This window comes from Microtus oregoni, unplaced genomic scaffold (genome assembly GCF_018167655.1).
Source record: "Microtus oregoni isolate MIOR12 unplaced genomic scaffold, Mior012 000023F_ref0000262, whole genome shotgun sequence".
Lineage (NCBI taxonomy): Eukaryota > Metazoa > Chordata > Mammalia > Rodentia > Cricetidae > Microtus > Microtus oregoni.
The window spans coordinates 1,994,665-2,064,540 of NW_024543082.1; the positions used below are offsets into that span (position 1 = coordinate 1,994,665).

General features: G+C 51.3%; 1 protein-coding gene across 18 annotated transcripts; it reads left to right on the forward strand.

Annotated features, from left to right (window-relative positions):
* Positions 1–6,580: 6,580 nt before the first annotated feature.
* Positions 6,581–45,914, forward strand: Tnk2 (tyrosine kinase non receptor 2). 18 transcript variants are annotated; one of them, XM_041672916.1, is made up of 17 exons: positions 21,867–21,935; positions 22,493–22,576; positions 27,644–27,824; positions 29,501–29,571; positions 31,316–31,537; positions 32,076–32,228; positions 32,619–32,896; positions 33,427–33,553; positions 33,924–34,070; positions 34,162–34,256; positions 38,071–38,265; positions 40,573–40,664; positions 41,260–41,379; positions 41,970–43,318; positions 43,411–43,506; positions 43,665–43,792; positions 45,104–45,914. In XM_041672916.1, exons 1-17 carry the CDS (start codon positions 21,882–21,884, stop codon positions 45,108–45,110), a joined length of 3,399 nt encoding a protein of 1,132 aa, XP_041528850.1. In that variant the 5' UTR covers positions 21,867–21,881; the 3' UTR covers positions 45,111–45,914. The 18 variants fall into 18 exon arrangements, with proteins under 18 accessions (XP_041528859.1, XP_041528862.1, XP_041528854.1 ...); XM_041672914.1 differs by lacking the exon at positions 22,493–22,576 and adding an exon at positions 24,347–24,442 and having other exon boundaries at positions 43,665–43,796; XM_041672913.1 differs by lacking the exon at positions 22,493–22,576 and adding an exon at positions 24,347–24,442.
* Positions 45,915–69,876: the final 23,962 nt, after the last annotated feature.

Consider the following 69,876-nt stretch of genomic DNA (forward strand, 5'->3'; position numbering starts at 1 on the left):
TCACACTGATGACCCCTGGGTACCTAACTTCCCACTGTGTTGCTGTGATGAATCAATCCCCGTAGGTCTTACCCTGCTGTGATTTACCAGACACATAGGGATTACCAGGGAGCAGTCATAAAGTCGTTAAGTAAGAGGGGGGAGTGATGAAATCGAGGTTTTAGGAAGATTAACTGGCAGTTAACGAGGAGGCTCAGAGTCTGAAGTCAGCAAGGTCATCTAGAGGACACTTGCGGTGGTAATGACACAGTTCAGGGTTGTAGATGTCTCCGTATTATCTCTTGTAATCCTGAAATCCCTCTGAGAGAGGCTCTGAGAAGCACTGCGAAAGCAAGCGTCTTCTCCACATCACGTCTGGCATGTCAAAGGTGTGCAGCTACCACTTGAATGAAAACTGCCCGGGAGAAAGCCAGGGCTTGGGACCCAGGTTCTCTCTAGGTGTCCCGAAACGCCTGATGTGGAGTAAGGCTGGAAGCCTGAGGAACTGAGGCACTGCTATGGTGCTGAAGGAAGAAATGGCTAAAAGAAGCTGCTGAGAACGAGAGTCTGAACCAGGCGGTGGTGCCGCGCGCCTTTGATCCCAGCACTGGGGATGCGGAGGCAGGCGGATGTCTGTGAGCTGGAAGCCAGTCTGGACTACAGAGTGTAACTGTGTCTCACAAACACACAGACAGAAACGAAGTCTGTTTTCTGGGTCAGTGAGAGAGCCTGGGGTGGGGTGGAACGCTGGACTTGTATTCGGGATGTTGCCGACACCTCAGATCCACATGACCAGCTAGAAATGCTTGGCAGTCAGCTGAACATTGGTACCAGGTGGGAGCCAAGGATGCCTGGAAAGCTACATGTGTGAGCCCAATTACCTCAGATGTAGCAGGGTGGCGGGGTGGAAACGAGAAGAAACACGGCAAAGGACTGTGTAGTTTTTAATCGAGGAAAGCTGAGCAAAGAGGGGAGATGCAGAAGGGCACCCAGTGAAAATCCCTCACCACTGCCACGCAGAGCCTGACTTTCCAGAAGTATTTTTGTTGTCTATTTCGTTTTTGATCGTGTAGTTTGGTTTGAAATAGTGTTTCATGTAGTACAGGTTGACCTCAGACTCTCTGTGTAGCAGAGGATGACCTTAAATTTATCCTCCTGCCTCTACCTCCCAAGTGCTAGGATTACAGCCAGGACTCACCACACCGCGGGGGGCTATGTGGGGAGCAAGCAACTAAAGCTACATCCCCAACCTCTTGATCACGACAATGCCTGACACTGCTGGACCACAACAGGACAGTTGGTGCAGCCCCATCCTAACTCTAGATGTCCACCAGGGGGCGTCGGAACCCAGGACGCCATGCTATTTCCTTTAGGAATATAGCCCATGTTGACCTCAGGGTTTAAGATCTTTTGACTTTTCAACCCCAGCTGGGCAGAGGAGGCAGGCCTGTGGGAGAAGCTGGTGGCAAACCACTCCTCCCTATGCCCTAGTAAGGTTTTGAAAACTGAATTCCCCGGGGGCGTGTGAACAGAGCCTGTTGAACAGCTCCCAGGAGCTCTGACCTACTGATAGGTGAGGGCACGGTCTGTTCTTGGTTCTCGGAGGATACTGCCTGGGTTCGCAGATACTCCCGCGCCCATGGAATCGTCAGAATTCCTCCCTTCGCCTTCTTCTTATGGCCCCTTCCTGACTTCAACCCCCCCCCCCTTTTTTTTTTGTGGAATCCAATCATTGACTCGGATACCAGCATCTCACAGCCCAGGGACCTCCGTTCAGACTTGTTTCAGGCACAGGGTACAAAGGCCAGAATATCTGGTCTCTCTACCTCCTTACCCAGTTTCAGCAAGCACTGTCCCTTTCTGATCACATTCTGGAATCACCAGGGGAGCTCTAAAAAGCAATAGAGACGGGTAGTGAGATGGCTCTGGGAATAGAGGCATAGGTTATAAAGTTTGAGGAACCCATACACCCCTGGATCCACATGGGAAAGGGAGAGAACCAACTCCACATATTGTCTTTTGACCCCCACGTATGTAAATTTGTGTATGCGCACACACATATGTGTAAAAAAAAAAAGGAGCCAGAGACGCTGAATTCTATGCCAGAGATCACATAATTATGCCAGGGTATACAATATTGTTTACATGTTTTCGTGGGCTGCAGAGAAGGCTCAGCAGTTAGGGGTATTTGTTGTTCCCAGCACCAAAATGGCAGTCACAAACATCTGTAACTTCAGTTTCAGGGGATCCAATGCCCATTTTTGATCTCCTCAGACATCAGGCACACAGGTGGTGCATATTTATACACAGAGACAAAACACTGCTGTCCCTAAAATAAATAAATCTAAAACAATTAAAAATGAAAACACATTTTGCCTCATGAACCAGTACCCGAAATTTGATGGTAGAAATGTCAGGCCTCGGATTCTCTTTCCAACCTGCTGAATTCAAATCTGCATCTCTCGACAAGACGCCTAGGTGACTGAGAATCGCTGTTCTAGTTCATATACCACGTCCTTCATTCATGGCTACCAGACTATTCATGCCGCAGCAGCAGCCGTCCAAAGTTCTTCACTGTGACCTACAGAAAGACACAGATTTTTTACATCAAGATGCAGAACACACACACGTATGTATAATGAATCAAAAATGTCGTAAAAACAACATGCCCACTGCCTGTGATATATGCTCATCCATTCCACAAACATTCTTGGCATCCGTGTTGTGTTAGGCCTTATTCCAACAGTGTGTACACAGAACAAAAATTCATGTTGTGGTAGGGTTTATAGTCTGCTCGGGCGGGAAAGAGAGACCATCAGGAAGTCACAAATAACCCACGAGTATGAAAGGCACGCTGAGAGCGTAGTAAATCTCTTTATTAAGAAACATCTTGAGTAAGGCTGCCCTCGGGAGCTGGCTACGTTCCAGGACCCTGATGTGAATGCCCTTTATAAAGACACGAGCTTTTGGATTTCTCTGGATTCATTTTTGTACACTTTATATTTAAAATAAAAAGTCAAAACAGCTCTGCTTTGGTATTTTCTATTTTTAAAAATGATTTTTGTGTGTGCATTGATGTTTGTTACAGACAGTTGTGAGTCACCATGTGCATGCTGGGAATCAAACCCTGGTCCCCTGGAAGAGCAGTCAGCACTCTTGCCCACTGAGCCTCTCTTCAACCCTGGTATCTTCTATCTTATTGTCCTTTGATTAGAAAAGAAAAGCCAAGCCAATATTCACTGGATTTAATTCACCTCCTGCTGGTAGTTTTACAACCTTGCTTTAGTCAGAAAAGTAGGGGGGTGGGGTGGGGTGGCAAAAAACAAAGTCTTGGTGCAATGATTCTGCAGCATCTTCCAAGTCTTGGCTGAGTGTCTGCAGGTGTGAGCCAGGGTGCCTGCCACCCCTGCTTTGCCTTCTTGTTCACCCCGCAGGGCAACTGTCTCCCAGTGGAGATTCTTCAGGGAACCACCAGCACGGCCCTGGAGCAGGCTGGCACACTGTGTTCGGAACTAGACCCGACAAGTCCTCCTCCCCTCAGAGTCACTATGCTGTTGGCAGCTCTCTCAAAGTTCCAGGTCTGGGAAGAGTCTGGGTCAGGCACCTCCCAGGTCTCCTGAGCCTTTGGCTTCTAATCTGAAGCTCATTCCTCCATTAAGCCATCAGCTACCCTGATGTCACAGCAGTCTCCAGTCACTTGTACTGCCAGGCTAGGGTGATAGGGAGGCAACCAGGGCCTCAGAGCAACCTCCCAGTGCAGCTCAGAGCAGAGCGGGATGGAGGAAGCAGGAGACGGCAGCCAGGGCCTCAGAGCAACCTCCCAGTGCAGCTCAGAGCAGAGCGGGATGGAGGAAGCAGGAGACTTCCGGTATTCTCAGATCTGAAGCGTCAGGTAGCCATGCGCTAGGGATTTGTGAGGGGCACAGATCTTGCGGGTGATTGGAGGAGAGACCGGAGAAGGGAACCTGAGCAGCCTTAAGAGAGTTACCTGTCAGGACCTTCTGATGGCACTGCATTGACCCCTTGCTCTGTTTGATTTGGAGCTGGAGCATTTTGGCCAAATCAGTTGCTTGCATCTATTGACCACGAAAATCTAGTTATAGCCTGGATGTTTTTCTGCAGCACAGCTCCTGGGCTGACATTGTTTTATTGTGCTCGAGTGATTCAGAGAACAGGCTATGAAGTCAACGGCTGGATTGGATTTCTGGCTTTACTACCGTGGACCAGGCGAGACTGAAAGTCACACAAGGCTTCGGCTCTATCACTATAAACCGAGAGTGGCAATATGTTCTCATTGCTGGGGGGTGAGGGGGGGATGATGCAGAGGGCAAGACTATGCTCATGAGCTCTGTAAATCTTAGCCGCTGTCGTGACTGAGGCAGACAGTGTGAGAGAGGTTGGGGGACAGAATCCCTCGGCTTTCTTCTACCAAACACATTGAATTCTTTTTCTCCCTGAGGCCGGGCACCTAGCTGAATAGTCACCCCTCGGCTCCTGGGTAAGAGTCTCCACCAAATGAGCTGAGATGAAATGATTCAGCATGTTTCTCTGTCCACCTCACGGAGTGAGCCACCGTGACCCAAATCCACGCAGATTAGTTCTTGTCTAGCTTACTGGAACTCATCTCCTTTCTGGATGTCTTAACTATCCACCTTCTTGGCCACAGCCTTTGATCTCAATGCCAGACAAATAAGTACGGGAGTAGGACCAAGCCCACCTGCCCACTTCCCGAAAGCACAACCCTTAGGAGTCAAGGGCTGATGGGAAGGAAAACCCATCTTATTAAATTGCTTGCACTCTGATCAGATGAGTGGAACTATCATACCCCTCAAACAATTAAGTGCACAAAAGGGATATTATTATTATTTTATTTTATTTTGGTTGTTGGAGATATATATATCTATATATCTATATATCTATATCTATATCTATATCTATATCTATATCTATATATATATATATATATATCCCTGGTTGTCCTGGAACTCTCTCTGTAGACCAGGCTAGCCTCAAACTCAAAGAACCACCTGCCTCTGACTCCCGAGTGCTGGGATTAAAGGCGTGTGCCACAGGACATAAAAGCTTTTATAAGGAAAGAAAAAGGGGCAGGTCCTGGTCTGGTAAGGAGCAAGAAGAACTTGTCTTCATTCAGGGTCTTCTCTCTCTCTCTCTCTCTCTCTCTCTCTGACCTTGACTGTTGACTGCTTGGGGTTAGTTCCTATAATTCTTTAGACTTATTACTTTTCTGTAAGTTAAAACTCACAGCATTTTGCATAGGTGAAATACAGGACTTAGAATAAGGAGTGGCCTTACACACTCCTAACTTTATCAGAGGTCACCAAATGTGGACTTTGTAAATGTAAAGTATGGTTATCTGTCAACATCTTAATCATTTAGGGTCAGCTTTCCTTGAGAATTTAGAATGCTGTAAAAGGAATGAAAAGTCAAAGACGGACCCATAGAAAGTGACAGCTGCCTACTCCCAATGAGATGGCTTATCCTTCATCCTTATTTTCTTATTATGTCTGCTTTATAAATGAGGTGGAGACAATCATGGGGCTCAATGGCACTGAGCCTGTGGGTTCCAGGTCTTACTGTGTAGCCTGTGGGTTCCAGGTCTTACTGTATAGCCTGTGGGCTCCAGGTCTTACTGTGTGGCCTGTGGGTTCCAGGTCTTGCTGTGTAGCCTGTGGGTTCCAGGTCTTGCTGTGTAGCCTGTGGGTTCCAGGTCTTACTGTGTAGCCTGTGGGTTCTAGGTCTTGCTGTGTAGCCTGTGGGTTCTAGGTCTTGCTGTGTAGCCTGTGAGTTCTAGGTCTTGCTGTGTAGCCTGTGGGTTCCAGGTCTTGCTGTGTAGCCTGTGGGTTCCAGGTCTTACTGTGTAGCCTGTGAGTTCTAGGTCTTGCTGTGTAGCCTGTGGGTTCCAGGTCTTGCTGTGTAGCCTGTGAGTTCTAGGTCTTACTGTATAGCCTGCTTCCATTTGGGTTAGGATCACATTGCACTGACATTGGGAATCCCAGTGTGTTTTTTCTTTCTGGGGAGTGGAGGACTACCTGCACACAAGGAAAGAGAGGACCTAAGAGGAGTGGGGAGGGAGGATGATGGCATTGCTTAGGGGCAGTTTCTATCCAAGGCTCCAATAGGAAGACAAACTCTCTGGTTCTGGAATACCTCCTTTGATTCCAGGGAAAGAACACAGGGAATGGTCCACTTTGTTTCTGCCTGGCTGCTAGATTAAAGCAGGAGCAATTGAGAACAGGTAGAAGTGAGTTTTCACTCCCACAAGGTAAACTCGCAGGAGCTGAACCGCCACTTAGAATTTCAAACACTCAGGAGGCAGCGGCAAGAAGTTCGAAGCCAGCTTTGGTAGCAGCATAAGACTGTCTTTTCCCCTTCCTACCCACTCTTATTTTAGGACATCCCTCGCACTTGACTTTGTTAATCGATGGAACGTCCTCTTTTTGAACTTCACCTTTCAGTTTTGTGTGTGTGTGTGTGTGTGTGTGTGTGTCTGTGCACGCCCGCGCGCGCAATACAGGGCCCGGACCCTTTAAGAGGGCGGAGCGACTCTAGTGGGCCCCACCCCCCGGGGCGGCGCAGGCGCGCGCGGGCTCTGGGAACCCGGCTGGAGGGCCGCCGGCTCGCGGGGCCGCAGCACCTGCGGGCGGCGCGGCGCCCGGGTGGCCGAGGTTGACAGCCGGAGGCGGGGGCGGGACGCCGGGCCCCCACTGCCCTCTCGGGGCCGAGGCGGAAGCCGCGGGGCGGGGGCGCGCAGGGCAGCACCATCTGGAGGGGCGGGAGCGCGCGGCCTCTGGGGGGCAGGCGCGTGCGCGGCGCGGCGGGTTCTGGGGGTCGCCGGCGGGGGGCGCAGGAGGAGCGCGGCGGAGTGAGCCCCGCGTTGCCGGAGCAGCAGCCGGCGCGCGTCGGGCGGCTCAGCTGGGGCCCGCAGCTTCTCCGCGGGCTGAAGCTCGGCGTGGAGGAGCAGGGCGGGGTGGGTCCGGCCGTGCAGGAGGAGGGCGGCGTGGGGCTGGGGGTGCAGGAGCGGGGCGGCCGCGCTCAGGAGCCCAGCCTGGGGGTGGTGTGGGAGCCGCCCGCCGCCGCGGATTGGAGGCGCCCGGCCCTCTGGACGGCCTCGGCCGGCGGGCCCGTGGCGCAGGAGGTGGGCCTGGGGCCCCGCAGGCAGCAGCAGGAGAAGGGGGGAGGCGGACCCGCAGTGCAGGAGCGCGGCGAGGCCCGTGCCGGGGTGCAGGAGCGCGGGGAGGGCAGCCCACGCAGGCTTCTGCGGCACCCCGAGGAGCTGCCCGAGTTGACGGACGGTTCCTTCCTGCACACGGAGGAGCCCGAAAGTTCGGACGAGCGCAGCTGGGAGATCTGCGGGCACCTGGGCAGGGAGGCGGTGGTCCTGGGAGCATCCCCCGCGAGTGGGGACAGACCCGAGTTACTGGGGAGGGCCAGGCCTGTGGGACCCCGGGGGCCTGAAGGAGAGGGGCGTCTGGGGGTGCAGGAGGCAAATTGGCTGCCCGGGGTACAGGAGGGTCAGGTCGCGTGGGCCGTTCAGGAAACGTATCTGAACGGTAAAGGGTCCCCTGGAGGTGAGGAATTCCAAGGGGGACACAGGACCCGCAGGCGCAGGCGGCGGAGGAGGTGGTAATCTGCAAGCCACTACGCTGCCATAAGGAGTCCTCCAGTGCCAAGAGTAATGCTGGAGGATGTAGGGGATTGGGAAGAGCGCTGTGAACCTGACCTTTGGAAGCCATTGCCGGAGGGCAGGCACTGGCCTGCAGGACCTTCTCTGCGACGTCGAGTTTGAGCGTCCTCAAAGCAGTGTCTGCCTCCGGGCAGCTGAAAACTCAGGTAAGAAAGGTCAGTTTTGTTCCCAGCTGGAGTTGATGTGTTTAGAAGAATGGACTCCAAACAGCCCTCAGGTTGACTAACCCCGGAGCATCCTCCGCCCCGATTGTATCAAGCAGCTGCTCCAGCAGAGTAGTCACTTCTTTCAAGTCTAGACTGGATGTAAAGTCCTTTGAGTGGCAGAGGGAAGGGAGGGGAAGGTAGCCCCAGGGCTAAAGTTGCGCGGAAGAAGTCAGCCCTCCACCCGTCTGCTGGTGGTGGTAGGTGTGCCCCCGTGTGACAGGGCACGTTGTGCAGTTCGCCTCGGTGGCCTCCAGAAAAGGGAAGTGGGTAGTGTTGTTTTATCAGTGCCTTATCTTGTCCTGTGGGTCACGTGAGGGTGCCAGTCAGTAGTGACTGGGGCACGAGCCTGACCTGCGCCTGCCACACGGTTTTGTCACGGTTGATTATGCTGTGGGCCCAAAGCCAAGGATGGGTAGAGGAGCAGAGCGCAACTGGTTTTCATCTCTGAATGGAGTGCCAAAGGAGAGAGGAGGGTGTCACAGCGGCTGCTGCCTCCTCTTTGGCCTAGGCCTTGAACTCACACTGTGGAAGGTGGCAGATAGGACGCTGTGGTATCCTGTTGAGGTCTCTTCACACCCCCACCCAACCCTGGGGCTTCTTCTTGGCACAGTCTAGAGATGGAGCATACAGGGGCCAGGGCCAGGGGCTAAATTTGGTTTCTTGTTAACACAAGGACCCACCAGCTCTTTCCTGGTCCAGGTGGGCTTAGTAGGCAGCTTACAGCCTTTCTTTCCCTAGCCCTGTCAAAAGTTCTTGTATCTCTGCCCCACCAGTGGGAATGGATCCAGAGTTGCTCTCAGGGCCTTAGCAGGGAATATCTCTGCCCCAGCCCACCATGTGTCTATGGTTCAAATGCCCCCCATACCCCAGTTCTGAACCAGCCTGGGTGGAGGTAGGGTTCTCCTGTGGGGGCAGAAGAAGGGGTGGTGGTGGCTAGGACTGGTGGAGGAGCCGGTTTGCCGGCTCTGGCAAGCCCAACCTGTCTGTCCGCTTCAACCCGTGCCTGTCATGCTGTCTCAAACATTCTGACACGGGGAGTTTAGCTGCTGTGTCCATGGTGCCACGCTTTCCTGGAATGAGCAGAGTGGTTCTGGCTCACTGACTTCAGTGTGGAGAGTTCTGCTCTCAGTGTATGTATAAGCATACACTTACTTTAGGGTGACTTTCCAGACTTTTCAGTGAATAGCAGGAGAGCAACTGGACTGCTTTTTTGGCACCACCTGAGCTCGCAGTGCCTAGCATTTTGTGTAAGTGGAAATCAAATAGTGACCTTTTAGAGTCTGGCTTCTTTGGTCCAGCATCTTTATTTCAAAACTGGCACATGTTGTTACATGTATCATTAGTTCATTCCCTGTCATTGCTCAATAGTCTTGAATGGGTATGTCATCGTCTTTATAGCCATGTACGTGGTGATGGGTACGTTTCAGACTGAGTATTACAGAGTTAGCCTCTTCGGGTGCTTGTGTTAGCCTTTGTGTGGCTATATGCTTTCATCCTCCCAAGGAAATTCTTAGGACTGGAATGCTTGCTCGCATCATATTGTAGGTGAACATTTAACATTTAACGAACTTCTAGACTTACCACATAACCCCAATTAATAGCTATCATATTTGCATTTTCACAAACCAGTTAAAATAAATTTAATTTTTTTTAAGCAACCGAGGAAATAGTATTAAAAATAAATAGCTGGTCATGGCTGCATGTACCTGTAGCCCAGCTACTTGGGATGTTGAGGCAGGAGACTGACGAGCCCAGGAGCTAAACGTCAGCCTGAGCAACTTAGCAGGACCCCAGCTCAGCAAAAAAGCAGCATCCCCCCCAAAAGACCCCAGGGCCCCAAACCTACCAGACAGGCTGTTTTTCAAATGGTTGAACAAGTTTATAACCCTACCATAGATTGTATGGCGGTGTGTTTAGACACCTAGGAGGTGTACAGTCTGTCTGATAGGCTTTAATTAGCGTTCCCTTAGTGACTAATGTTGGCGTCCCTTCCTGTACTCGTTCGATTGGGAATCTATTCACGTTGTTTACCCATTGTGTGGATGTTGTTTTTCTCATTGTTTTAAAGAATTTAAAAATATATTCAGAATATAAGTTTTATCAGGTGCATAATTTGCAGATTTTTCTTGTAGTTTGTGGCCTGAATTTTAATCATTCTTTCTCCCGCTTTCTCATCCTTTCTCTTTGCTGTTGTTTTAACTTAATCATATTTACAATTATTTACTTAATGTGTGTATGTTCATATGTGTGAAAGCCAGGAAAAAAAAAACCTTTGGGAATCAGTATTTTCTTTCTACCGTATGGGTCCAGGAATTCAGCTCAAGTCGTAAGTTTGGCAGCAAGTACCTTTTCCTCTTGAGCCATCTTGCTAGCCTTTTTTTTTTTTTTTTATCTTTAGACAGGATCTTATGTATCCCTGGCTGACTTCAGCCTCCCTCTGTAGCTGAGGATGACCTTGAACCAGTCTGGTACACTAGGTTACCTCTTGCCACCGGTGGGATCCAGAAATGGAATTCAGATTGGCTTTCGGTTCCCGGGCCTGCCTCAGTGCTGAAACTGCAGGCAGGTACCTCACATGGCGACTGCTGTTGTGGATGCCGATGATGCGGAGCCTGAAACCTCCCCAAGCTTACTTGGTCTAGCAGCTTTTAGCTTTCTTATAGGTCCATTGCATTTTCTTGATAGTGCCCATGTCATCGGCTAGCAAAGACAGTTTTATTTTTCCTTTCTATTTCCTTTTTTTTTTTTTTTTTTGCCTGGTCATAACGGCTGTATCGTGGTATGGAAGAATAGATATCTCAGTGCCCATCCCTGAGGGAAACATTATATCTTTCACTGTTGAGCGTGCTATTAATTGTAGGGTTCCTTCATGTACAGAATGCCTCAGTTTGAAAACTTTCCTTCCGGTCCTGGTGGTGAGAGTCTTTTGTTTTGTTTTGTTTTCGAGACAGGGTTTCTCTGTAGCTTTGGAGCCTATCCTGGAACTTTCTCTGTAGACCAGGCTGGCCTTAACTCACAGAGATCTGATTGCCTCTTGTCTCCCTCGTACTGGAATTAAAGGTGTGCACCACCACCGCCCAGTGAGTGTTTTAATCAGAATGGTTGTTGGGCATTGTCTGCTCTGTGTCAGTCATTGATTATTGAATTTTCTGTTTTGATTTATTAACGTGAGTAACATAAAATTTTATGTATATGATATTTATACCAGCACTATTATATATATATGTGTGTGTGTGTGTGTGTGTGTGTCTATATACACAAATATACCCTACTTGTAAGTAATTTGTTAAGGTTTATTGTTTTACTTTTTTTATTTTTAAGTTGTGTTGACTGAGTTTTCTGTCCTGCCCAGTTCCCTCAGTCGTTAAGTCCCAAAGAAATCACACAGAGGTCAACATTAACTATAAACTGATTGGCCCATTAGCTCAGGCTTCTTATTAACTCTTATAACTTATATTATCCCATTATTCTTATCTGTGTTAGCCACATGGCTCAGTACCTTTTTCAGTGAGGCAGTCACATCCTGCTGCTTCTGTGGCTGGGCAAGGACTTCAGAGGAATGGGCTCCCTCCTTCCCAGAATTCTCCCACCTCTACTTCCTGTCTGGTTGTCCCGCCTATACTTCCTGCCTGGCTACTGGCCAATCAGCGTTTATTTAAAATATAATTGACAAAATATAGACAATTGTCCCACACTAAGGTTGGACATCTATATCCCAGAATGGCCTTGAACTTGCTATGTGACTTAGGCTGGTCTTGAACTCTGTGCAGTCCTCTGGCCTCAGCCTCAGCTTCCCTAGTGCTGGGATGGCAGGTATATTCTACCACATCTGGATTGTGATCTTCGGTGGAGTCAGGCATAGTGTTTGTGGCATGTTGGTAACCCCAGCACTCAGGAGACAGAAAGAAGCAAGAGGACCAGGCCAGCCTGGACTGTGCATGGAGCAATACTCTATGTCCACAAAGAACTTGTGCTTCTGTTTTCAGGTGCTTTTTTTTTGTATGACTGTAGAATTCATAGTATACATCTTTTACTTATTATAGTTTCTTTCAAGTGATACTAGTGTAAGAACCTTAAAGGATGCTTTCTCGTCTCCCTCTTAGGAAACAATTGTTACAAACTACATGCTACATTGATACTCTCACCTTACCTTTTAAACCATTTTGAATAATAAGCAAGGGCTTTCCTGGTAAGTGTCCAGCACTGTCTGCTTCATTCTTTGGGTGGTCTTTTCCCCTGGTCTCTGTCAGTGCCTGCCTTTACATGCATGAGAGCAGTGCTCAGCAGATCTTTGCGGGGACCTTTGGCATAGATCTCTGGGACGGTCTCCTTTCTGGCTCTCTGAACTGTAAGCACATGAATCTTCCCTGGGGCCTAAGCTCCAGCTTCTCAACTTAGTTTTATCTCTCGTTTTGATCAGGCTAGATGCCCATTATTTTCTTTCTTTTTATATCATTTTTATGTGCATTTCATGAGTGTTTTGGCTACATGTATGTATGTATGTGTACCACATGTGTGTCTGGTGCCATCAGAGGTCGGTAGGAAGCATCTGATCCCCTGGAACTGAAATTACAGACAGTTGTGAGCTGCCATGTAGATGCTGGGAACTTGATCCAGGTCCTCTGTAAGTGCTCTTTATGGCTAAGCCATCTCTCTAGCCCCAACCCCCTCCCCTTTACAAAAAGATTTTGTCATGTCTCCCCCCGCACCTTGAGACAGGACCTTACTATATATTCCTGGTTGGTCTGATATTCACTCTGTAGACCAGGCTGACCTTGAACTCACAGAGATCGGTGAGCTCCATTTGCTCCTGCCTGCCAAGTGCTGGGATTAAAGATGGGCACCACCATGCCCGACTCTTGTCTGTCCGTCTGTCTGTCTGTCTGTCTATCTGCTCATTTGACATGTTCAGTTATGCAAAGAAAAATGTATTCAACTGCATGAAAATAATCATGTTTTCACATTACTAAACACACAATATTAGTTAAAGTAGAGAACTGAAGAGTAGGCAGGGTTTCTCTGTGTAGCCCTGGCTGTCCTGGAACTCACTCTGTAGACCACACTGGCTTCGAACTGAGAGATCCACCTGCTTCTGCCTCCGAGTGCTGGGATTAAAGGCGTGCGCCACTACCACCTTGCTGCCTGCGGTCTCACTATGCTGCAGTTGTTCAGGAGATCCAGCTCATCGTGGGGGTGGGGAAAGCATGGTGGCAGGAAGCTCCTTCCAAGGCAGCAGGAAGTTACGATCTGACTTGCTCTAGGAAGTCGAGAACACTTGGACTAGAGCTGGAGCTGTGAGCGTCCCATCTCCTCTAGCTAGGCCCTGTCTCCTAAGGGTCCCACAGCTCACTATCTGGGGACTGTGTGCTGGAACTCTTGCTATTTCCTGTTCAGATCATACTCCCTCCCCTTGATGGTTTTGGTAGCACACCCTCTGTAGTGTCCTGAAGAGGAATGTATACGAGCCATCCATTGGGACCACATCAGCCTATACTTGCTTAGTTGGTGGTTACATGACCATAGAGATCTAGGTCGGCTATGTTTCCCTTCCCTGTCTTGAGGGTGTGAAGCTATTGTATTTTAGACTTCATAGTTTGCACTTATGTTAGTCACTGTCATTGTGATAAATACCTATGGAAATCAGCTGAAGGGAGAAACACTTTTAGTGATGGTTTCATTGTGCGCTTGGCTGGCTCCATGGCTTTTTGGCATGGCAGAGCAATGCTTCCAACTTCATGGAGGTAGGAAGATAGGCAGGAAGGTGCTAATGTCAAAAGCACACCCTCAGTGACCTAATTCCTCCAACCAGGCCCATCTCTAACTAATGTCCTCAAATTATGGCCCATCAAATGATTAATGCATTGACTAGGTCAGACACCTCGTGGTCCAGTGACCTCTCCGTAGCTCCACAAGCTGGTGACCAAGCCTAGAACACGGGAGCCTTTCTGGTGTTCCATTCACATCCAGACCACAAGTGTTTGAAGTTTAAGGTCATTCTGGTCCTTTGTGCAACTTGAAGAGTGGTTGAAACGATACTGCCCCACTAGCTGATCTGTGGCTCCCTGAAGGATGTCTTCTTCCCAGAATACTGCCCCACTAGCTGATCTGTGGCTCCCTGAAGGATGTGTCCTTCCCAGAAAGCTGTGACTTGCTGAGACTTGGAGGTCTGCCTTAAAAAAAAAAAAGAAAAGTGTGTGTTTGTTTTTTAAATTCAGCATAAACGTGAGACTCTAATAATCAGAATAAATTTCTCTTGCGTGCTATGAGTTCTCCACTAATGTTAATGAGGCTTAACCTCATTATTATCCGAATTATCCAAATAATGAGTAGGTCTGTAAGTTTATGCTTATTTTCATGACGTGAAGAGTAGTTTTAAAAAGTGTGCCATGTTGGGGCTGGAGAGATGGCTCAGCAGTTAAGAGCATTGGCTGTTCTTCCAAAGGACCCAGGTTCAATTCCAGCACCTACATGGTAGCTCACAACTGTCTGAAATTCCAGTTCTAGGGGATTTGGCATCTTCATACAGATAAACGTGCAGGCAGAACACTAATGCACATCTTTTTTTAAAGTGTGCCATGTCAGCGGTGGTTGCAGTATTGGAAAATGGGTTGGTTTGGCCAGGACAAATGATTTGGCACAATTATAGGTTTTGTCTAGAACTGTGGGTCTTAACCCAAGTACAGATCCTTTTGAAGAGTCTTCAAGACTACTTGGACCAATTTGATGAGAATCATGGGGGATGGAGCCCAGTATTGACATTTTCATAGCACCCAGGTGATTTTAGTGCATAGACAAAGAACTCCCCCTACTCCAGAGCTTAGAGATCCTTGCTTTCACATGGACCAGTGGCAACAGCATCTTTCAAGAGCTTGTTAGAAATTCAGACACAGCTGAATGGTGGTGGTGGCGGTACACGCCTTTAATGCCAGCACTCAGGAGACAGAGGCAGGCAGGTCTCTGAGTTGGAGGCCAACCTGGTTTTGGGACAGCCAGGGCTACACAGAGAAACAGTCTTGAAAAAAAATTCAATGCAGAAAACTTTTTGATGTCAACCTTGTATCTGTGAAGTTGGGACCTACATTTGTAACTTAGGTGTACTGTAGATTTATAAACAGTGACCTGCACTTAGGAATGCCTGCTGTGAGCCTGCCTGCTAGTTGGGAGTGGATCTGTTTACTCTTGTCTGCTTTATTTTTCTTCTTCTTTGTTTGTGTGTGTGAAAGAGGAGGGGGATTAAAAACAACCTAGTCTTCTACCTCATTTTGAGACTGTTGTCTTTGGTGTGATGCTGTGTGTGCTGGTCTCACCAGCCCACAGTAACCAGGGATTCTCCTGTCTCCTCCCACCGTGCCATAGGAACACTGGGAATTTGCTACCTTGATTGGTTTTAAGTGGGTTTTTCGGAGATTCAGACTCTTTATACAGGTTTAGGTCCTTGCACTTTTGCAGCCATCTCCCCAGCCCACAATCTGCTTTCTTATCAGTGGAAGGGTTCACGAGGCTGTGGCCCACGTGCGGAGGTCAGTACATAGCTTGTTTTCATGAGACCATGGCCCACGTGTGGAGGTCAGTGCGTAGCTTAAGTTCTTCCGCCATGTTAGCTTAAGTTCTTCCGCCATGTGTTGGCTGGGGTCAAGCTGAGGGTTGACCTTAAGGAGGCAGGCATTCACCTTAACAGCTGAGCCATCTCCACAGCCCAATTGTTTTTGATACTTTGTTTCCCTGGTTTAAAAACAAAAAGATCTTGTTCTTATTTTGTGGATACACTTTATCAGTTTGAGCATATTACTGAGAATTATCTGTCTGAAATTTTCTTCTGGAGAGTCTTATTTTTTTCTTTTTTCATTTAAAAACAAAAAGATCTTGTTCTTATTTTGTGGATACACTTTATCAGTTTGAGCATATTACTGAGAATTATCTGTCTGAAATTTTCTTCTGGAGAGTCTTATTTTTTTCTTTTTTCATTTTTTTCCTTCTCATTTGCTTTTTTGTGTACATTTTGTTTTCTCCCAAGCCAGAGGCTTTCCTTTGTTATTTGGTATATTTTTGTTGTCTGTTTCTAATCTAGGAAGAAGCTTGCGGGGACTGTGGTGCTGGGTAGCTTGTTGAGGGTGGCTCATAGACAGTCTCATGGGGACTTGGGCAGGCTGTTTATTGGAAGCCCCTAGGTTGCGTGTCTTTACATCTTGGCCTGGTTGAAGCCCAGAACTTGTGTTTTGCCAGCCCCCGGCCCCAGGTTTCTGGAGCAGGTAGAGAAGGGAGCTGTCATCTTGACATTAGTTACCGTGTGCTCTCCTCCTTGAGATGTGGCTCTCCCTGTTGTTAGTGATGCCTCTGGGATACTGCGCAGAGACCTAGTGTGTTCTCTATGGAGAGAGACGAGCGAGCCTCTGCAGAGTGTGGAGGGTGTTGGGAAGGCTCTTCCACGGAGGTAAGCAGTTACAACCTTGTCCTTGGACAGCCTTAGCTTTTCCTTCCAACACATCACCTCTATGTTCTCGCTCATCACTTTGTGTCCACTCCTGATGACTCCTTTCATGCTTTGGACCAGGTCCCTCCCATACTCATCCAGAATCTCAGTTTGCTCGTGATCAAACAGGCAGGATGCCGTGGGATTTGAAGTACCCTGACGTTTCTCCTACTCCCAGACTCTCAGGCCTCAAGCCTGCAGTGGCTCCCCTGTTCCAGTGGCTGGGACTTTGGTCTGAAGGGTGTTGGCGGCGCACGGTGCATGGTGAACATCGTACAGTGTACTGCTCTGGTGTGTCTGCGCTGTTGTTCCTCTCCTCACCCCACTGCAGGGCCCAACAATAGGCCTCTTCAGCCCGGGGCTGCTGCCCAAGGAATGGGGGTGGGCAAAGCGAGAGCCAGAAGTAGACCGGGTGGCCAGCCCTGGAAGAACCCTGGCAGTGGCTGACTGCAGTGGCTGACTGCATTGTCCTCTGGCTGCTCTCTTTTCCCTGGAGCTGGTGCTGAGTCTTGGTGCCATGAGGGTGCCTGGTCAGGATGGAGGGCAAGAGGTCTGATGTTCAAGTCCTGGTGCAGCAGTGTGTCATACATGGACAGGAAACCTGGATGGTTAGAGGAATTTGTCCCGGGTCACACACTTTTAGTATTGATAGGAAAATAGCAGAGCTCCAGGAGCATGGTAGGACTCTAGGTGACCTGTGGGTAGCAGGGTTGACATGCTTCTCTTTAGCTGGTGGGGCACAAATCCCATTACTTCATAATCAAGACCCACAGGTGGGGTGTTCAGTGCAGGCTGAGGATGCAGATTCCTCTCTTTCTCTGAAGTTGGAGGGGTTCACTGTGGGAGGGTGGCCTTGCCTGAAGCTTCTGTTCCTGCTCTATACCTTACTGTCGTCCGTCCCCCGCTCTGCACTCTATTCTTCCCCTCCCAGTCCACCAATAAGGCTGGGATGTCTCATAGATATAGGCTTCTGTCTGGTCAACCCATGTGGCATTCTGAACCCAAATGTGGTGTTGGGGTTTTCTGTCCTGCCAGGTTACCACAATCGTTAAGTCCCAAAGAAATCACACAGAGTTCTACATTAACTATAAACCGATTGGCCCATTAGCTCAGGCTTCTTATTAACTTTTATAACTTACATTAGCCCATTATTCTTGTCTATGTTAGCCACATGGCTCGGTACCTTTTCAGCAGGATAGTCATATCCTGCTTCTTCTGTGGCTGGGCAAGGACTGCGTCCTCTTCCCAGAATTCTCCTGTTCACCATGACCTACCTCTACTTCCTGTCTGGTTGTCCCGCCTATACTTCCTGCCTGGCTACTGGCCAGTCAGCGTTATTTAAAATATAATTGACAGACTACAAACCATGGTCCCACACCACAAATCTGTTTCCCTCAGTCCAGTAGGAAAACTCCTTTGTGAGGGCTGGTTCAGACTCTCCACTGGCTTGAACCAGTCCTTGTGTCTGAAATGGCTATATAGGGTAGTTTAGTGGGGCTGGAGCAAAAGTATTAACATGATTGACAGCCCCTCTTTCCGCAAAGGAGTTGTCTTCTCTGGGTTGAAAACAGTGAGGAGGAATAGGGCCTGGTGATACACACATTTAATCCCAGTACTTAGAAGGTCGAGACAGGCAGAGTTCCAGGCTAGCCAGGGCTACAGTGTGCAGACGGGAGGGCAGGGAAAGCCAGGGCAGGGAGAGAGCAGGCGATCAGACTTTTCCCTGGTGTCTATCAGGCAGCCAGATGATGGCTGCTCCTGGGGAAAGAGGCCACCTTTCTCCATTGTCTGTCTCAAAGGCCGAAGTCCTTTTTAGCTCTCTTGCTAGGTTCTGGCCATTTTCCCAGGTACTAACCACATTAGAAGCCTGTGCAAATGCCTATCCCAGTAGAATTATATACTAACCCAAAGAATTACATAAATAATAACTCTTTAAGGACTGGAATGTGATGGATAATATTATTTTTTTATGTGCGTGGTGTTTTCCTGCACATGTGTTTATGCAGTGCATTACAGGAGTACAGTGCCCACAGTGACCAGAAGAGGGCGTCAGACCCCCTAGAACTGGAGTTACAGGCAGTTGTGAGCACCATGTAGGTGCTGGGAATTGAACAGTGGTCCTTTGGAAGAGCAGCCAGTACATTTAAGCACCAAGCCATCCATCTATCCAGCCCCCCATGGTGGATAATTTTTAAAAATGTTTTTGTTCTCTTATTTATATGCATTCCTTCAACAAAACAACAGGGGGGCTTGGTAAAAGCAGCCATTTGGGGATAGAAAATGGGGACTTAGAGAAATGATGGCATTTGATTAGGGTCTTAAAAATATATAGGAGTTCATCTTGAAGTTGAAGAGAGTGAGGACCACAGAGGAGAGCTTTGATCTCTTTGATATAGGTGGGAGGAGGGCTGACAAGGTTGAAGTAGTGTGTGATTGGGTGGTGGCCTGGGGGAAGGAGGAGCCATGGCTGCTGCTGGGGGTGTGGTTTCTGGCCTGGGATGGCTGGTGCTGTTTGCCATTAGAATGCTGGGCAGATGCTGGAATAGCTGCCATCAGGAGTAGTAGCCATGCCCAGCAGGAGTTAGGGGAGGAGTGCTCTGTTGGGACGTGCAGATTATGGCGCCAGCGCAGCATCCTGCTGGAGCTCCTGTGTTCATTCTGACATAGGAGCTGAGAGCTGCAGGGGCTTCCAAGTGAAGACAGTGCCGGTGGCTGTAGGACCTAGGAATGAGGAAGCAAGGAAGTGGCCTCCAGAGAATTAACTGTTTTTAGAAAAGAAGGAAGGGTGAGGTCTGAAGTCTTTAGAAATAACAGCTAAGGAGAATAATAGTAACTGGTAGGGAGGGAGAGCGTGTTCCTCTGGGGCGTGACCACTGGTAGGTTGTCCACGCTCCTGTGGGCGGCCTCAGTCCCGTGAGCATATGGGCAGCACTAATTGGATTTAGTGGGTTATAAAAAACGTGAAACAACAGAAATAAAAGATACAACAACCGGCTCAGAGACGGAATGGTGCTCAGAGAGGACGTAGTAGTTATAAAGACAGTCTGTCTTGAGAGGCAGGGCCGCTCTTTGCAGTCTAATACGGTGCGTGCTTTAAAATACTCCCTAATTCTCCTCTAGATGTTATTTCATTAGTTAGATTTTAAGTAAAATATTTTTTGAAAATGTAAGGAAGACAAGCTGGGCAGTGGTGGCTCATGCCTTTGATCCCAGTCCTCAGGGGAGAGAGACAGGCGGAGCTCTAAGGAAGACAAGCTGGGCAGTGGGGGTGCACGCCTTTAATCCTAGTCCCTGGGATATAGAGACAGGCGGAGCTCTAAGGTCCAGGACAGCCAGGGCTACCCAGAGAAACCCTGTCTTGGGGGTTGCGGGGGGAGGAAGATGAGGTTTTAGGCTAGCCTTGGTCTGTGGGCCCAATATCCGTAGAGAAAATAGCTCAGCCTGGCCCAAGCACAGGACCTCAGTTAGCCAGCTCCTTAGGAGTGAGTGAGCCCCTTGTCCTGGAGATGGAGAGGGTGTGGACAGCCATGGTGTGTGTCTGAATCACTCCCTTCTCTTCCTTGGCCTCTGGCCAGCTGCCTCCTCAGACCAGTGATGTCATACCACGCTGACCTAAAGGTGTGGGGTTGCCCGGTACAGTCCCCTCTGGAATGAGGTCTTGAGGGGAACCAACCTGGCCTTGGGCCAGAAGCCTGGGCCCCGCATACATAGAGGTGAGTTGAGCAGATCTGACTTGGCGGAGTTCATATGGGCGGCAGGAGAATTCTGTGGCTGTGGTTTGGGGAGGAGCTGTGGGCTCCCGTGTTTACCAGAGAGGAAGAGGGGGCGAGGGACAGCTTGGTTGTTGGGTTGGCATATAGTCCCAAGAATATGTTAGGCTGTTTTTTGGAAAAAAACAAAATCCTCTTGGCAGGAAGTTGCTTGTCACGTCCACTTCGCAGTGTGAATTTGTGGTTTCCCTGGAGCTGTTGGAGAGTCCAGGAAGATGGGCTGGCTCTGTTTGGTTATATGGTGTGGAGAACTAAAGGAGAGTGAGGCCCAGTGAGGGTGTCTGTGTGGACTGGATTCCCGGATGTCTGTGGCTTCTGTGCATTTCGTGACAGTGCAGGGTTGGGAGATGAGATGGAGAACGCAGGAATGAGGGATAGTTTTGAATCAGACCTCATTCAGCCCACCCGGGCAAAAGGGGATGGGCAAGGTGTATTCAGCCTTGCTTTCTCTTCATGCTGCTCACTCTGAGCTCTTGTAACTGTACCCAAGACTAGTTTCTGCCATCGCTGTGGTAAGATACCAAGGAGCCTCCACGTAGGCTAGAACCTGGGGCCTGGCAGAGTCCTCTCCTTGCCATAGCTGCTCCAAGATGGGCTGTGTGGGGAGGAAGTGAAGCCTGCTGGGAACTCACAAAGTGCCCTCCTAGGCTCTCTTCTTTTGCCTCGGGGCTGATTGCAGGAGTATCTAAACATTTTTCTCTGCCTCGCGTCCCAGGAAGGAGGAGAGTGCCCTGAGCTCAGCTGAGCTCTAAATACCTGCTTGGAAGGAGTCAGGATGCCTCAGATGCCATAGGAATGAGGGTGTGTGTGTGTCTGTGCTCCTGCTTTTCCCAGCCTGTGTTGGAGCCACTTCTCCAGCAGTCTGGGCTCCTCAACTCTGAAGTCACAAGCGTCTGGCCCCAGTGCACTGATCTGCTGAGCATGCCCAGACCCAGTGCTGTCTGAGAGGAAGGAGAGGTCGAGGACTGGAGAGCTAAGGGCAATAGGATGCCCTGGGTCTGGGTCTGTCAGTCTGCCCATGGGGAGTGGGGGATGGATGGAGGGATAGCGATGTGGCTTCCATGACTGGGTGATGAGTGGGTTAGGGAGCTTAGAATTTGCATGTGTTCTCAGCAGGTGGGTGCCAAGCATTCTTGGAGTGGAGTAGACTTGGATGTTGCCTAGGTAGGAAGAAGATATTTCAATCTCCAAGATTGCTGGGAGGGGCTCGGTGAAGTAGGACACAGGCTTCTGTGGCTTCTTAGGTGACCCCGGTATTATTGAGTATCAGGGTGTTTGGATACCTGAGGTACTAATTGGTGACTCTGGAGCTTGAATTCTTGGAGGCTCCTGAAGTTCAGAGGAGCTGTGGCTCTGAAGTCAGAGAGGGTGGAGCTTCTGCTCTGGTTGCCACTGCTTGCTGGTTAGCTGCATAGGGGCAACGCTACACAGAGACACAGAGACGAATAGAAACTGGGAAGGAGGCTGTGGGGACGGGGTGCCCACAGGCCGGGCCCAACCAGAGCAGAGGCTGTGATAACCTGGTTGTGGACCTGAGCCCTTGGAATTCATGCAGGTGCCGGGATTGGAGCCTTTCCAGCTGAGTCGCTTTAGCAGCCCCTCCCCTCCTGAAGGATGCTCGAGGCCCGCCTCCGCCCCCCTGGGCGCAGGGGAGTGACGCTGCGGGTGCTGCTGCTGCCTGTGCGGCTGGAGGGGCGGGGGCTGCGGGTAGCTCCGCTTCCCTCTGCCCCAACGGTGGGACTTTGGGTACAATGGGGGAGAGATCTGCTTACCAGCGCCTGGCTGGGGGCGAGGAGGGACAGCAGGTAATGGGGATAGCGAGAAACCTGGAAGTCAGGCCTCATCTGCTGGTGCTCTGTGGGCCCAGCTCTGCTCTCTGCAGCGGAGCTTCTTCATAAGAGCTCAGGGTGCTTGTGTCCCGCCCCCTGCCCCCCCCCCCCGATGTAGGGCTAGGAGGCTGGGTGCAGAGCGGTGTGGGTGTGGGTGTGGCTGATAAGTCTGAGGTGATGGTGGTGGTGAATTATTGATGCTGGTATCTGACTCAGTGTGGACCCCTAGGGGTACAAATAGGCTACTCTTTGGGCTTTCTGCATTGCGGGTTAGGAGCCTAGGAAACACATCTAGTATTCAGGCACACTCTCTTATAGGAGGAAGCTGTGTTTTGGGCGTTCCCATTTATTGAGTTGAGTATGTGTATGAATCCAAATAACCCTGTGGGCTTTGGAAAATGGCACGGGTCCTCTTCCCCTTTGGAGATCAAGCACTTTCTTTCCTAGCCGGGAGAGGGCAGTAGCTGGCAGGTAAAGGGGAATGTGCCTGGGAGTTGAGAGGCAGAAAGGTCAGGTCTGTTTTCCCAGGCAAGGAAGAGGTCCAGGAACTGATCTGGCTTCTGACCCCACGATATACGTCTGTTGCCCTCTTCAAGTCTCCCATAGCTGGATTCTGGGTAAGCTGCCAGGTGTTCTTACGCAGACCCCCTGGGGAACGATCAGGCATGGTTTTCTGGTGAATTTGGGGCATTCCTTTCTGGGGTGGCTGGAGTTTTTACGCTGACCACTCTAATCAGCCTCAGCTTAGCAGTAGAGAAAAAAAAAAAAACCCTTGTTTAATTTACTGACAGACGCAGGTCAGCTTCAGGTGGTATCTTATGGAGAAGGATAGTCTGTAGCCTGCTGCAGTCTGAGGGTGTGGTCAGCCAACCTGTGCTGAAAGGCCGTGTCCACTTAGCCTCGGCCTGACCTTGCCTTGCACATTTGACCTCAGTGGTCACACTGATTGTTTGCTAAACCTGAAGAGAGGCTGTATTTGGCAGTCCACAGTCTTTGTATGACTGATGTCAATGGGGAAGGGCTGTTGCTGGGGGCACCCCTCATCAGAATAGAAAATGGCTGTCCTTCTAGCTAGGAGTCCAAACACTGGAAAAGATCCTGGAAAGAGTCTGCTGGGATGCTGACTCCCCAAAACTCCCCCATGAGCCAGCTGTGGCTCCCTGAGCTGGCAGCCAGCTGGGTATGGACAAGAGAGCAGTGTACAAGAAACAGGGGCTCCTTACACTGGGGGGTGGTGCTGGGATCTGGGGAGCAGAAGAGGACTTCCTGCAGCTGTCAGGTGTATCTGGGAGCTGCAGTGAGGGGGTGTAGAGCAGCTGGCCTCCTTGAGGGGCAGAGGGACCATTTGTCAGCTGTAGGAATATGGGGGGCCTCTGGGGGCTTGGTGGGGCACCTCCTTAAACTGAGGCTGTTATGTGTGTGCAGTGCTGTACGAGATGCTACCCTGCAGCCTGAGCTGCAGCTTTGAGGTGGGAGCATCCCGGCAGAGGGCTTGGATGTGTTTGTTTATTTGGAGGGAGTCTTGGGTCTTTGCCAGATAATCTGGGGAGTAGGCACCCTGATTGTTGTGGGCAGTACACAAGGCAATCCCGGGGGAGGGGTGGAGATTCTCACCACCCCCCTTGGCTGGACTGTCCCACTCTGGCAGGCTGCCAGCCTCCTATTTCCGTCGGGCACCAGGGTAACAGGGCCACATTAGGGTCTGAGCCAGGAGACACCCAGCCAAGGTTGGGACTTGTGTGGGGGAGGGTCTTTGAAGGATCTGTCTGCAGGATCCAGGAAAGACTCAGAATCCAAGCCCCCAATTCAGGCCGCAGTCAAATCCCCATAGACCCAGAAAAGCCCCATGGGGGCTTGTAACCCCTTTTTATATGTGCCGTTTGGTTCACAGCCCCCACACTGAAATCCCAGGGATTGTCTGCAACCGTGAGGGCTGCAGTGGAGGCTAGAGACAGGGAGCCTTGTGTATGGGGAGTCAGTGGGGCCGGTGCTAGGAGGAAGAGTGCCCCCCCATTCCTGCTGTCCTCTTGGCAGTGATTCAGAAAGGTCTTTTTTCAGCCAGTGTCAGAGCCGCTCAGCTGGGGAGGGAGGGAGGGAAGGAGGACAGGCGGGCAAGCAGGCAGTGGGGGGAAGCCCGGGGGTAGGACTAGAGCTGTGAGCACTGCCCTGGAGAGGAGACAGGAGAGGACCCAGTCTGCGGCCAGCTGTGAAGCAAAGCCGGCACTCCGTTCTTCCCCGTTCCCTACTTCTGGTGGGACTTGGGGGATTTCTAAGACAGGTTTCCCACCCCCTGGCTGGTTTCCTTGCTGGGTAGAGCATAAAACTCAGAAGCTGTGGCCCTTGCCTGCCCTCTTTAGATCTAGGCCATAGCTCCTTTGACTTCTTAGGGGCTTCAGTTTGTGGAGATGCCGGCAGCCCGTCGGTTCCCTGGCCTTGAGCTCTCCTTTCCTCTCTTGGCCAGACTGCGGCGACGTCTGTACACAGTGAGTGGTGGTGTGGGGGGGCTGGGGGTGGGAAGCGCACTGGCTGTGGACATGGTTAGCCCCTCGGTAGCAGCACTTTACAGAGGGGCAGGGTAGGCATGACTGAGGGGCACCTTCCTGAGGCTCATGGAGTGTAAGCTGGAGTGTCTTCCTTCCTAGCTGCCGCAGTCGTTCTTGGGCGCCTGTGTGCACGCCTACGTGTATGAGTGTGTGGCCAGTCTGGTGTGTGCTTACACGCAGGCCATGCAGCTGCATGTGCCGTATACAGGTAGTGTAGATTTCCTACCATGTTGTGGGCCAGACCGTCTGAGCTGGGAGTCGCTGCTCCAGTGCCCTGGGCATCACAGACAAAGGAATGTGGCTGGAGGGAGTCTTAGGGGCTGTCACTCTGGGCTTAGCAGTAGCAACGGGACTAGACCCCCACCTGACTCCTCTCTTCGCCAGGATGTCTTCTAGGCTTCATATCTCTCCCTCATGGGTGCCCTGTCCCTGGGTTGGGGACTGGAGAGGGGAGTGTCCAGCTGAGCAGGGAGGTGTGTTGGCTAGTCTGTGAAGGAAGTGGGGGGACAGGCTGGGCTGTGCTTTCTAGGTAGCTTCAGCAGGGCCTCTGGGTTTCACTGAGCCCTCCCTGACTGTTCAGGGTGTGACTTTGAGCTATGACCTGGAGTTTAGAGACGGGAATGGGGAGTTTGGAGTCCTACGGCTTGAGGGTGTGGGAGGAGAGGAAGACCCGTGGCTGCTTCTCCTGATGGGACCAGTCGCTCTCATCTTGAAGCTCTGCCACATAGCTAATGGGGCCACTTCGCTCCAGGCCCAAGGCCCAGTGGTGGAGCCCGGTGCAGTGATTTTTCACCTTGCACCTCGGGCTTTACTCTGGAAAGCAGAAGCACACGTCTGCTTAACCCCACACACTGTTTGCAAACAGTTCATTTTGTTGAGGACGAATGCGTCAGTACAACTAAACGTTTAGAACTGACGTAGAAACTGTAGCTTTCTCAAGTTTTTTCTCTTATTATTTTATGTATATGGGTGTTTTGCCTGCATGTATGTCTATGCATCGTGTGCGTACAGTGCCTGAGGAGGCCAGAAAAGGAAGTCAGATAACCTGGAACAGGAGTTACAGATGATTTTGAGCTGCCATGTAGATGCTGGAATTGAACCCTGGTCCTCTGGAAGAATAGTGTGTGCTCTTAACCTCTGAACCATCTTTCCAGCCCCATAACTATGGTTTTGAAGTATTAATATATTATTTTTTTTGCTTCCCTTCACAAATACAGTTCATAGGAATGTTACATATTAAGTATATGTAGAGTCGATAAACACGGTGCCAACTATAATATGTGGAGAAATAAGAGGAAAATAGTTTGTAACTCTTGATGTATTCTGTCATGCACTAGCTGTATTGTGAGGGACCAAAGAGGCTCAAGCCTCAAGAGAGTCACTGGGAGGGGTTTTGTGATAATAGGGTATATTCCCTAATTTTTTTTTTTCTGATAGTGGACTTTTACTATATTCCAAAGAGTAGCGTTTTCCTCAGTTTACACAGTAAACAGTTCACACGGTTCAGGAAAATCAGGCTACAGTAAAACTACAAAAGCTTTTTCTTGTTTAATGTACAATAGAATCTAAGTCTAGGTTTGGATCATTCTAATGGTTTCACCTGCATGAACTAAGTTGCATGGAATCCGTGTGTTCAAATCTGTCCTGTGCATTGCAGAATAACTCATGTTCTTACCCCTTACTACCTGCTAAATGTCACCACCCCCCACTATGACAGACAAAAATATCTTCTATTTGGAGGGTTGTTCAGCCCTTAGAGAACCATCCAAATAAAGGGTTACAGCTTAAAGTTTGGAAGCCGCCCACCAGCCCAGTCTCCTTGGTGGAAGAGCCAGGGTTTGAACCAAGGGCTTGTCCTTCCTATCCCTTACTCTCTGTGGAGCCCTGAGGTGCAGGGAAAATCTGAGCTGCAGCTCCTAGCACTGTTGGCAGGACCACTGGGAACTGTGGGGGTAGGAGGCTCAGGCTGGGCGGCCCATTCCTCTTACTGCGTCTGTATTGAGAGTGCGCTATGTTCAGGAGCGGGTCACCTGGCCCCAATAGACAGCTGACCTTTTCACCTCACCTGTCTTCTTCCTCAGGAACTGAGGTGAGGCCAGAGTCTGGTCTGCGAAAGTGCTTATTGTCAGGTGTTTTACTCAAACGGATGGGTTTGACTTTAGCTTTGAAGGTGGTCTTGGCCTTTTCCTCTGGACCTTGGACCTTGGACAGGTACTCTCAGCATTGCTGGTTGTAGCCTGCAGGTACGTTTTGTTTTGCCTGTACGTATAGACTGTGTGTGCACTCACACATATTTTAGAGTTGCACTGTTTGGCGTCATTTAAAAGTTGAGACAGATAAAATGTTAAGTGAAAAAGGAGAAACAGCAGTATGGGTAATGTGTGACTTAAAAGGACACTTAGAAGACATTGGCAGCTGGCTTTGGGGACTGGGAGCTAGGTGGCTGTACAGGAGGAAAGAGAATGAGGTTCCCTGTGCCTTTTGAGTATTTACCATGTGCATGCGTTGCCATTCCGAAGATATTTTTGAAGGTAAGATTTCATACAAATTGTGACATCTGGTACTGCAAAACTGACAAGTTTTGGTTAAAGTCTGGGCCTTAGTCTCTTGGGGCAGCTGTTTAGGGAAGCGAGCGCCCGCTTATTGGGGTGTCTGACCCTCCCTGGTCCACACCTCCCACTCTCGTCTTCATCTTATGGCACTTTAGGCACCTGGGTGTTGCCCGTGGGTCAGTGGGTAAGGCCTGGTGGTGTCAGGCAGTAAAAACTGGACAGATCTTCTGTGGGGTCTGTCTGATGAGGGGTCCGGTGGATAGATCTCATAGGGCCACTGTACCCCACCCTGACTTCTAAATGAGGTTGTAGGAATAAGATGACTGATAACTGTTAATCTGTGCTTCAGGGACCTGTGATTCCCTGAGGTCCCTGAGCACAGTTGATCTCAGTTCACTCAGACAGAGAGCACAGATTTGGGAGTAAGACTTGATTCCTGACTGCTCTGGTCTGGGACTCATCTCCGCTGTTTAGGGGAACAAGAAGGTGCTTTGGGTTCTATAGAATGTGGGTGAGCCACATTGATGGCCAGGTCTCCTGCCACTTGCTTACATGCCCTGGTCCCTCAGCTATGCTTCCTTTTCCGCAGAGGCTGGGGAGCAGCAGCATGCAGCCGGAGGAGGGGACGGGCTGGCTATTGGAGCTGCTGTCCGAGGTGCAGCTGCAGCAGTATTTCCTGAGGCTTCGCGATGATCTCAACATCACCCGCCTGTCCCACTTTGAGTATGTCAAGAACGAGGACCTGGAAAAGATTGGCATGGGCCGGCCTGGTAGGTAGCCCGTGGGCCTTGCTTGATCCTCTTGACCATTGACTTGGTACCTTTAGTATGGCCTAGGACACAGAAGAATCTCTTTGTCATGGCAGCTGAGAACTTTGTCAGCTGAGACCCAGAGCCCCTGAGATGAGTGGAGGCATCAGTAGAGGTGCTGGTCACAGGGTTCCCTGGGAATGGCTTCTGGTTGTAAATGTGAATTGGAAAGTCCTTTCTGTACTTTGTGTTTTTGAGACAGATTCTCAGTAAGTTACCCAGAGTAGCCTTGAACCTGTCCATAGCCAAAGCGGACCATGGACTTAAGTTCCTCCTGACTCGGCTCTCTGGTAGCCGGGATTATGCCTTTGCTCCCAGGCCTTCTTCCCAGCCTGCACCATTTGTGTTTGAGCAGATATTTGTGGGATGTATTTCCGGTGTCCCTTTCGTCTCTTCTGTTTGATTCTGAACACCAGTGGGGTCAGTGCCAAGAGCTCTACAATGAGAAGGGAAGACAAAAACTCTTAGACGGGGCCAGAGAGATGGCTCTGTCGTTAAAGGCGGTCAGGTTGCACCTCCCAACATGAGGCATGTGCATGTACCCTGACACACACAATCCATAAATAAGAATGTAAAGTCTTCTAAAGTCCATCTCTCAGATGGTTTGCTAACACACAGAAACCTTATCTTTCGTTTCTTTCTAAACGGAATCTACCAGTTGCCGGCTAGAAGTCATGGCATTCTCTGGATCATCAGGAATCATTGGGTCACAATAGAATGCGCTTGTTAAAAAGCAAAGTGCTGGGTTTGGCACCACAAACGGGTGTAATGGCAAACACCAGGAAGCCTAGCAGAGGAGTAGTAGATCAGTCTTCAGCTGCCTAGCAGATTCAGCCATCCTGGGCTACTGTAGACTGTCTCAAAAAACACAATCAGAAACCTTAATGTGTTCAACTCAGAAGAGCCATGTGTTTTGTAAGAGTAAAAATGACACTAACTTCTGCTGCTTTAGGCCTGGGTAGTTTATCTGTCTTAGTGTTACCGCTGAGTGCTGAAACATCACGATCAAGGCAGCCTGTGGAGGGAGGGGTTCATTTGGTTCACACTTCCACGTAGGAGCTGTCGAGAGGACACGATCTTGGAGGAGCTGATGCAGAGGCCACGAAGGGGTGCCACTTACTGCCTTGTTCCTCATGACTTGCTCAGCCTGCCCAGGGGTGCCCCTTCCCCGTCAGTCACTAATTAAGAGGATACCTTACAGCCTGGTCTTCTGGAGGCACTTTCTCAACTGAGGGTCTGTCTCCTCTGATGACTCCAGCTTGTGTCATGTTGGCGTGAAGCCAGACAGCACGGTGCCTGGTGTCAGCAGTGTAAGGATATTTTATGGGAAATAAACCATAGAATGGAGGGAATTCTGTATTAATCTTTACCTGATTTGTCTGGAGAGTTGGAGAGTCAATTGCCCGCCATGACTGTTCAGTTTTGATGAAAAGACACCTCCACCCAGCTTGAGAATCACGCAGAAGTAGAATGCAGAGATTGGGTGAATGAAATTCCTAGTTGTCTGAGCAACTAATTCAACTGGTGTCCGTGTGCTGAGTGGTAGCTACTGGTGGGCCTACTGGAGGAACTGAGGAAGCCTGCCAGGTGGATAGCAGTCTTCCTGACAGCCCTGGGCTCCTTTTCCCTCCTCGCAGGTCAGAGGCGTCTGTGGGAGGCTGTGAAGAGGAGGAAGGTCATGTGCAAACGCAAGTCGTGGATGAGCAAGGTGCGTGAGTAGACTGTGTGGGGGCGGAGGGGCACCCCAAGGGCCTCACACCGCTGGCGGGCCTAGGACCTGCATTCTGTCCTCAGCAGGTGTAATCTCACCAGCTCCTGCACACTTTGTACAGACCCCCTCCTCCAGGCTTTTATCTGGCAGGGCACTTGTGGAGCTGCCTGGCTAAGTGTCTGTCTCCGCCACAGACGGACACGTGAACAGCCTCTCTGTGTACAGGGGCAGGGACTTGTTGACAACTGTCCCTTTGAGTCAGGCCAGTGTCCATCGTAGGGTAGCAAGGACTGTCTGGACATGTTGGCTTTGACATGCCGCCCCGCGTCTCCCATGTTCTCTGGTCATCTGGCTCTGCTGACGACTTCCTTCCCCACAGCTCCCCGCACCCGTCCTAATTTGGGTCTGTGGTGTTGTGAGTCCCTGATGTGACTCAGTGGAACTTTGCCTATTGTCTGGAAGACAATGAGAGAGGAAGTGAGCCAGCCAGGGCCTCCCTCCCCACTCCTGGCCTCAACTGGAGTGGGGGGTGAGCAGGACAGAACAGCCGGTCAGGGATTGGGCAGTAGAGATTTCCTGGCTGCAGTTTGGCAAAGGGGCTGTCTCTTGAGAGCCTGTGGCCTTTTCTGGGGACACAGTCCTGGTCCTTTGCCCAGGTTTTAGTGAAAGATGAGTGTGTCAGGCTGATTGACGGTGGGAGAGAGAAGCAGTGTAGCAGCTTTGGATCTGTGCCTGACTCATAGTAGGTCTCTGGGTGATCAGTGCCCTTCTCCCAACGGTCATGTCTCCAGGAAACCAGTGTTAGCCTCGTTACCCAGCTTACCTTGCACGACTGTGGGAAGGGTCCCTCCTGGCTGCAGTGGCTAAGGGAGACCTAGTATATTAGTAATTCTAGTTACTGGACCTCAGATTTGATTGCCCTTAGCACATGCAGGAAGGTGGCCAACCTTGGGGAGCTGAGGCCAGTCTGCAGCCTGGAGCTAGAGCTCTGGAGGCCCTCGCAGACTGCCATGCCCAGGCCTGCTCATGGCCCTTTTCCCGTCTCTTGACCTTTGACACTTCCTTCTCAAAAACAGGCCTCAGAGACCCCTCTAGTCTTCCATCCTTCTCAGCCTCTGACTCTAGGCTCCTCTCCAGAACCCCAGCTGTCTTCCCAGGCCCTTCTCCAGAAAAGACTCACTTCATCTGCACCACACACACACACACCACACACTCATGGTTCAACCTCAGACTAAAATTATCTTCTCCCTTGGGCAGGATGAAGGGCAGGCGACTCCCCAGGGAGGGTAGAGACAGACAGCGCCAAATGGTTAACCCAGAGAAGGGGCCAGGGCTAAAAATGGACAGGGAGGTGTTTGGAGGGCCCCTCAGGCTCCTACCCTCTCTTTGTGTGCTAGGGGCAAAAGTGTGTGATGAATAAGAGGTTCAGGAAGGGAAGGGTAGGATGGGGAGGAGCTGAAGACCAGGGGTGGGGGGTGTACCCAGAGGGCTTTGTGCTGTCCATTCACAGACCAGTTGGGGTCACTCTAGCCATAAACTGTACTTTTACCTGTTGTTGACACCTACCCCGAGGCTTCAACTGTGGATTCTCAGGGTATACTCGGGAGGAAGTATGAGCCTTTAATGGGCTGCCCCTGGGCAGCTTGGCAAAGCCAGGAGCTGTGTGAGGCCTACCAGTGGGGTGGAACTGAGTGGTTCTGGGGCTCTGGGTTCCATCTGGCTCCTGGCTGCCTTCAAACAGGTGTTCAGTGGAAAGCGGCTGGAGGCTGAGTTCCCTCCCCATCACTCTCAGAGCACCTTCCGGAAGCCCTCACCCACCCCAGGGGGCCTGGCAGGGGAAGGGACACTGCAGAGCCTCACCTGCCTCATCGGGGAGAAGGACCTGCGACTCCTGGAGAAGCTGGGAGACGGCTCCTTTGGAGTGGTGCGCAGGGGTGAATGGGACGCCCCTGCGGGAAAGACGGTGAGCTCTGTGTGGGTTGTAAAAGGACTCGCCTTCAGGCTTAACTAAGCACAGCGGCTTCTTTTTTCAACCCTAAAAATATTTTAGTTTGCTTACTGTGAAAGATGGAACTCTGAAAAGTGAAAGACCAGTGGTCTGCAGTTCCGTTGCTTGACTGAAGCGGAGCCGCGGTTGTCTTCTCTCCAGCTCCCACCCCACAGATGTGTTCATTTAGATACATCCCCCTTTCCAGGGGAGGCTGCTGCTGCAACCTGCAGTTCTGTAGCTTGCAGAAATAGCTAAACAAATTACTGTCTTCGAACTGCTCATCTCTTCATGGACTGTCACTGCTAACTTGAGAATTTTCCTAGAAAGAGCAGGCCCACATTTAATGACCTTGAGAGGTCAGTCAGCCCTGTCCCCACGTCAGGGACATACAGGCTCACCCACTCAGGTGAACAGGTCTGAGACAAGGATCTTTGCCCCGAGTTGGAAGGAGCAGTTAGCTCAGTGTTGGTGACCCACCATGAAAGGTCTAACTCCCTGCTAATCCTGACAGGTGAGTGTGGCCGTGAAGTGCCTGAAGCCAGATGTGCTAAGCCAGCCAGAGGCCATGGACGACTTCATCCGGGAGGTCAATGCCATGCATTCGCTTGACCACCGAAACCTCATTCGCTTGTATGGTGTGGTGCTCACGCCACCCATGAAGATGGTGAGAGCTTGGGTAGGAGGGAGGGTCAGAGAGCGTCTCCCACCACGCATGGCCAAGGGGTTTCCAGGGTCCTGCCCAGCACTGCCATTTCTAGATTTTCTAGTACCCATTGACAAGGAGCTGTGCCCGTAGGAAGGGCTGGCCCTTAACTGGAGTTGGTCTTTGGAATTTCTAGTCTGACCCTCTTTAAGGTGCTGCTGTCTGGGTCTCAGATCCCTGGGGTCGCTGGAGGGACAGGGCTGGGAACCTGTGGAACTCTTGGTAACTCTGAGCAGACAGGTCAGGAAGGAGCATTACGTATGGCTATGGCAGATGCCCAGAACGGGACCGGAAACCTTGCCTCTCAGAGAGTAGAGATCTGCTTACCCTCTCTCTCATATCTGACCTCAGGTGACAGAACTGGCACCTCTGGGGTCTCTGTTGGACCGACTGCGTAAACACCAAGGTCATTTCCTCTTGGGGACTCTGAGCCGCTACGCTGTGCAGGTGGCTGAGGGCATGGGATACCTGGAGTCCAAGCGCTTCATCCACCGGGACCTGGCTGCTCGGAACCTGCTGTTGGCTACCCGCGACCTGGTCAAGATTGGAGACTTTGGATTGATGCGAGCACTACCCCAGAATGATGACCACTATGTCATGCAAGAACATCGCAAGGTGCCCTTTGCCTGGTGAGGGGCAGGTGCCGCCGGCCTGTAGGGCCTGAGTTCCACCCCAGGCTCAGAAGACCCACAAGCTTCTGGGCACTCTGTTATCCACCATAGGACTGTCTCTGCCTTGGCCTGTCCTTATCTGTTCTGGGCCTGGGGTACCTTTCTTATCTACGTACATGTTTGCACATCCATCCAAGGAATTCTCCAGGGGGATACAGGAAGGCCCAAGGGTGACTGCTCTTGAGATATCAAGGGCATGGTACTTGGTAGCATGCTAAAAGGCCCTGTGGAGGGCTTGCTGTTAAATTTAAAATGTATGGGGAATAGCCAGGAAAGAATGGTCAGTGGGCGTGTTTAGGTCAAGTTGGCCCAGGCAGGAATAGATTGTGCTGCCTCTTGAAGGCTGAGACTGGTGCTATTCACCTGTGTGTTGTGGTACCTACCCGCCGTGGGCCCTGGCGGGGCTGATGTTTTGCTTAGATGATAGGATCTTCTGGTTCCAGAGGTAGGGTCCACAAGAAGCCTTCCCTTTGACCCTTTTCTATTAGGTGTGCCCCTGAGAGCCTGAAGACACGGACCTTCTCTCATGCCAGTGACACTTGGATGTTTGGGGTCACACTGTGGGAGATGTTCACATATGGCCAGGAGCCCTGGATTGGCCTCAATGGCAGCCAGGTGAGGGGACTAGGGGCGGGCTCCATAGGGTGGGTGGGAGTCATCCTCCCCTGGTTTCCAGCCTGACCTTGTTGGAACTGATTCTTTTCTGATCGACTCTCAGTATGCTCTGTGTTGACAACGGCCTCTCTGAGCTTAGCCAAGCGAGTGGCTACCGAGAATGTCACAGGACAGGGATGGGGTGGGAGGACATGGATGAGGGATGAGTTCTGGGCAGGGCTAAGGCTGGAAAAAAAGGTCTTGGGCTCTGGGGACACGTGTGCCGTGGTGGCCAGGTGTGTCATCTTCAGCTGTGGGTCCGGTTAGGGAAAAGCCGGTGAGGAGACGAGAGCCCTGCTGCCCCTAACCTGTGCACCCTCCTGCCTGGCAGATCCTGCATAAAATTGACAAGGAAGGGGAGCGCCTGCCCCGGCCTGAGGACTGCCCCCAAGACATCTACAATGTCATGGTCCAGTGCTGGGCCCACAAACCAGAGGACAGACCCACTTTTGTGGCCCTTCGGGACTTCCTGCTGGAGGTGAGGGCGGATCTGCCCATGGTGGCTGGGGAGCGCAAGAGGGGGCATCGGATGCTTAGCTTGGACCGGACGTGATCTGTTTGTGCCCCAGGCTCAGCCTACTGACATGCGGGCCCTTCAGGACTTCGAGGAGCCAGACAAGCTGCACATCCAGATGAATGACGTCATCACTGTCATCGAGGGAAGGTAGGGGCGTCCCTTCCAGGGCACAGGCTTGAGAGGTGCATAACAGCCCCCTCTGCCTCTGAGAGTTTGTGGCCGAACAGAGGCTGGGGCAGCAGCGTCGCTGACAGGCCTCACACTATTGAGAGCCGTCTGCACAGATTTTCTCTGCTAGCCCCAGCCCAGATTGGCCTCAGAGCTGGGGGTCAGCGCCAGAATCCCCAAATGTTTCTTGTTCTTCACTTCTGGTGTCTCCAGCGAAGGGTTCTGTTCTTGGGAGGTCTCCTGTAGCTCAGGCTGGTCTCAAATGCATTATCCTCCTGCCTCTGCCTCCCAAGGACTGGGTTGTGAGTGTGAACAGCCATGCTTGGCTGCTCACCTCCAGCCTTTCAGGCCCCAAGCAGCCTCTCCCTGCTCTGCCTCGCCCTTTTGGCAACTTTCCATCCTTCCTGTCAAGGCCCCTCCCCGCCACCAGGGTTTCCCAGTCACGGTCTCCCTCCATCCACTGCCTGGACCTCTGTCCCATTCTATTCCCAGGGCTTCCCCATGAGGACTGCTGTGTGTCTGACCTACTTGAAACTCAGGTCACAGCCTACGCGCAGTATCCCTTAATCAGCCTACCTGCATTCCCCACGTTTCTAGTTCCAGCCCCTGCCCTGGCTCTACCCTCTGCTGGTCCTGCCTCCAGTCATCTGATCCCCAGAGTGTCTGAGGAACTGGTTGTGGGTAGGGTGTCTTTGCATTAGCACTGTGGGTGAGTGTTGAGGACCAGGAAGAAGAGTGAGGCAAAGGGAGATTCCCTGTACCCCTTCCACTGACTCAGAACTGGGTAAGGATGCCTGCAGGGGGCCTTCAGGTATAACTTGTGCCTTATTGGGGTTGGTGAGTGTGGTGAGTCCCAGCCTGAGTCAGTGGAACGGGCGCTGGAGCTGGGTGTGTTAGATTTACCTGTATCCACTGTGACCCCTGTCCCACTGCCTCAGGCCAGGGCTCTCATGTTGTTCTGTTCTTGGAACAAGAATGACGCCCTAGCTGGTTACAGAGAATGGGAGAGGGTGGTGATAGAAGTGAAAAAAAAAACTGCTCAGGGAGACGTGGAGGCAGGAAGGAGCTGTGAGTAGGCTCAGGGAGACGTGGAGGCAGGAAGGAGCTGTGAGTAGGCTCAGGGAGACGTGGAGGCAGGAAGGAGCTGTGAGTAGGCTCAGGGAGACCTGGAGGCAGGAAGGAGCTGTGAGTAGGCTCAGGGAGACCTGGAGGCAGGAAGGAGCTGTGTGCGGGTTTGGACCTGAGGGGCAAGTCAGAGGCCTAGGAGTCAGTAGTCTGGAAATAGGCTGAAGATAGGAAGATTTGAGGATGGGTCGGGGCAGAAGCTGGCCTGTAACCATTTCCACTGCCAGGAGCCAGAGAGCCCTGGACCCGGCTCGTCCTTGCGCCCCTCTGGCCTCGAGTCTTCACTAGTCTGTCTCGTGCTCTACTTGGAGCCCGTGCTCCCTGGGGTAACGCTGGAGTTTCCCAGGTGCTTCTGGACGTGGTGCCCTTGGTCATGGAGAGCAAAGCAGGCTGCAGGAGGGGCCAGGGGAGTGTCTCTTCTTGGGAGGTTGTCCCTGGTGTACCTTGTCCTGCCCTTCCGCCCCAGGCTCCCATTGCCTTCAGCTGCTGGTAGTCTTCAGCTCCTAGAACGCGTCCCTCTGAGTTGCCAACTCTTACTTGGTCCCTGGAACTGCTCAGGAGGTGGGAGGTGAGGGACACGAGACTCCAGCAGCCGGCAAGCCTCGGGAGTGGGCCTGTGTATCTGTGGTTACCGGGGTTTTCCTCCTTCTTTTCACCCCCAGATTGCTCTGTTTGTTTGCCTGAGTTGTCTCCATGTCCCCGGTGCATGAGCTTTGAGAGTCTCTGGGTTGGGTTTGTCTCTGTGGCTCTTCCTCTGGCTCTTGCCTGTCTTCCTTGTATTTCTCTCTTCTGGCGCTGTCTTCAGTCTGCTTCCTAGTTCCAGCTCTAGGATGCAGCTTGTCCCAGTGCTCAGCTCTTCTCGGGGTACGGGGCAGGTAGAGGATACCTAGACATCCTGTGAGCTGAGCTCAGGGAACTCTGTCTAAGTTTGGAGGTACGCAGAGCATGGTGGCACATTCCTTTAATACCAGAACTTGAGAGACAGAGACCAGAGGATCTCTGTGAGCTTAAGGCCAGCGTGGTCTACACAGTGAGTTCTAGGACAGTTGGGGTTACATAGAGAGACATTGTCCAAAAACAAACAAACAAAAAGCCCTAAAACTAAAAACAGACGTGGGGATACAAGTGATGATAGGCCTTTCTCAAGGGTCTTACTTGGGGGGGTGGGTGGGATGGCTGGCGGCCCTGTTTTTTTCAGAAGTGGTATTGAGTGGGGACAGAAGTTTTGAAATCCATTTGCAGGTTCTTGGCCTGGCCTGGCCTGCAGCCTCCACTTCCTGTAGTAGGAGGGGTGGAAGGCACTCATCTTTGCCCTCAGAAGGGACAAGGTAGGGCTGTGTGTGTTGTGAGCAGAATGTTTGGGTAACATTTCTACCTCTGCTGCGGCTCTCTGAGTTAGAGAACACCACAGGAGGTGGGCAGAGTAGAGCTGAGGGGTAGCGGCCAGGGAAGGGACGGGCTACTTCATGGAGGAGCCGCTGGTGCCGGGAGGTGCTGGGCAGGCCTTGCTGCCCTGTGCTTTTCACGGGCAGCTCTGTGTGTGCGTTAAGGATCCTTTCTCTCCTTGGAATGGCTCTGCTATTTTCAGATGAGATTGTTCCTTCTCAGGGTGTTGTCCTTTCTTCTTCCTTCCTTCCTTCCCTGCCCTTCCTACCCTGAAGGCAGGGAGTAATCACAGGGTTGCTGTGGCTGGTGGTGGGCCAGCAGGCAGCCTTAGTGACCAGAAGGCAGCTGTGGCAGTGCACAGCAGCTCCCCAGCCCTGTGCTGAGGCTGTGTTCACGGGAGGCCGTTCTGAGGGGACAGGGCAGGCAGGCAGTGGTGGTGCGGGTAGGTCCCTGCAGCACGATTGTCAGCACCGCTACCTTAACCCAGACTCTGTCCACACTTCAGGTATGTGCAGCAGACGCAGGGCCTCCGCAGCCAGCTCTGGGGCGTTTGGAGTGTTCAGAGAGAGCTCTGTTCTCTTCCACTTGTTCACTTGCTGTGTGGGCTCAGCCTGGGTCACACACGGGTTTGCTTTGTCTGCAGAGTGAGGGACTGAGGTCTTCATGATTTGCCGTACTGGGAAATCTAGACCACCCGATTGTAAGGCAAGAGAGTCGGCCTCATCACGAGAAGAAGGGAGGATGGCAAGGCTGGATCCCCACAGCCCTGCCCACAGGTGGTGCCAAGCCCCAGGTCTCCATGTGCTCCTTCATCTTGAAGGTCTGCATGGCAGGGTGAATAGTAACTGGAAGGCATGGTCCTAAACTCATGGGGCTCCTTGTGGCTGATATATCAACTAAAATTCCTAGGACCCTGCTGAAGAGTGAATCTAGGGACCCCCGTTGTAGGTGGGAAACGGGTGTATTGTGAGAGTGAATTAGTTTTGCAGACTCAGTTGATTCGGATCCTGGTCATGTAGGACAGTTGTTGGAGCTGGTCTCCTTGTTTGTAGACTGTAGACAAAGCTACCTGAGCCTGCCAGAGGAGCTTAGAGTAAGGCTGAGCAAATAGCCAGGCCCTCTTCAGGAGTGGCAGGTTATGGGGCTGCTGTTGGACACAGTGGACTGTTGGGTGGACGAGGTCTTCAGTGCACACCCTTTGCCAGGGGTCCATGAGTAGGGACCTTAGCCTGGGGTCACTTCACCCCTACTTCGTATTCACTGTGTTATCTTTGTCACACAGGGCTGAGAACTACTGGTGGCGTGGTCAGAACACCCGGACGCTGTGCGTTGGACCCTTCCCTCGGAATGTGGTGACCTCCGTGGCTGGCCTGTCAGCCCAGGACATCAGCCAGCCTCTACAGAATAGCTTCATTCACACGGGGCATGGAGACAGCGACCCCCGGCACTGCTGGGGGTTCCCTGACAGGATTGATGAGTAAGTACCTGGACAGAGACTACCAGATACGGTCCTGGGCCCCTCACCACACCACACAGAAGCCCTCAGAGGTTCCAAAGATGGTGCTGTCTGTTACTGATGAGATGAAGGCTGTGAATAGGCTCTGAGCTTAGTGCTGCTCAAAGCAAGCAGTACCAGGAGCAGGCAAAGAGCATCCCCAAAGTCATTTTCCAAGGCCAGGAATGGTTAAGGTGTTAACTTTGTTGGCCTTTCCAGCCAAGTGGGGTCCATTGTGAAAGTTCCGGTCCCAGTATTTCCTATAGTGGATGGCTGCTGGGCAGCAGGATAGCCTTTGCCCTGGCTGTGGGTCGCCTGCGTAGATGCTGGCCCTCGAGCCATGCGTGTGCACATGATTTTCTATAGTCAGTTGCTTTTCTCTCTCGTGACAGGCTGCCAGCCTCAGGGACACAGATGCAAACTTTCCCCATCCCTGCGGCTTGTTGATCACTTGTCCTCGGGGATCCTTTGGTGTGGCACTTGGACCACATCCCTTTCTGTTGTGCGTCGTTTCTTCTCTGCTACTGTGTATGACATTTGCTCTCTCCCTTGCGATGACCCCTTCTGCTCTGGGTCAGAGGACAGTGCTGACTCTGCAGAGGGGAGCGAGAGGCAGTAGGCCTCACAGCCCTGCACGGTGCGTTGCAGCGTTTACCTCAGAATAGGTGTGTAGGTGTCTGAGGCATGAGTAAGTAGATCTCCTTTCTGGATTCTCTCTGCCCTCACTCCCCGCTGCAGGTCCTTAGCCGTACATCCTCCTGTGCTCTTCCTCACTTCTGTTCTCTTTTAGCTTCTTCTGTTCCGGAAGCCCTTCTACCAGAAGAGAGTAGGCTGTGGAGGTGGGGTGGGCCAGGTGTAGGTGACCGAGTGCTGAGGGTGCTCGGGGGTGGTGGGCCAGGGAGCTCTTTGCTGGGCCCCCAGCATTCTCTTCTCCCCAACACCACCCTGTGGGGCAGAGCTTCTCTGTCTGTGCACAGTTTTCCACTGTAAGTAAAATCAAGGTCAGAAAATCCCAGGGATGGACTTGTTTTTACTTGCCAAAAAGTCCCCTGTCACCCAGCAGACGAGGCACCACCTTCTGACACATGGGGAAGACACTTGGGAAGCAGTTCTCTAAGACATCTGCCTCTGAGCAACACTTTTTTTCCTTCAGGAGTTTCCAGAGTTGTGGAGCCCTGAACCTATGAGGTCAGGTGTCATGTCTATGCAGGTCCAGGTCCTTCAGGGGTTTCCAGAGTGTGGACCCTGAACTTATGAGGTCAGGGGTCATGTCTGTCCAGGTCCAGGTCCTTCAGGGGTTTCCAGAGTTGTGGACCTTGAACCTGTGAGGTCAGGGGTCATGTCTGCAGGTCCAGGCAGAAGGGAGTTTGTTTCCCAGTAGTGGGCACAGTCCTAGGGGATCTTAGGGAGCAGTGTTCCTCTAGTCTGCCCCAGCCCACTCTGTTTTGGGGAGGAGGGACGGGATGGAGATTCACAGTGTTTAGGTAAAGAGTAGGTAAAGAGTGAGATCCCTGGATCTGAGAAAGATACAGAATTAGGTACTTTATGGTACTCGGTCAGCTCTCCTGCTGGGTCTCTGTGACCCTTCTCCAGCTGCCTCCTCCTGAGAGTATGGTAAAATAGGCCTTTGTTTTTCCATACCCCACACTCCAGACCGATGGGCCCCTAGAGAGGCTCTGCCTCACAGGAACCAGGTAAGGGCCTCTGAAGAAAGGGGCCCTGCGCCCTGTGTCCCTCCCCTGTTGTGCCTTAGCCAGCCTAGCTCATTCTTTAGGCTTTAATCAGCTTCGGTGACTAAGCCCCAGGTCTCCGATAGTGACAGTTAGAGTAGGGCTGGGTGAGTGAGTGGGGAGCCTACCCGGCAGCTCAACCTCCTCCCCATTTCCTGTGGTTCAGCAGGAAGCTGCTTCCTGCCCACCCTTCTAGGGGCTAGCAGCAGGTGCTTCTCTTCAGTCTGGAGAACAAGAGTGTGCCAGCAGGTAGAAGCCTGGCATGGGTTTGGATGCTGTCAGGGTTATCAAGGGCACCTCTGCCCTTGTAAGGTATTGGAGTCCATGAAGGTACAGGCTTCTCAGCTTGGGTCAGGTGTGCTTACCCCGTGGGAGCCACCTCCCAAGGGATTGATCAGTACAGAGTCTGGGAGCCTTGTGACTCAGCTTCCTTTGAGTCTTAGTCTTTGCCTTGCTCACTAAACACTCAGGAAGGTTTTGTTTTGTTGTGGTTTTGGCCTTCATCTCCAGAGGTGTCTCCCCCACTGCTCTGCCTTCTGACCTGCTTCTCTCCCAACAGACTGTATCTGGGCAACCCCATGGACCCCCCTGACCTGCTGAGTGTGGAGCTGAGCACCTCCCGACCCACCCAGCATCTAGGAAGGCTGAAAAGTAAGAGCCCTCCCATTCCTTGGTGTTCCCAATTCACTGGCCACCCCAAGCCTGCTCTTCTGCTCTGAGGACAGTTGGGCCAGAGCAGCAGGTGGGACAGCTGGATTCCTGGCCCTGGCTGGGCGTGGGGTAGGGTAGGAGAGGAGAGGCAGCTGTATCCGCCGAGGTGGGTATCCTTGGGTTGGTCTGCATTGGCCCTGCAGCCTCAGCTTCCTCCTCCCTCCTTCACCAGGCTGTTCAGATCCTGGCTCCCATACTTGGCCTTAATCATGCTCTTCTCTCCCAAGCCAACACCCCACTCTGGGCTCCGTCTCAGCCAGGAGCCCCGTCCTCCTCCCAGATCCTGTGCCTGTCATTCTGGAACACAACTGTTCCATCCTGCCTCCCCGTTCCCTCCCACCTCCCATCTTCAGTTGGGTTTGTGCGTTTGCTCACTCCTGTTCACCTCTCTCTCTATTTCTCTCTCCTTCCCTCCCTCCCTTTCCCTTTCTCACCTGAACTCGTCCCTCTGTCTGGCTCCACCTCCCCCCTCATCCCTGCCCTGCTTGGTCACTCTTCTTTTCTGCCTCCCCTGTCCGCATGGCCTTTCCTACAGGGGAGCCTCCACCTCGCCCACCTCAGCCTGCCATCTTCACACAGAGTAAGTGGGGCTTCTCAGGATGCCTTGGCCCCTGCCCCCGCCCTCTCTCTCCTCTCACCTCTCCTCTCCTGGAAGGTACAGAGCCCCAGCGGCTGGCTGTGTGGAAGGGGAAGCGGGTGTGTGCTGTGAGCTTTTGCTGCTGAACTGGCCCGGCATGCCTGCCTCCCCGTCTGTGCCCTCAAAGATGATGCGGTCCTGCCGTGACTCGGCCAGCTCGTGCTTTTTCAGACATGCAGAGGTTGTGTCTTGATGTCAGGGTGGCATCAGGAGTCTGTCTTCTGAGGGAAGCTCCTGTTGGCCCGTGCCTGCTCTAACGGTGTGCCCCAGTAGAGGTGGAGCAAGGGGTTACTAACCAGACCAAGAGAGCAAGGAGTTCAGGGCTCTTGTGTTATGGCAGGAACATCAGAGTCAGGTGTGCGTGGGATGTTGGCCCGCTCTCGCTTGGGTAGAGTTGGGGGGCCTACATTGAGGCCTGAAGTCAGACAGCTGGCTCTGCCCTGTTTGAGCAGGGTCAGGTATGGTCTTGGTGCAGAGGCTAACCTCTGGGGAGTCGGTAGTGATGGGTCAGTGGGGGCTACTTGGTTGCATTTACATATCCTACCTCCCCTTGTTCCCCACTCATACCTGATACCATCTCCCTGTTGGGGTTTCCCTTTTTGTCACAGAGCCAACGTACGACCCTGTGAGTGAGGACCAAGACCCCCTGTCCAGCGACTTCAAGAAGCTGGGCCTGAGGAAGCCATCCCTGCCCCGAGGGCTGTGGCTCACAAAGCCCTCGGCCCGAGTGCCAGGCACCAAGGCAGGCCGCAGCAGTGGGGGCGAGGTCACACTCATCGACTTTGGCGAGGAGCCTGTGGTTCCAACCCCACGGCCCTGCGCACCCTCCTTGGCACAGTTGGCCATGGATGCCTGCTCCTTGCTGGACAAGACACCACCACAGAGCCCCACGCGGGCACTGCCACGGCCTTTACATCCCACACCTGTAGTGGACTGGGACGCTCGCCCGCTGCCCCCGCCCCCTGCCTATGACGATGTGGCCCAGGATGAGGATGACTTTGAGGTCTGCTCTATCAACAGCACGCTAGTGGGTGCAGGCCTCCCTGCTGGGCCGAGCCAGGGCGAGACCAATTATGCCTTTGTGCCGGAGCAGGCACAGCCGCCCCCTGCCCTGGAGGACAACCTGTTTCTTCCACCCCAGGGTGGCGGTAAGCCACCCAGCTCAGCCCAGACTGCAGAGATTTTCCAGGCACTGCAGCAGGAGTGTATGCGGCAGCTACAGGTCCCCACTGGCCAGCTGACCCCCTCCCCCACCCCAGGAGGTGATGACAAGCCCCAGGTGCCACCCCGGGTACCCATTCCCCCTCGGCCCACACGTCCACGTGTGGAGCTATCTCCAGCTCCCTCGGGTGAGGAAGAGACAAGCCGGTGGCCTGGACCTGCCTCCCCTCCCCGAGTGCCTCCCCGGGAACCCCTGTCCCCTCAAGGCTCAAGAACCCCAAGCCCCCTGGTGCCACCAGGCAGCTCTCCGTTACCACACCGGCTCTCTAGCTCACCTGGAAAGACCATGCCCACCACCCAAAGCTTTGCCTCAGACCCTAAATATGCCACGCCACAAGTGATCCAGGCTCCTGGCCCGCGGGCTGGCCCCTGTATCCTGCCCATTGTCCGCGATGGCAGGAAGGTCAGCAGTACTCACTACTACCTGCTACCTGAGCGCCCCCCTTATCTGGAGCGCTATCAGCGCTTCCTCCGGGAGGCCCAGAGCCCTGAAGAGCCAGCCTCCATGCCTGTGCCCCTGCTACTGCCCCCACCCAGTACCCCAGCCCCTGCTGCCCCCACTGCTACTGTTCGACCTATGCCTCAGGCTGCCCCAGACCCAAAGGCCAACTTCTCCACCAATAACAGCAACCCAGGGGCTCGGCCACCAGCCCTGAGGGCCACTGCTCGGCTGCCACAGAGGGGCTGCCCAGGGGATGGGCAAGAGGCTGCACGGCCAGCAGACAAGATCCAGATGGTGAGTGCTAGGCCCACTTCGAGGTGAAGGGCAGGGGTCTGAGGGTCCCAGAGGAATGGGCCCAAGTGGTGCTGATGGGTGGGTGTGCCCAGCTGCAGGCCATGGTGCATGGGGTGACCACAGAGGAGTGCCAGGCGGCCCTGCAGAGCCACAGCTGGAGTGTGCAGAGGGCTGCCCAGTATCTGAAGGTACCATCACTTCCTGCCTGCTCTGGCGTTGAGGGGCATTGAAAGCTGGTTCCGCTGTACCTGACCCTCCCCGCTGGCTCTGAGTCCTGTGTCCCGACTCTGGTCTGGTACCCCTTGCCCCAGGGTGTCCCATGGCACCACTACCCTTTGCCCCTCAGGTGGAGCAGCTCTTTGGACTGGGTCTTCGGCCACGGGTGGAGTGCCACAAAGTGCTAGAGATGTTTGACTGGAACCTGGAGCAAGCTGGCTGCCACCTTCTGGGTTCCTGTGGCCCTGCCCACCACAAGTGAGTGAGTCACACAACGCCCTAGCTCCCTCTCCCAGGAAGGCTGTCCTTGGGGAAAGCCACACATAGGTAGGGAGTCCCCAGCTGGAGGGGAGAGGGCAGGTGCAGGGCCCCAGAGGCAGGAGCTTTGTCTAGAACAAGGAACAAAATGAACTCAGACACTTGGTTTTTATCATGAGTGGAAGAGTCGCCTTAGGCCCTGGGTGGAGGAGGCGGACTTCCTGACCTCCTCTCTGGCTGCCCAAGTGCTTCATGGTGTAACATTTTAGTCCTGGTTGTTTAAGCAAATATTTCTTAGCTCTTGTACCATATTTCTGTTTAACGTGCCGGTTAGTACTGGGGAGGAGGGTGGCTCAGTGAATACGCTGCTTGTTGTACAGGCGTGAGAACCTGAGTTTAAATCCCCAAACCTGTGTGAAATATGGACATGTAACTTGTGCCTCTGTAATCCCGGTTCTCTTATGGGAGAGATGGGAGGCAGGGACAGAGTAACCCCCAGAAGTTTAAGGGCCTGCCAGCCTGGCACACCATAGCAGGAAAACAACAGAGACCCTGTCTCAAGAAGAGAGGCAAGGATCCATACCTGAGGATGTTCACTGATTTCTACATACCCACTGTGGCATGCACACCTGTATTCACACACAAACACACTCCCCTCCCACGCCCTTTTCTATATATGGTAATATTAATGCTTTTTGAAGGAATAAACATTCAAAGAAAATCTCATTGTTTTCTCACTAAAAGCTTATATATATATATATATATATATATATATATATATATGTAGTCATATAAAATAAAGCACACAGATTAATATTAATTGAAATCTTTATCAAGCCCCAAAGTGGTGAACAGGCAGACGTGAAACCAGTATCATCCCAGGAACCAGTGCGGCTCACTGGGCGCTGGGAGGCAGGCGCCTTGGGGTCTGCCAGTCTGTACCGCTCTTACACAGTGTAACTCTAAGCAGAGACAATCGGAAACACAATGGGAGAGGGCTGTGGCCTTCCAACACACTGGACAGGCACTCAGCCGGAGTATCTGCCAGTGGTTGTCCCTAATTTACATCCTGAGAAGACTGGGCTTCCTGTTGTGCTTAGATACTCCAGTACACAGTAGTACTCTTTCCTTAATTCAAAAGTTCATCAAGAAAGACACTTCACAGTAAGTTCTAAAACTGTTGCCTAAAATTTCCAGGTTATTTTTTGTTGTTTTCGTTTTGTTTTGTTTTTGCGTAGTGACCCTGAATTTCCCATAAGCTGTTTAGCTCATGTTGACAGATAAACTTTTTTGCTATTTCCCATCTTTCAGACGCTGATAGTTGTCTGGAGAACAACAGTCTGCCCTAAAGGAACCACTTGAACCTGTCTGTAGGACCAGGGTTGGGAGATGCCCATCTCAGGCCTGGAACACCCACAGCTTGGACCTACTGCTGCCTGTTGCTCCATGTGGACAGAGCAGGAGGCTGGGACTCTCTACCTTGCCCACCTCACTCACCCACCCAGCGCTGTTCTGCACAGCTTGGTTCAGCCCTCAGTGCCCCAGCCAAGAGGTGGGAAGGAGCCTTGTGAAGGCAAGACAGGAAGCTGCCTGGCAGGCCCTGTGTGTGTCCTGCCCCTGGCTCAAGATCAGGGCTGGGTTACTGGCTAGCGTGTGCCCCAGGCTTTGCCCTGGAGGACTAGACTAAGGAAGCCAGGCTTGACTTGGGCAAGAAGGATGTGTTGGCCGCACAGAAGGGTCGGCCAGCATCCAGCAGGCCCTTCCTAGGGCTGGGCCCTTTTCCAGGGAGCCCCTGTAGGCATTTGGAGTGTTGGACAGAATGTGACTTGTGGCTTCACTGTGAACTTGCAGACTTGGATGCTCCTAGGAGCTTGTACCTGGAGACAGTCTGAAGTGGCTCAGAAACAGAGAGAGAAATGGCAGCAGGTTCTCTGGCAGGGCCCAGGGCCCGAATTGGAAGGAGACCCCAGGGGCACCAGTACTTTGTTGTTTGACCCCTGCCCTTCCCCGTTGCTGTTCAATGTGTTCCCATCAGCCTCTGTTGCCAAAGTTGCTGTCCCAGCTCTGGATATCCGCTTCTTCCAGTGAAATAAATTCCGTTTCTATTTTATGTTACCCACTCCTGCCTGTCTGTTTCTTGTGTCCCTCGTCTCCACAGGCCATGGCTGTCCAGAGCAAGCAGCCTTTTATTACCCCCTACAGGCGGAGAGAGGAACTGCAGCCTGGCAGAGCCTTTTCCTGGGCCCTCTCAGAGCTGGCCCTCCTTTCCTCTCTGGTCTGGGAACGTCAGTCTTCTGAGGATCTGTTCCACTGCTTCTGAAGGGCAGGACACACTTCAGGAGACAGTCCAGTAGCTCAGCTAACGGGAACTAGGTCAGAAATGGATAGCATGCAGGGCTCCACTAGGGCCAAGTAATGTATTACATGGTTTCCAGTTTAGAAGGTACCGGGGAGCACAACAGAGCACCACCCCAACAGCCCACTTTCCCATCCCGCTTGCCCTTCCCACCTTTATCATGTTTCGTGTGCATTCCCCTCTCTTAAACGAGTGAATTTTTGAAAAATTTTGTAGGAATTTGGCTTGGCTCTTTTTCAGTCCTTAGCAATTACCGCCACTATGGCAGTCCTCTGGGTATACGGCTGCCTTCCGCTGGGTATATGGGCTGCCTTCCGCTGGGTATATGGGCTGCCTTCCGCTGGGTATACGGCTGCCTTCTGCTGGGTATACGACTGCCTTCCGCTGGGTATACGGCTGCCTTCCGCTGGGTATACGGCTGCCTTCCACTGGGTATATGGCTGCCTTCTGCTGGGTATACGGCTGCCTTCCGCTGGGTATATGGGCTGCCTTCCGCTGGGTATACGGCTGCCTTCCACTGGGTATATGGGCTGCCTTCCACTGGGTATACGGCTGCCTTCCACTGGGTATATGGGCTGCCTTCCACTGGGTATATGGCTGCCTTCTGCTGGGTATACGGCTGCCTTCCGCTGCGTATACGGCTGCCTTCCACTGGCAAGACTGGGTGACTGGGTGATGCATTGTGAGCAGCGGGTGGTGGTGGGGGCTGCAGAACTGTTCAGTGGTCACACTAGCAACGAGAACTGGCCATGTGGTATAGCTCCCTGCCTTCCCAGGCTGCCTGGTGGGCAAATGGGGTGACGGTTCTCGTTTACACGTCTCTCACTCATGAGTAAGGAGAGTTAAGTCAGTTGGATGCCTGGAGAGATGATGTTTCAGCAGTTAAAACTACGGCTCTAGCCGTGGTTCAGTTCCCAACGCTTACAGGACATCTGACACCTGATCTCTATATCAATACACATATATGCACATACATACATATATATGCTCCCAACACTTCCCCACTTTTTTTTTGCAACAGAATGTCCTTTTCTTACATTCAGAAATATCTTATAGATCTATCAATTTTCAACTCCATTTAAGAAGACAAAAATGCTGTGTGAGTTGTCAGCATGTAAGACTCTGTCATTGAGGATGTGTTTCAAGAAGGGCTTTTGCAGGGGCAGGACGCCAGAGCAGCTGCAACTCCCGCGTGTGTGTGTGTGTGTGTGTGTGTGTGTGTGTGTGTGTGTAATGCAGCTTGGGCTGTGTTTCCTAAACTCCAGGCCTTCCTGCTGGCTTCCTGCAATCCACCTGCCAGTTCGCGTAGCATCTCTGTGTGTAGCAGAAGCGGATCTGGGTTTACCAACCCAGGGAATCAACTGAGGATTTGTTGGGCAATCTGTCAGCCTCACTGAGAGAACACAAGCTGAATAGACAGTCTGTGCCCCTGGGAAAGAGTGACGTCATCACGGCAAGTTGGTGAATCTCTGTAGTCATTGTGTGTGTAGGGAGATGGCTCCCCAGAATGTGACTCTTCCTGACTTAGGGGGAGCAGGGAGTGAGGGTCATAGTGTTTCAGTGGTTAGCTGCTAGCTCACAGTGTGGACTGGTTTGCTCCCGAGTCCTTTTTCTTCCTGTTTGGGGGCTTCTCATATCCTGGTGAACGACAGGTCTCAGTCCTGAAGCTGCTGGGTTCCTTTGAATCTGTAGACAGGTGTTGGAATTTCTCTTTACACTGGATGGATCTGCTTAACAGTAGCTAACGTAGCCAAAAGGAAAGAAAAACCTAGCACGGGCCCCCTTGCAGGCAAAAGGTATTTTTAATTTGAAGCTAGTTAATTTCTCCAGAACTCTGAACTTGGAGAATTGCCCCTGCGCTCCTCAAAGGCTGTCACAGGGCTGACAGGTTTTGGATGAAATGGTAAAATCAAGAACTAAAGGGTGAGGATTTTCTTTAAATGTGTCCGTTTCTAAAACACTTTCCCTCCGTTTTTCGTGATAGCGGTAGCATTAGCTAGCGACCTTGTGTTCGGATGCTCCGACTGCATCGAGGGTTGCTTGAACCCCTAAGCAATCGCTTCTTGTGTCAGCAGTGCCACCTGTCTGAAAACGGAGACACCGCATCCTTGAGTAAATCTGAGAGCCAACGAGGACTAGGATTGCCGGAAGTCATTGTCCGGCACACCATTTAAGAGTCCAAGAAGAAATGAGTCCCTGGGCCTTTGCTGTTAATAAACAGTTTATATGCCTGTGGAAAAGAAAAAAGAAAAAGAGTCCAAAACCAGCCGGGCAGTGTGCACACCTTTAATCCCAGCACTCGGGAGGCAGAGGCAGGGGGATCTCTGTGAATTTGAGATCAGCCTGGTCTACAGAGCGAGTTCCAGGATGGCCAGGGCTACACAGAGAAACCCTTTCTTGAAAAACAAAACAAGCAAACAACAAAAAAAGTCCAAACTCTGCTTGCTTAGGGCCATGGGTGCTTTAGGGACTCAGCCCGGGGAAAGTTGGGAGGGAATGGGTTTGCTCACCATCTGGTACCAAGGTAAAGAGAAAGGACATTAGAATCCTGCCTGTTTCTGTGATGGTTGGGATGCTCTGAAATGTGGCCTCCCAGCCGTGTGCTAGGACTCTGGGGACTTGGGGAGCATGCAGACCCTCCCCCAGGAAGTCCTGGCACCACCCCACTTGGGGTGCTTGGGTCTCCGCTGTATTTGTCTCCTTTGTTCTTTTTATGACTTTCATAACACCCACTGTGGAATTGGCAGAGCACAATGAGAAAAATATGTAGATTAGTTTTATCTGTGTACATATGTACGTATTATCTTATAAAAACAAGGGCATTGACATGAATCAGTTACAAGATACTGCGTGTGTGTGTGTGTGTGTGTTTCGGGATAGGGTTTCTCTGTGTAGCTCTGGCTGTCTGGAACTCACACTCACAGAGATCCTCCTGCCTCTGCCTCTGCCTCCTTGCTGGGATTAAAGGTGTGCGTCACCACTCCCGGCTAGCTGCTTATTTTTAAAGATGTATTTATTTTTATTTTATATGTATGAGTGTTTGTCTGTACGTCTGTGCACCACATGTCTGTCTGGCACCATCTGAGATGAGAAGAAGATATCGGCTCCTCTGGAACTGGGTTATAGGTCACTGTGAGCCTCCAGATGAGTGCTGGGAACTGACCATGGTGCCTGAGCAAGAGTAGCAGGTGCTCTTAATCACCGAGCCCTCTCTCTCTCCAGCCCTCTAAACTGCTTTTAAGTTGTTCACATTTTCTGCTGCTCATCTTCATCTTGAACGCCCTGGAAACACTACATACTTTGCATTTTATGGATAAACTCTTGTTGTGTAATGCATTATTTGTTAGCATTTTTCTTTTTCTTTCTTTTTGTTTTTGTTTTTCGAGGCAGGGTTTCTCTGTAGCTTTGGACCTGCCCAGGAACTAACTCTTGTAGACCAGGCTGGCCTCGAACTCACAGAGATCTATCTGCCTCTGTCTCCTGAGTGCTGGGATTAAAGGCATGTACCACCACCGCCCGGCTAGCATTTTTATTTTTTAATGAGTTACTTTTTAATAAGATTTACTTATTATGTATATACAGTGTTCTGCCCACATGTGTGCCTGTAATGCAGGCCAAAAGAGGACACCAGAACATATGATGGTTGTGAGCCACTTTGTGGGTGCCGGGAATTGAACTCATGACCTCTGGAAGAGCAGTCAGTGCTCTTAAACTCTGAGCCATCTCTTCAGCCCCTTAATTATTTTTTAAACAAGTTTATAAATGTATTTTCAGGAAAATAATCTTCTTTCCTATAGTCTGCATGTTTCCAAGTAAAGGACTTAGATTCTCAAGGTATTTTAAAGAGTCTTGGGAATGGTAGATTGGATGGTCTAGCTGCCTGGAAGGCTCCTTCCAAGGCTGGAGGGTGGTGGCTGTCGATTGGTAGAGCTCAGCTCCCAAGGCTGCCCGACTTCCCCACAGCTCACCAGGTGGGGAGATGCCCTTGGCTCAGCTGTCTCTCTGGAGCTGTCCTTTTGAAGATGTCTCCCTGCTCCTACTGCCACCCTCAGGATTGCCCCAAGGGCTTCTTTCCCCTGGAACATTCTCATTCTGTCATCTGAGGAAGGGACAAAACCACCTGTTCCCAGGAATCCTGAAAACCCCTGCAGTGCTCCCGTGGGAGCCCCTCCCCACCCCAGGGGAGGTTTGGTTACCCCATGGCCAATGTCAGTGGTCACATGAGGCCCAGCACCTGAAGCCAGCAGCACCTGGAAGCCCTACCCTGGACTCGCTCCACTGAAATCCGTGTTACCCAGATCTCCAGACAGAGTAGCTGTGCAAAGCTTTGAATGAGGGTGGCTCTGCCCTGACCCCACAGAGCTGGCAGGCCTTGGAGGAGCCTGCCTGGCTCCAGGAGGCCCCCCTCCAGCTCTGCCCATCATCTCCCAGTGCCCTCAGGTCCTGGCAACCACCATTTTGCTTTCTGTTCCTAGGATTTTTGCTACATTAAGCACTTCCTTATAAGTAGAGCTATGCTCTATTGGTCCTCCCGTGTCTGACCCGGTGTCTCCCTAGTGGCTTCTCTCGGGGTGTCTATGGCCATTATAAAGCACAGGAGAATCTGTGCTCCATGCCACCCCCAAAGATGCTGCTTTACCCACTCCCATTTCTTTGAGGAAACACATTTCAGAAGTTTGGGGGGGTGTTGTTTTTGTACACGAGTTCTCGCTGTGTCCCCCTGATGACCTCAAACTCCTAAATCTCCTGCCTTGGCCTCCAAGGGTTGAGATGACAGGCGTGTGATGCTGTGTCATTTAGGGCTCAACACCACCATCATCTCAATGTGTTCAGTTGCATGCTAAGTTCGCTCCATTTCCTGATCCTCACCTCTGTCCACCGGTAGAACTTCTGCAATCTGCAAGACTCCAGCTCCACCCGTGGGCTCCCAGAGCCCTCTGTTCCTCAGGTTTTTGCTACACTAAGCACTTCCTTCTAGGTAGAGCCATACTCTATGGGTCCTCCCGTGTCTGCCTTAAAGTCTTCGGTCAGGGCTTCTGTGGTCGTCATAAAGAACCATGACCAAAAGCAGCTTGGGGAGGGAAGGGTTTATTTCAGTCAACCGTCCCAATCACCGTCCATTGCTGAGGGAGAGTCAGAACAGGGTCTCTAAGTAGGAATCTGGAAGCGGAAGTGATGTAGAGACCGTGGAGGAACACTGCTTGTTGACTTGCTCCTCACGACTTGCTCAGCTTGCTTTCTTATACCCCCCAGGACCACCAGCCCAGGAGTGGTAGCACCCACAGTGAGCTGGATCCACTTACATCAGTCACTAATAAAGGAACTGCCCCACAGGCTTGCCTCCAAGCCAATCTGATAGGGACATTTTCTCAACTGAGCTTCTCTCTTCCCAGAAGACTCTAACACATGTCAAGTTGACATAGAAACCAGACAACACAATACGGGTGCTGTCGGTGACACACACCTTTATTCCTGGCACCTGGAAAGCAGAGGCAGGTGAGCTCGAACTCTGAGTTCGAGGCCAGTCTGGTCTACATAGAGAGTTGCAGGACAGACAGGGTTGCACAATGAGACGCTGTCCCAACCCCCTGTCCCCCTCATTCCCAAAAAGGAGCATCAACTTAGCATAAGGTCCAAGCGTGTCAGAACTGCCTTCTGTTTGAAGGCTGAATCATATTCCCCTGAATATGATTATTCTACAAATACACTACATTTCTTTGCCAGATTTCTATGAACTTGGGTTGCCGCTACCCTTCGTCTATTGAGCATAATGCTGCTGTGGGCATTAGTGTGCCCACACCAAGACCCTTCTTTTGCCAGGCAGTGGTGGTGCACGCCCTTAATCCCAGCCCTCGGGAGGCAGAGGCAGGCGGGTCTCTGTGAGTTCGAGGCCAGCCTGGTCTACAAGAGCTACTTCCAGGACAGGCTCCAAAGCTAAAGACCCTTCTTTCAACTCCTTTTGGTATTTGCCCAGACACAGGATTACTGGGCCACATGAAAACTCCATTTTGAACTCCATGTTTGAGTTTACATTCATACTAACAACGCACAAGCGTTTCTCTTCCTCCATGCCCCTTCCTTTGTGCTCTGGTTTCTTCCTGTCGGTGTGGGTGGCATCATACTGTGACTTTGGTCTCCTACGAAACATCCTGTCTTTGCCTGTTCTTTTCCTCAGGTTGTTTGCTGTCCTGGTCTTGTCTTTCTTTGGACCTCCTAGCCAGGAGTCTCATCTCTCGCAGTTGGCGTAATGTCTTTCTGCCCTTCTGCCCAGTACGCCCAGCTCGCTTCTCACATACCAACGGGTTCTGTCTCAACTTTCCTCCCTCAAGGTGTTACTAGTCAGTTCCTGAAGCAGCGAGTACCGGTGATGTCTGCTTCCCCCCAGTCTCGTTCTCTCCGCTCCGCCCCCCTCCCCCACAAGCGAAGGCTCCACTGTGTGTGCTGTTCATCATCCTATGGAAAAGCCACCCTCCCACCTCTCCCTTCTAGCCCAGGCTGCCTCTCCCACTTGGGACAGACACCATTCTCTTCACGGAGGTCTCTGCTTAGCCGTGAGCAGCCCTGGTGGTGAGGTGGGTGGGGACAGAAACCTGGATGTCTTAACTTCAGGGTGACTGGATCACTGGGGATGCGGATCTTAGGAGCAGTAGAAAGTGGTGAGCAGACATCTGGAACCACAGAAGCACCCCTGCAGTGGAGGACAGTAGCAAGATTTGTTGTAGGGAGGTTGGAGAAGCTGAGGAAAAAGCCACGCAGGTGGCTTGGGATCGCTGTCTCTGTGAAGGCGTTTCGAGTTCTATAGAGCCGACGGGTATCTTACTTCTAGGTGTTTTGTGGACTGGACTTTCTCTATTTGATTTCATTCTTTCCCAGCTCCCCTGCTCTTCCCCTCCATAACTCCCCCATCCCCTTCCTCTACGTGGCGTCCAGCTTATGGCCGGAAATCTAAGGCCAATGAACTTTCCCACACCAGGAGTCTGGCCCTCCTGCTTCCACTGCTCACCTCCCTCACCTCGGGGAACCTCAAACCTCAGCTGGGCCAAGCCAGTGAAGGCGAGCCACAGGACTGCTGACGTGCGCCCCCTGGAGGAAGCGCAGAGCATTGTCAAGCAGAAACGCTGCCCACCTGGTCTTCGCAACAGTTTGGGCCGGCCTCCCGGATCTCTGTGCGTGGGCTGATTGTGTTCTGTTTAACCACAGCCTCGGGCGAGAAAGCACGTTCATTTTCCCTTGCACACAGCTCCCATCTGGAACAGCTCTTATTTCTAACCCCTTCCTCTATGAGAAGTTTTAAAATGCAAGTATGTTATCCATGCATGCATTCCTAACCTCAGCAAAAAGGAATCCCACCAGATGAGCTCCCTGCTCCGTCTGTCCCTTGGCACTGCGCCAGTAGCAAAGGCTGACACCAGACATGTGTAGTAGGACAGAGAGACAGATGCCATCACTTTGGGGTCAGACAGGTGAGAAGCCAAGCTGGCACTTGGGTGAAAGACATGTGGAAGCCTATGGCAACGGAGCTGCCCAAGCTACACACCTCAGAGCGCTGTGCTGGTCCAGGACATGGCTGGTCCATGGCTCTAACCTGCTCATCTGAGGGGCTGAGAGGGGAACCAGCATCCCTAATTGGCCACCGGGTGGCACCCGTGTGTGGGACAGATCCAGAGAGATTAAACAGACATTGGAACCACAGTTCCCAGAAGGCAGATAGGCGCGTGTGGTCAGGACTACAGAGACGGTTCAGTTGATGGGCTGCTTGCCATGCAAGGGTGAAGACCCAAGAAAGGATCCCAGATCTCATGGAAAATACTGAGTGCGGGCCAGAGTGCGCCAGAGATGCTCAGTAGGTAGCCACATTTGTCCCCATGCCTGATGCCCTAAACTCCACCTGGGGACACACATGATGCAAGGACAGCGCTGACTTCCTTAAGTTGTTTGTCCTCCACAATCATGCCATGGCATGTCCGTCTCACACACACACTCACACATTCCTGCCATGGCATGCCCGTGACACACACACACACACTCACCCAGAGAGAGAGAGAGAGAGAGAGAGAGAGAGAGAGAGAGAGAGAGAACTAAATGTAATTTTAAAAGATGTTTTTAAAGCTAGGCACAGCCGTTTGCAGCTATGACCCCAATGCTGGGTCCCTGGGGCTGAGTGGCAGTCAGCCTAGCCAAATGGCTGAGCTCCACTCCAGGTTCAGAGACCCTGTGTTTAAAAAGAAAATGTGGAGAGTCGCTGAACAAGATATCGGACACTAACCTCTGGCATCCACCCACACACGCACACACACCTCCGTACACACGCATGAACACACTCATACAAAGAAATGTGTGCCCTGACTTACACTCATCTGCTAAAACAAATAAACAACACAAAGAAAGCCCCTTCCGTGGGCTTTAAACATGACCCTGAGTCTCAGAAGATAACAGGCGTAGTGTCTACGTCCCAACTCAAAACCACTCAGTGAGATGACTATTGTCTCCCCACCAAAATAAAAGATGGCTCCTTACCCCGAGTAAAACATTTCCTACTTTGCCAAAGGAAATTCTTCGTTATAAAGCTTCAAGAACAGAAAAATGAGGTCTCCAGCTCATTTTTAGTTCTGACTTTTGAATACAACCACTGTTTATTTTATTGTTGTTTCTACCCTCATGTGCGTGTGCGTGCGTGCATGCGCGCGCGCGCGTGTGTGTGTGTGTGTGTGTGTGTGTACAGTCTGTGTGCTGTTGGTCATTTGAAGGGGTAGTGCCTGGTTTCCTTGCTTTATTTAACTAATTTATTGAGACAGGGTTTCTCTATGTAAATCTGCATGCCACTTCCTCTCAAGTGCTGGGATTAAAGGTGTGCACCACTATGTCCGGCAATCCTTGTTTTATTTTTAGTGCCAAAGATTGTGCTAAATCAATTGCTCTTCACCAGGATCTCTCAGTGCCCAGTGTGCCATCTGGTGTGTGTGTGTGTGTGTGTGTGTCTAAAATCAACCAGGGGACAAGGGCTTGTGGGAGCAGCTAACTCGCTCTCTGTCTCCTATCTTCTCCCACCAAAGGCCTTGACTTACAGGCACAAGCATGGCTTGGGGTCCCAGCTTTGTTCTTCGGGTGGGGTGGTGAGAACATGGCTGCCAGGGGCCACTTGTGCTCCTCCCTCCTCATGCCATGGAGGCTCTGAGCCCCCAGCCCCGACTCAGTCTGTGAAGACACCTTTTGTGCCTTCTACAAGCAGACAGCGTGAAGAAGAGACAGAGAGCCAGGCAAGTGGCTCAGGGGCCGCAGGGTCTGGGGACAGCGCCTCCGCCCTCGACCTTCAAACCTGGACAACTTTTACCAGTGGAATTGTTTTATTTATTTATTTTTTGAAACTGTTACTTTGACTGTTTGACTCTTTTTTTTCCTTCTAAATTTTCCATTCCTTAATTTTTTGTAGGTGGGGGTCAGAAGGAGGTACGATATAGGGTTTCACTACGTAGCCCTGGCTGTCCTGGAACTTGCTTTGTAGACCAGGCTGACCTTGAACTCAGAGATCCCCCTGTGCCACCATACCCCGGATCTCAGTTCTGTTTTTAAAAGCAGTTTAATAAAGTTGGTTTATTTTTTTCTTAAATATAGTTGCAGATTTTTTTTTTTTTAAGCCATAAATCAAGGCACTTTAATGCTGACGGCTCATAGCAAAGCAAGCCGCCCTCTGCTGTAGCATTCAGATGTTGGCCGCGGACATTCTTAGCTTTGGTGTTGGTGGAAACTAGCGGTCTATTACTACATCAGCAAAGGGTTCACATGATAGCCACACGGTCACACAGATGTTAGGCCAATGATTGCCTAGAAACACACTAAGATAGCCTGAGATAACTCGGCTCCAGATCGGCAATAGTCCAACTCTCCCACACTCACTATGGAGAATCATTAGCACAGGGATGGCTTCAGTTCACACCCGTCCCATAGCTGTGGAGTCCCTTCCCGTTTAATGATACTTTCTAAATATTTAATTTATCTGTTGTGATGTCCTCTTTCTTTTCACTCCAAGAGAGTCTCTTCTGTTGGAGCACGGTCATCATGGCTGTTGGGGAACGGACGTCTGCTTTGTCTATAGCAGTGGTCTGTCCAATGTTAGTCCTCGTGGGACGTCAGACTGTGCACTGAGTGGTTTTGAGTTGGGACGTAGACACTATGCCTGTTATCTTATGAGACTCGGGGTTCATGTTTAAAGCCCACGGAGGGGGCTTTCCTTGTGTGTTTATTTGTTTCAGCAGATGAGTGTAAGTCAGGGCACACATTTCTTTGTATGAGTGTGTTCATGCGTGTGTACGGAGGTGTGTGTGCGTGTGTGGGTGGATGCCAGAGGTTAGTGTCCGATATCTTGTTCAGCGACTCTCCACATTTTCTTTTTAAACACAGGGTCTCTGAACCTGGAGTGGAGCTCAGCCATTTGGCTAGGCTGACTGCCACTCAGCCCCAGGGACCCAGCATTGGGGTCATAGCTGCAAACGGCTGTGCCTAGCTTTAAAAACATCTTTTAAAATTACATTTAGTTCTCTCTCTCCCTCTCTCTCTCTCTCTCTCTCTCTCTCTCTCTCTGGGTGAGTGTGTGTGTGTGTGTCACGGGCATGCCATGGAAGGAATGTGTGAGTGTGTGTGTGTGTGTGTGTCACGGGCATGCCATGGCAGGAATGTGTGAGTGTGTGTGTGTGTGTGTGTGTGTGTGTGTGTGTGAGACGGACATGCCATGGCATGAGTGTGGAGGACAAACAACTTAAGGAAGTCAGCGCTGTCCTTGCATCATGTGTGTCCCCAGGTGGAGTTTAGGGCATCAGGCATGGGGGCAAGTGTGGCTACCTACTGAGCATCTCTGGCGCACTCTGGCCCGCACTCAGTATTTTCCATGAGATCTGGGATCCTTTCTTGGGTCTTCACCCTTGCATGGCAAGCAGCCCATCAACTGAACCGTCTCTGTAGTCCTGACCACACGCGCCTATCTGCCTTCTGGGAACTGTGGTTCCAATGTCTGTTTAATCTCTCTGGATCTGTCCCACACACGGGTGCCACCCGGTGGCCAATTAGGGATGCTGGTTCCCCTCTCAGCCCCTCAGATGAGCAGGTTAGAGCCATGGACCAGCCATGTCCTGGACCAGCACAGCGCTCTGAGGTCTGTAGCTTGGGCTGCTCCGTTGCCATAGGCTTCCACATGTCTTTCACCCAAGTGCCAGCTTGGCTTCTCACCTGTCTGACCCCAAAGTGATGGCATCTGTCTCTCTGTCCTACTGTCATTTCTTCCTCTGGGACCAAGAAAAGGGGAGGCAGAGAGAAAACCGGAGGGGATCCCCATGATTCTGAGCTGTAGACTGTCTGGTCGGAGAAAAGCCCTCCTCCTCGCCAAGGTTTAGGCCCGGTTGGATCTTTGTGGTGCACTTACCACTAGCTGAACCCTACTGACAGTCCAGCATGGGTAGGTGGTGTGGATCATTTGGAGGAGGTGCAAACCTCAAATTAAGAACTGGGCTCATGGCCCAGACAGCCCTGCAGCTGCTTGATTGAGCCTCTGGGTGCCTAACCCAGCCCTGGATATGGTGGGCACTGAGGAATACTTGTGTTTGGATATGGTGGGCACTGAGGAATACTTGTGTTTGGATATGGTGGGCACTGAGGAATACTTGCTGTGTTTGGATATGGTGAGCACCGAGGAATACTTGCTGTGTTTGGCAAGCTCCCACTTCTGTTCCAGGAGCTGCTGCTGTGGGTTACACAGAGGTTCTTAGCTTGTTAAGCCTCTACACCACCTTTCCTTGTCCCCTGTTTAGGCATGTAGTCCCCTTACTATGCCATAACGGGATTTCATAGATGATACAGTCTGTCCCCATACATTATTTAAAAGTTAGTAAATGGCTCTACTGGCTGCCAGGTGCGCCACCCCAGCTCTCATCCAGCTCCTCCCCTTCTGTCATTTCCCTAAGTATTGAATGCTAACAGCTCCCAGCCGAGGCCACAGAGAGCCAAAGCAGGCATAGTAAGGAGCTTAGGAGGCAATGTGCAGAATAAGGATGGGGGTGGGAGTTGAGTCCCAGCGCCCACATAAAAAGGGGGGCATGTTCACACACATGTCTGTAACCCCTGTGCTGTGGGGAGGGTAGACTGGGTCCTTCTGGGTTTGGTAAGAAACCCTGTTTTAAGGGAATAAGGTGAAGAGTATAGAGCTGCTCCTAAAACCTCCTCTGGCCTCTGTGTGTGCATAGGGACACCAGCACACACATTACACACACACACACACACACAGAGAGAGAGAGAGAGAGAGAGAGAGAGAGAACACCGAATTGATATTCCCAGGGTGAGAGAAAATTAGACATTGATTTTCAGTGGGTTTTATTTTCTTAGGGTTTTATTGCTGTGAAGAGACACCATGACCACAGCAACTCTTACAAAGGAAAACATCTAATTGGAGCTGGCTTTAGTTTCAGAGGTTTAGTCCATTATCTTCATGGATGGTCGTGGCGGCATGCCGGCAGACATGGTGCTGGAGAAGGAGCTGACAACAGGAAGTGAACTGCATCACTGGGTGTAGCTTGAGCATAGGGACCTCAAAGTCCACCCCCCACAGTGACACACTTTCCCCAACAAGGTCATACCTACTCCAATAAAACCACACCTCCTAATAGTGCAACTTCTTGTGAGCTTGTGGGGGCCGGTTGCATTTACACTACCACACTGGTAGACGCCTCATCCTCCTGTTTTAGTTTGAGAGCTCTCTGAAGGCGAGCCCAGGGCCACCCCAGAGCGAGGATGCCAGTTGAGGCCTGGGCTGTGACAATCTCACAGTCCCACCTCCTCCTCTGTGCTTGTATTTCTGAGATACACCCCATTAGCCCCCTGCCTTCCATTCTCTCTCAGAGTTTGTCCACTGGACTGGGGAACGGGACCCAAAATGGTGCCTGTCACTCAAAAGGAGGAATAGAGGAAGCAGAGTATGTAAGGAAACCTGCCCTCTTCCTCACCAGCATCTCCCAGGGCCTTGTCCCGTCTCTGGCCTATCATAAGGAACTTGGACTCTAACAAGAACTCCTAGGGTGCACGTCAGAGTGTGGGAAACCCCGGTGAGAACAGTGAGAAGATCCGACGCATGCGCCTGAGGGACTACTGCGCCGATGTGGACGCCTGGGACTAGCATCATCTCCGTACTACACCGGCAGTACTGTGAGCAGGGAGATTTTCCATGAAGTTAACAACTCTTGGTGACGTGCCAAACAAAACACCCAACTCTCTGAGTTTGCACAATGGTTGAGTTCCTGGAAAACTCAGTTTGTCTAAAAACTGTACAAACCTTCCTTTGTCATGTAGGACATATCTTCTCAGGCATGACTGTGCTGTGGGGTCCCTGGGCCCTGTCCTTGTGGTCTGTGACTTAAAAATAGCCGTGGAATTTCTCAGCTTGTCCCCTAGGAGTGGCCACTGCCCTCCCCTGGAACAAGTGCTTTCTTCCAACCGCCTGCACTCGGAACTTAATGTTTATTTATTGGAATTTTCTCGTCAGCTTAAGATGTCGGTGCCCTTCTCAAACCTTGGTTAAGAAAACCAAAATTCTGGGCCATCAGACATCTTCAAGAGGTCACACAGTTGGTAAGTATGAGAGTAATCCAGGTCTGGATCAGGTATGGCCTTCAGCCAGATCCTTGTTTTCTGTTCCGGATTCCTTCTAGCAGTCAAGAGTAACATCTTGGGCGCATTCACTGCTGCAGGCTCAAGGGAACTGGGAAAACGTGAGGCTGGGAGCTGCTGGGCCTCTGGGAGCCTCATCTGAGATGTTGGTTCCCTTTCTCGGTGCTGTGACAAGTGTGTAGCCAAACGGTCTGCTTTTAGTGTTAAAGCTCACTCTCTCATCATGATGGGGGATCACGGTGGGTAAGCATGAGGTGACTGCTCACACTGCATCTGCAGTCAAGGACCAGAAAGAGATGGACACTGGCCCTCTGCTCACTTCCTCCTTTGTACTTTATCCAGAACCCAACCCACGGTGGTGTGACTCATGCTCCGTGAACGTGTGTGTCTCCGCTCTTCAGTGTCCTCTCTGAAGGTTCCCCATAGACATGCCATCAATGGAGATCAACCATCATGCTTGTTCAAGGCCTGAAGAGCCTGGGTTGGTGGATGGAGCGCAATCTCAGGCCCCCTTCCTCAGACTCACCCCGAGGTGATTGTCCATATACCACAGAGGGATCCGAAGAAGCCAGCAATCAGATTGTAAGGCCTTTGGCTGCTCTCACACTCCAATGTGGGCCCCAGGAAGCAGAAGTACCGGTGTCCAGCTCAGACGGTACACTTCCAGCAAGCAAACCTCCTTATCCCTTCACTAACCCTGGGCATCCCAGACTCTTCCCTCGAGTGTGAAGAGAAGCACACAGATCCTTTAAGACCCGAACTCAATGTGTTTGTTATCTGTTGTCCTTGACCTCAAACGCGTGAGCTCCAGTAGCCCTGAGAAGAGCATATAGCCCTGCCTGTATGGCTGCTACCCACGCCTTCCCTGGTACTGCCGTGTCTGACCTGAGAGAGGGCAGCTGAGACCCAGCCGCTTGGCCACTGCTGGCTGTCATCCTTCTGTCTGAGAGAACTTCCAGGGAATGACCGTGACAAGTTTCTTTTCACAGGTGGGGAAACTGGGGTTGAAAGAACTATGGCAATATCCTGAATTAGAGCCAGTGATAGCAATGGGATTCGCCCTGCTTGCCCCAAATGCTTCCATAAGGTTCCTGACCCTGAGGATAAACAATCCACTGCCCAGGCCCCACATCTCAGAGATACTAGTATTTTTGGAGACAGACTTATTATTTTTTTTTAAAAATTTATTTTAATGCATATGCTTGTTTTAGCATGCACGCATGTCTGTGTACTACATGTATGCAGTATCCGTGGAGGCCAGAAGATGGTGCCAGATCTCTTAGAGACTGGAGTTAGCTGTCAGCCGGTTGCTAGGAACTCAAACTATCCTACGCAAGAGCAAGAAGTGCTCTTTATCCCATGCTTTTTCGGTCACAGTGCAGCTGGCCTTGGTGAGCTCTGATGAGACACCAAGGACAATGGCAGGGGGTTTTGATCCTACTTAATGTGCTGGCTTTGTGGGAGCCTAGCCAGTTTGGATGTTCACCTTCCTAGATATGGACGGAGAGGACCTAGGACTTAACACAGGGCAGGGAACCCGGACGGCTCTGTGGACTGGAGAGGGAGGGGGAGAGGAGTGGGGGGAGGGGGAGAAGGGTGGGAGGAGGGGGAGAAGGGTGGGAGGAGGGGAAGGGAAATGGGAGGCTGGGAGGAGGTGGAAACTTGTTTTTTGTTTATGTTTTTTTTTTCTTCTTTTCGCAATAAAAAAAAAAAAAAGAAGTGCTCTTAACCCCTGTGCCATCTCTGCAGTCCTACATTTATCCACGTATTTTTCTGGGGTGGTGCATATGTCTCAGTGCTCCTGTGGGGGGTCAGAATTTGTGGGAGTCTGTTCTCTCCTTCTATCAGGGATTGCATGGACTCAGAATGGCAGGCTTTGTGGCAAGTACCACATTGACGGCCTTAGACCGGTTTCAAAAGTGCTCCACGCAGTCGCGGTCTAACCAGCAGCCAGGAGTAGACCATGGCTGTGCTTTGAAGGAACTTGACCTTGAGCCAGGATTTGAAGGCTAGCCTTGACTGGTGCACACAAGAAACAACAAGGTGTGGGGGCGGGGCTGAGCTGGGAGGAGAAGAGAGGCACAGTCCCTGTGCAGGGGTGAGGGGATGGGAGTGTGGGGGTGTGGGTCTCCCAGACTGAGCTTCAGCCAGAGAGCTGGAGTGCTGCGCTAACAGTATCTTGCTTGGGGGTTCCCTGCTGGGGAATGCCTTGCTTTGGGGTGCCCATCTGGGAAGATGCTTGGGGGGTGTCCTGCTGGGAGCTTTTCTAATGGGCTCTCCTGTCTGTGTTTCTTCCTTCTGGATAAACACGTGCTTCCCCAGGGTGTTGTGTTGGGCGGGGCTGAGGGTGTGGGTGAAAGTGTACGGTTGATTGCACCGTCCAGAGTCTTTAAGAAGCAGCCACGTCGTTGGGATTAAAGCTGAAGATCACCCTAGAGGAAGTGAGTGCTTGAGAGGAAACTAGGGAGAAGAGGAGAGAGCCCTGAGACAACCAGACAAGTCTGAACCCGAGGGGAGGAGGAGAAGGCAGAGGAGTGCCCCGTGGCTCTGACAGCTAAGGAAGATTGTGCGCACCTCGTCCCTGTCACTGCCTGGGAGGTACTAGGAGGACACCACTCTGCAAACATGTGACGGGCTTCATAGGGCTGCAGAGGACCTGATAATCTGAAGTCCTGTCCCATGCTGTCTCATCAGTGACATGGCTGAAGACATTGGGTCTTTAAGTCGTGACTGCCTGGTCCACCCCATGTCTTCACACGCAAGGTACGGACAAGTTCCTCAGACTTCCCAGGCTACAGTTTCACTTGTGGGCATCATAGACCCAGCAAGATAGTTTGCTCAGTGAACCCTTGAACTCTCTTAAGAGAAGTACAGTGTTTATCAGGAGGTGGAGACTCAGGACGTGCCAGACCCTGGCTTAGGTCCCCACCGCCTCCTCTAACATCTCTAGCTATTGTCCTATAAACCATTAGCCATGCCAAGTCATTGGGAAAGCGTAAAGATACGGACTAATTCAGAAGGAACCTTTCCTTAGAAAGCAATGGACAACTGTGGAAGCCATGTTTGCTGTCCTCGGGCCCATGCAGAGTCCTCATGCTGGAGGCACGGTGGTGTCCTCTTGGTGCCTACAGTACTGGTAGAGAGCCTTCCATTTGTCACTTCTTCTTCTCCCTGCTCCACAATCCAGATAATCAGACATTGAATTGACACAAACACACGACCCTGATCTCCATCAAAAGGCTGATGGAAGATGGGAGTCTTTCTGCTCTGCCCAGATACTCCTGTCCTTCCCCACACTAGGTGAGTGTCCTTCTCAGGACAAGCTCAGTGTGGGTCATTCCAGAATGATCTAGAGGCTGCAGGGCCCTGAACCGTGACCTTGCTGCGCTGTCCAGATTTCCTCCTTATCCTCCTGATGACCCCATCATCTCTGTCACCTGGTGCTCCTTGAGGCCAGTGACTCATACACAGAAACCTCCCCAGGATGAGGAGGGACCAGGTCAAACTCTGAAATAGAAACTAAACCTAAGCAGGGACAGCCCCTCACTAGGAAAAGGCATGAGGCCTGGGAGGAGAAGGGAGTAGGAGGTATGGGGAGAAGGGTGTTAGGAGGTATGGGGAGATGTTCTCTTGAGACCGAGCACCCTGAGGGGCAGGGACCGGGTTTGCCTCCTATATCTGGGCCTGGCAAGCAACTCGCATGCAGTAGACTTGGAACGAACGCTTGGTTGACCGATTGATTGACTTTGAACAAATTCACATAGAGGGTCGCAGAGACGACAATGAAAATGGCCTGGCCATGAGAGGTGCTTACTCCCCAGGAGATGGCCACTGGATAAAAGTGGTAGAGCCCTTTTGTACCCCAGAAGGGCAGCCCTTTGAGAAGTAAGTCCCAGTGGGACCAAGGGAGGAGCCTCACTTGATCCTGGGTAGCTAGTGGAAGGTAGCTACATAAGCTGAGAACATTCTTAATTCTCAGGGCACCTTGTCCATGTGTTTCAATGCTCTTCGGGCACTGAAAAGGCCCCTGCGTCCTGCTGGCAGCTGCTGCTATCACTTGGATGTGGCTAGACCAGACCGAGTGGTAAAAGAGGGGTAAAATACACTTGGATTCAGAGACACTTCTGTGAGAAGAGTGTAAGATGTCTCGTTCATAATGTTTATATTATGAGTGTTGAAATGACAATGAATGAAATAATACTATGTTGAAATGATAATATTTTAAATAGACTAGATTAAAGAAGAGTTATTAAGATGGATTTTACCCATTCGTTTTTCTTTTACAGTTAATGCAGTTAATGGAACATTTAAAATTATATTTATAGTTCCCACTCTACTACCGCTGGTCAGCACTGCCCTGCACCTGAGTGGTCTGCCATGTCTGCTTTTCCCACAGGATCTAAATGTGGGAAACATGGCGGTCAGTCTATCTGTATGGAGAAGTTTCTTTTCAGTGGCCACATGGTATGCAATTGCTTGAAGATCTTGTAACGATGTCACACTCTTTGTGAGCGTACAGGGACTGCAGAATCTGCGGGAATCCTGCACCAAGAGCTTTAAGTCTTTTGTCTCAGGACACAAGGGACCTCCAAGGATCCCCTTCCAGTGATGTGGATACTTGGTCAAACAGAGTGACCTAGCTGCCACAGAGCCGGGCGGTGGTGGCTCACGCCTTTAATCCCAGCACTCGGGAGGCAGAGGCAGGCGGATCTCTGTGAGTTCGAGACCAGCCTGGTCTACAGAGCTAGTTCCAGGACAAGCTCCAAAGCCACAAAGAAACCCTGTCTCGAAAAAACCAAAAAAAAAAAAAAAAAAAAAAAAAAAAAAAAAAAAAAAGAGAGGACTCATTGTGTATTGACGGAGAGAAGCCAGACCTGGGAGGAGGAGGAAGAGGGAGAGGAAACAGGAAGTGAACTGGCCAGTCGGAGAGTGTCTTAGGAGTCAGAGTGGCTCAGTCCACAGAGGTCAAAGGGTGAAGAGGACTTACACCAAGAGCTGGACATCCGGAAGCCCAGTGAGCTCCTTCAACAGAAGTCGAAGTCATTCGAAGGATTTACGTAAAAGGGAATCCATTCCACATTAGCCTGTGTTGTTTTTGTGGTAGCTGGTGAGTCACGCCTGAGAAATGTTAATAGATGCCCCCCCTCAGGAGCATCGTAGTGTAGACAAATAGATTATGAACAAACTAACGAACCAATAAGACTTTTGTTTGTTTGTTTGTTTTATTTTTTTCAAGACAGTGTTTCTCTACATAGCCCTGGCTGTCCTGGAACTCACTCTGTAGACCAGGCAGGCCTCAAACCCAGAGATCCGCCTGCCTCTGCCTCTTGAGTGCTGGGATTAAAGGCATGCGCCACCACTGCCCGGCTAAACCACTAAGACTTTTAAGGTTGGCTGTGAGTGTCAAGGATGAAATGTGATAGTCACTGAGGTGGACAGTGCCATGACACCCCCTTTCCGTGAGCGACATTAGCATCAGAGTGGAGATTTGAACATGAAGACACCACCATTGAGAGAGGCGGACTTGGGACAGCAGCTAGCCTTGTTGGCTTTAGTCCGGCTAGGTGGACAGGATGAGGTAGGGGGAGCTCTGCAGACTGAGGTGAGTCTCCCTTCATGCGTTCCTATTCGTCAGGGTCAGAGTTAGTGACTCCATGGGCTGGATGAGGAAGCGTGTGAGATGAGATCGAGGGAGAAGAGTGCGCATGATCTGAATGGACCTAGCGGCCTCTATGAAAATGTGTGGTTCTGGGACTGGAGAGATGGCTCAGTGGTTAAGAGCACCAAAGGTCCTGAGTTCAATTCCCAGCAACCACATGGTGGCTCACAACCATTTGTAAAAAGGTTTGGCGCCCTCTTCTGTCCTTCAGGCGTACACACAGACAGAATATTGTATACATAATAAATAAATAAATATTTAAAAAAGAAAGAGAAAAAGAAAATGTGTGGTTCTCCTTCTTCCTCGGGGGTTGTTGGCCATGGGCTCGTGAGGGTAGAGGGAGCAGAAGCAGGAAATGAGGTTCCGCTGGCTGCCGATACGGTGGAGATAGCGCTCCGGGAACGACTGCGGTGAGACAGCTCAACTTTATTCCACAGTATACGGAATATATAGGTTTGGGGGTGGTATCTGGGGACAAATCTTAGCGTGCATTCAGTGGTACACTCCTATCATAGCTGGATTAGCAGAAGCACAGCTCTGCTAATGACCAGAGCATACGCCTTAGCTGTGTGGGCAGCAGGGGAAGAGCATTTACAGGGAACTATGCCGAGGGTCATCTTGGAGACAGATCAGGCATCCAAGCCTAGAGAAATCCTCCAAATAAGGGCAGGCGGAGAGCAGGAAGCCTCGCTGGTGAGGAAGTCCTTCATGTTGCCAAGCCTGGAGAAAGCTGTTAGGCCCTGGTAGACTGCCACATCTGACCAGCAGGGCCTCCCAATAGTCCGGAAGGTCATAGGTCACTGAAGGGATTTGAACAAGAGACTCCATCAGCTATGAAAATGAAGGCTCTCCTACCACTAGGTACCGAGTAGATGGAAGAGTCAGGGCCACATTTCAGAGGACTGGCAAAGTCATCTACGGGAGGAAGGGGGCATCTTGAACTGGGGTGGGTCTCATGACAACAGAGGACAGAAGGGACAGGGAGAGGAATCACAGGGTAGAGACCAGATTTCTGCATTGTCTAAGGGTTGTGATGGTGACTGGGAAGGAAAGCTCGAGGAAGACGTCCGAAGGGTTGGTTTAGAACACTGGATAAGGGGTGCTTGATGCTCAGTGGACACAGAAGGAGGAATCAGTTGTTCCAAACCCAAATTTAGGAATCTTTTTTTCCTTAAAAAAAAGTATCCTAGCCGGGCGATGGTGGCGCACGCCTTTAATCCCAGCACTCGGTAGGCAGAGGCAGGCGGATCTCTGTGAGTTCGAGACCAGCCTGGTCTACAGAGCTAGTTCCAGGGTAGGCTCCAAAGCCACAGAGAAACCCTGTCTCGAAAAAGCAAAAAAAAAAAAAAAAAAAAGTATCCTAAACATGGATAAACCTGGGAGTTGTGAATTCTGTATTCCCAACTCATATTTTTCCTTTCTTTAATACAACTAGACATTAAAAATGGGAGCACTGGCGAGCAAGGGTCAATATGAATATGGGTGGCTGGCCTGTGGTCACACTAGCTAATGCCATCGCTGTATCTGTCTTCCTCAGTTCCCAAGTCCAGGCCTGAGGGTGGAAGGGGTTGGATCCCGACTCTTTACTTATACACATAGGACAAAGCCCAAGACTCAGGAGGAGGTAGAGAAACAGGGAATGGAAGGTTCTGGGGCTTGATGAAACCTTAATTTTAATGGGTCCATAGTCTGGGAGACAGTCCGTTTGGCAGTGACATCCATGGCTTCTGCTTCTTTGACCTGAGTGTGGTGGATCCATCGTGTAATGCCAGCTACTTATACAGCTGTAGGAGTGGAGAGAATCACCATGTAGGGTCCTTTCCACGTTGGTTTCAGGGTCCCTTTGGCTACCTACCTGACCCAGGCAGTATCATGGTGCTCGAGCAAGCCAAAACTGGTGATGGACTTGGAGGCTGTCTGGGTTTCTCAGATAGCCCGATGAATAAATAGCCTTTAATGACAACTGGAGGGCCAGCAGTGACTTGAGAGGGGGATAATTAGAGAGTTCTGCTAACTGCTGGCCTCTGAGCCTAGGAGGCGGTGGGGGAGTCTTCAGAACATAATCTCATAGGGGGTAAATGCTCCCACCTTTGCTTAGGGTGCAGCGGCCCTAAGCAAACAAAGGAAGGAGGCCTATCTATCTGTCTTAGTTAGGGTTTCTGTTGCTGTGAAGAGACACCATGACCACGGTAATGCTTCTAAAGGAAAAACATTAACAAGGTGGCTTACATCTTCAGAGGTTTAGTTCATTATCATCATGGTGGGACATGGAGGCCTGCAGGCAGACACACTGCAGGCTACTGTTTGATCAGAAGGCAACAGGACGTGGACTGTCTCACTGGGTGTGCCTTGAGCAGATGAGACTTCAAAGCCCGCCTCCACAGTGACACACTTCCTCCAAGATCACACCTCCTCCAACAAGGCCACACCTCCTAATAGTGCCACTTCCTTTGGGGTGATTTTTTTTTTAAACCACCACACCGTCCTTTGCTGGACTCTGATGAGAGTTTTGTTAAAGATGATTTTTGTTGTTGTTGTTGTTGTAACCTGCCCAGAACTCTGCTGTGAACGCACACAATGAAGTTTTCAATCTATATATAAAACTTTAGCTGTTAATTGAGAGGTTTTGACTATGAAAATCAGGCTGTTGTCAGAGCCTGCTGCTAGGGGGAGGACAAAACAGAGAGCTTGTTCCTGGAGGAACTGTTTAAGCTACTCTTTAAATAGTTTCAGTCCAGGTGGGGAACGCTTCTACTCACCCAGGAAAGGTGTCTATGAAAGCCAACAAATACTTGTATCTTCCCCTAGTGGTCTGGATCTCGGTGGAGTCAGTTTTCCCAGAGTTCACTGGGGCATCGGTGTCTCACTGGGACCCCCTTCCTGGGTAAGAGCTCTCTGTTTTGGTTTGACTTGAGCACCAACCTAGCATGTGGCTGAGACATCCCCACTAGGTTGTCCAGTCTAGGTATAACATACCCTGGTCCCAGCAACTCAGAAAGTTTTTGGACCTCAGATAAGTAAGTAGCCTGGTCAAGGTTAGCTACCAGAGCCTGCCGCTTGTTTCTGGGAGAATGATCTTTCCTTCTGGTGTCCTCGTCAGCCTTGAGTTTGAGCTGTGTATTTATTTATTGATTGATTGATTTATGTTTTGTTTTTAATAATAGAGTCTCAGGCTGCACAGGCCAAGATGGGCCCCACTGGTCTTAGGGCAGTTTGTCTGGCAGTCAGATCAGTGGCTGTCAGTGAAGGACAGCAATTCTTAGGGGAAGCCAAATAGTCTTTAGGAGGGCCAAGTTTTTATTTATTTATTTATTTATGACACTCTTTTTTCCTATAGCTCATGCCATGAACGTGGACATGCACAATAGTAAAAAGCATAGCTACTGTCCATATACATAGTGGTGGACTTTCCTTTTCCCCATCTGAGGAGTCTGGGTCAGCTCACTCAGTTTTATTGCCTAGGCTGATGTGCCTGGCTTGGGCTCCAGTTGTTTTGGGCGAAGTAATTACTGAAGCCCCCGTGAACCTGGATTCATGGTTCCTCTTGTGACAGTCACGGATGAGCACCTGTGAGCTGTCATCAGGAAGAGGATAGCAGAATTGATGACACTGGATGTCTCACACCAGACTCACGGGTGGACCAGGAGTAGGGCCTGGTACTGGGCCACACAATCATCAGGGAGCCAGATTTCTGGTGTTCCTCGGCGGAGGGCCTCAACCACGTCATGGGCACTGTGAGTGTAAGATCTTAACCCAGGTAACTTGTTTTCTGTTTGTTTAGATTAGACTAGCAGTAGCTGCCATGGCTCTTAGAGAGTTGGGCTCTCCTGGGTGGGTAGGTCACTTGTAATGTCTTTGGTTCAGGGCTGAAGCTGAAGTCAGGGTTGTTTTTAAAGTCACAGATGCCTTTTGTTGAGTCTCAGTGCGGTTTAGGGGCTTAGTGCCCCCTTCTGTGTTGGTGTACTGAGGAGGCTTTGCTATTTCTGCAAACCCTGGGATCCAGAGGCAGCAAAACCTAGCTGTAACTTGGAACTCTTTTCTCTCTATATATTTACATACTATATTTACATTTATTTAATACTGCATATATATAATATTATTTTTTATTTACATACTAATCCCAGTTCCCCCTCCCTTCCTTCTTCCCGCTCCCCCACCTTCCCCTAATCCTGCCACCCATCCCATCTGTTCCTCAGAGAGGTTAAGGCCTCCCTTGGGGAGTCAACAAATTCTGTTGCATCACCATGTTGAGGCAGGACCAAGGGCTTCCCCCTCATGTCTAGGCTGAGCAAGGTTTCTCTTCACAGGAAATGTGCTCCAAAAAGCCAGATCTCATTAGGGATGGCTCCTGGCCCCACTGCCAGGGCACCACAAGCTGTGGGAACCCACAGAAGTGGATCTGCCCCACCTTGACTGGAGTTC

What these genes read in the sequence shown, in the direction of transcription:
- Tnk2 (XM_041672913.1), top strand. Translation starts at nt 21,882, where the DNA reads ATGGGGGAGAGATCTGCTTACCAGCGCCTGGCTGGGGGCGAGGAGGGA. An exon ending in GATTGGCATGGGCCGGCCTG is followed by an intron (nt 27,825 to 29,500) that starts GTAGGTAGCCCG and finishes CCCTCCTCGCAG; the next exon opens with GTCAGAGGCGTCTGTGGGAG. An exon ending in CGCAAGGTGCCCTTTGCCTG is followed by an intron (nt 32,897 to 33,426) that starts GTGAGGGGCAGG and finishes CTTTTCTATTAG; the next exon opens with GTGTGCCCCTGAGAGCCTGA.